Source organism: Pinus tabuliformis, chromosome 4_2 (assembly GCF_031772625.1).
Source record: "Pinus tabuliformis cultivar Carrire ecotype Pingquan chromosome 4_2, CPIR1, whole genome shotgun sequence".
Lineage (NCBI taxonomy): Eukaryota > Viridiplantae > Streptophyta > Pinopsida > Pinales > Pinaceae > Pinus > Pinus tabuliformis.
Window position 1 is genome coordinate 49,938,599 of NC_142304.1, and position 72,089 is coordinate 50,010,687.

Sequence of the window (72,089 nt, forward strand, 5' to 3'; positions counted from 1 at the left end):
GAAATCACCCTTTCAACTAGTTTACAAACAAAAAGCAGTAATGCCAATGGAACACATAATTCCCAGCCTAAGGATCGTAGCAGTAACTGGGATTCTAGATCGTGATGTAATGGAAGAATGCATAATGTAGCTGCATGCATTAGAGGAAGGCCAATTTTTGGCTGGCTTTCATCAACGGATACATAAAGCTAGAGAAAAGGCATGGCACGATCGTTACATTAACCATTGCACTTTCAAGAAAGGTGATTTAGCCTTGATGTATGACAATAAGTTTACCAAATTTCCAAGGATGTTTCAGATGCACTCACTAGGACTGTATGTAAATAAGGATATTTCGAATGGTGATGCATTTCAACTTGCGAAGCTGAATGGGGAATTATTTCCTGGCAGGATTAATGGGAGTAGGTTGAATGTTTATAGGGATGATCTCGCTCCTCTGCAATGACTACATGACCACAGGAAAGTCTTAGTGCTTCTAGCAATTGAAAGAAAGCAGAGGACTATAACCTAATAAGTCAACGAAAAAAAATATCGAAGAAGGAAGGATGCGTGATGTTTTGGAAGATCAGGTAGGTGGAAGCTATGATGAGGTAGATGCACCACAAGGAGGATTATCGCATGGCTTGCCCAGAAAGTGACCATTGGAACAACTATAGTTGATTTGAAAACGTTTTTTCATTAAAAGGGGTGGGGGAAATGCATTTAAGGCACAAATTTGCGAAAATCTACCACCAAAGTCGCATTTATGAGGAACATTATTTTGGGAATGGATAATTTGAATTTGAATTGGTTTACAAATATCACACCCTGCTCCACATTTTGACACTTTTCTTCTGAAGAAATTGTTATCTGCGGTTGCACTTAAAGAGTCAAGTGTGTTGTTGCATGTCTGGTTACCTGAGTTGGGAAAAAGTTGAGAAAGAGTTCTTGAAGAGAGTTTTAGGGAACATCATGACTACAAAACCACCAGTCCCTACTACAACACCTAGGTCGTCAAGGCAAAATCCTACTGCCTCCATGGCAGGAGAGAAAAAGCAGAAAAAGCTGCAGCAACCCCTCGTTTGACAATCGTCATGGGAGATCCGAACTGAGAAAAGGTAGAAGGGTAGAATGGATAAAAACAAGCAGCCTATGGAGCCTCGGGACTTAGACAAAGAAGAGATGAATGTGGGGGTTGAGGATATTAGCGCAGAAGGTGTGGTGCCAATTTCTCAGCTACCACTGTATACATCACCGAAGAATCCTATCGTCAAAGTCATTAAGGATCCCGAATCTGTAAAATTCAAGGTATTCACATCATTTTTATGGGAGGAAGTACCTATTGAGGGTGAATTGTTGGCCCAGGTACCATGTCGAAAGATAGAAGATTGGGATTTGGGCGACCATGAGAAATTTCCACAGCTGGAACCCAACAAGTACTTGAAGATGATATACTATGAGGAGGCAGGCCTTACAAGACTTGAACCAACGAAATGGCTTTTGATATTAAGCATGCATGGTTTCTCAATATGTTGTATGCCCTGCATTTTAGCCAAATCATTATTAACACTATTTTTGTACGTTATTTGTTGGCGCTTGTCCTTGATGGGTGTCTCTGGCTAGGAGGGTGCATCCCAATTGAATACATGCTGATATGAAGAATCACAGTGCTGCCATATCAGGGCACGAACCCCACAAATGCTCTTTTGGGGAAGTCACAGGAAAAAAACCTCACAGATCAAATGAAGAGCGACTTCAGGTTGGCCCATAAGTGATGGGGATATGCGATTAGTTCCATCTTAGATGAACTTGTGTGGCTTGTTGCACAGATTTCAGTAGGAAAAATCATGAGAAAGTGTCATTTTTATGAAGTTTTGGCACCAGTGGTATCCTTGGCTGCACAGTGCAGCAAGGGGGTTCAATTCAATTGGGTGAAGTACCTATGCCAAAAATTCTTGGATGATTGTCGTGAAGTGAAGGAGGAAGGATAATCATTCCACTACGCATGGTTGTTATTGTTGATAATGCTAAGAGCTTGGAGGACACCAGAGGATTCACAGTTCCCCATGATGGACCTGGAGTTGTGCAAGGCTGCCAAATTTTCCTCTCTGTGGGTAGCAATGGACCCTGCCTGTCTCACTGAAAATAAGATATTCTGGGTAATGTTTGAAATGGATTTGCAAATGGTGATTAACTAGAAGTTAAGGTTGTAACCGAGTTTGTTCATTGAATATTGGTGCATTTTTGTTTTAAGGCCGATTTGCACCATGTATACATCCGCATGAGGTGTGATTTGATGAAGAAATGGACAATGTTATCCTTTCTGGTCACCGAAGATGATATCACATAGCTAGTCCTTCAGTGGCCGACTGACTGGATCCTTCCAACAAATATTGTAGAAGGTAAAACAGGGACTTGTAAAGAAGGCACAATAGGGAATAGTAAAGAGACACAGAAGGAAAAGAAAATAGTGACCATCAACCTAGAAAATAATACCACGCATGAACCACATTGCGAGCAAGAAGAAGAGAAGCATATAGAGGAACCCGGTTAGGGTATCGAATAACCCTATGTAGACGCGGAGGACGTTGATTCTCCCTTTATCGTCAAACATTGATATACATCAAATATGAGAGACACACGTAAGAAGGAAAAATCTGATAAGTCTGCTGGCACAGAGGCCATGGTCTTCACTAGCAGGAACCTTGATGAAATTGGAGATATTGTTAGGTCCGCAAGGAAACATATCTGGGGCCATATTAGAGAACAATGCTAGTCCATTTTGAAGAAGGTCCAGGAGGGCCTCAAAGAATTACAAGGTCAGGCGAGCCAGGTTCAAGAGAGTGTGGTTCAAGAAAGTCAGTTTGAAGCGAGTGAGAAATCAATGACATTGGGCAGTGTGCAATCAGTACTCACATCAGAGCTTTGCACTATATCCCTACCTCATGGATCCTTACACCTAAATGATATTGCAGAATGGGAGAGCACCCAACCAACTAAGAACATGAGTATTAACCTTGTGGCTCTCCCCCTATACACATTGCATGAGATACACCAGGGTGTTGCAGATGAGATTAGGGTGCAGGTGAAATGAGCTCCCATGGTGATCAAGGATGCGCAAATCACAAGTCAAAAAATGTGTGATGAAAAGCACAAATATCTCAATGATTGCAATGAGGTAGCTGCAAGAAGGGAGCAACTGGAGCAAGCCATTTCCAAAGTATGCAGTGAGCCTCCCAAGCTCCAAATTTAGTCTAAGACCACTTCTCAAGAAAAAGTGCAACAACTGGCATATGAATTTAGAGAATCAAAGGTGTGGGTGGATAAATTTCACCTCAATCTATAGATGCAAATCACAAAGCTTCAATTGAAGCTACAACCCACCACGCCACCAAAGATATGAGAGTAGCGCGAGGCTACCATTAGAAAATATAAGAAAAATCTCGACACTGGAGTCAAGGATGGTAGACAGTTGTTTGAAGAGACTATAGAACTATGGACCTCACTATCAGAGGACCCACAGGTGAAAAATATTGAAGTCACCATCTGCGATAGGAAATTGTAATATCACGAGATAAATACAATGATGTGTGCACTAGCCCCTATGCAACGGTTCGACCATTTGAAAGAGGGGACATACCTGCAAGGATAGATCAAGGAGTTGTAGAAGAAGATGCAAATTATCACTGCATGGATGCATTCATGGGAAGGAGAAGAAGGGTAGCTCTCACAAACTATGGAAGGCATGCACAAGTGTATGTAGCAAATGCAACAACCATCGGCCTAGCAGCAAAAGGACGGAATATGGAAAATTTCGTCGAAGAATTTCGACAAGAAACAATACAACACATGAAGGTGCTTCACTTAGTGAAGTCTTCTTTTACTAGCCTGAAAGCAAAGATCTAGAGTGTACCAACAAATTGACTCGAGGACGAGTCACATATTTGTGTCGGGGACCTATTGGGATGAGGTCCCCCGGGTCATTTTTTGTTAAAATATTGTAATTCTCCACATTTTGAGGAGTGGAGTTCGAGTAGAGCATGTCACTATGATTCAAGGGGCTTAGGAAGGTCAAAACCCCTTATTTTTTGTATTTTTTTGAGATCCTCCCATGGTTTGCGGGCCATGATATTGTAATGGGGAAAAGTATAGAAACGGATGTCTTAGCGAGTCTAAGAAATAAAATAGGATGGGATTTTGATATGTTTTGAGTCTATACAATCTTTCTGTATTTTTGGCGAATGGGAAGGCTCCTGTAGTTTAGTGCACAAAGACCTTTGTAAGTCCGCAGTTGAGTGCGTGGACCTCTGTAGCTGTGTGCATAGAGTCAGGAAAGTTTTTACAAGAAAGCTCTGAAGTAATAAAGAATAGATAAAGCAAGTATGTTTTCAATTTGTATACTTAAATGTTTTATATATTTACGTGCATTTGAATGATAGTTATTTGTATTTTCATATTTATTTCTCCGTGATGATATGGATCTACTATTATATGTGATTTTATGCATAATTAGATGTTTACACAAAGTTAATAACTCTGTTTAAATGAAAATCACTATAAGTTTGGAAATTTCACAGATAAGGGTTAGTGAAGGTAAGATCAGACATGAAACTGGAGAAAAACTTTAACCCCACATCACATAGCCTTCTGGATGGAGAAACTTGGTTCTAGCATCCCCCAATACTGCGTCGGCTAAGACTGTAGCCTACGCTACATGGGTTGTTACCGAAAGGGTCGGTAGTGTAGGGTTTTGTTAGTTAGCACAACTAACTCTGAGCTTGAGTCCAAACCCCCTCAAGCCAACACTATTACAGTGTGGATTTGTGTAACTACTACTAAAAATGAAGATATTAATTTCCATTGTTACTATGCTTCCCTAACAATAATATTATAAAAACTCTTAACTTCAAAGAAATTTGTACTAAGAAACCACTTCATAATGTCATCCATCTTAATTGGGTGTATCTTAGCATCCCCTACAACAATTACATACCCAAAATACACCAAATAATTCCAGGAAATCTCACATGTATTGAGGTTTCTAGTATCTAGTGCTTCTTCAAAGTCTCTAGCACCTACATCAAGTGCAAGACATGGTCCTCCTTTCTATCAGTATAAGTTATTTTATCATTCAAATAAACTATAGAAAATGAATATAGATACGTGGATAATCAATATTTCATTAGTCTCATAAATTTAGTTGGTTCATTGCATAAACATAATGGCATGACAAACCATTCATACCAAACTTGTCTCATTTTAAAGCTATTATTCTAAGTTTATTCTTGTTTGACTCAATCCTAGTTGTGCCTTGAGTTTAAATATAAATTGGTGAAGTATATTTCATGATATAACAAATCTAACAAATCATCAATCCAAAGAAGAGGGTATTATCTATTAAGCGATATTTCTTAGTTCTCTATAATCGATACGCATTCACTAAATCATATCCAACTTTGGTATAACTATGATGGGTGACCCAAGTTGAGGTGCTAGGATGAATCCCACCTTGCTCCAATAGCCACTTCAACTAATTTTTTACTTCATTTTATTCCAAAATGGATTGTCTATAAATCCAATTATTTAGCAATGGAGTCTCTACAAAGTGAAATTAATTTTCTATTAAGAAAAGTAAAACATATTTCATACTAGAACTAGTTAACTTCTTGTCCTAGTTTGAAAATATTGGTGAAATATTTGACTTAACTTTGTGTGCATCAATGATGAAGTGTTTACAAAACTTAACGGAGTGATGCTATTTTTTATTCAGAATGAATATTGCATCTATCATATACACGTCGAGACTCCCAAACATAACTCCACCTATATCAAGTGGTACTACATCCGATTCCACTTCATTAATAAAATCAACACTTAGAAATTTTTTTCTCTTGCATTGTTTTGTTACCTTGTTTTTTGTATATGTTTTTACCCATCCAAATGTATATTCACTAGGATGAGTATGTCTCTCTAATTATATATTTCTAACAAATATTATGATACAATATTAGCCTATGAATCCAATTCAAAAAATCCACCTACCTCAGTCTTCCTAACTTGGATCTTAATGCAGAAGAGTTTGGTCATCGCCTTTTATTAGTGATGAAGGATGCTCAAATTATCCTACTTTTGCAATGACATAGAAACAATCATTGCATCCACATCTAAGATAATTTGTAATTATTTCTTGAAGATTTGGCTGGAATATTATTTTCCTTTGCATCCTTCTTATGCTTCTTCAGCTTCAACTATGCATGTAGTTTCCAGCATATTTCTTGAATGTAACCATCAATATTGTAATAGTTTCGATGGTTGATAAGGTACTTTAATTGATATGTAGTGGCTATATTCTTCTGATAATTCCCCCCTTTACACTTCTTCTTCCCATCCTTTGAAGTTTTTTGTCACTCTTTAGGCTTCAAACCGCTTGGTTTCCCTTCCTTTTAGTGTATCATTTTTAGATATTATGCTTACACATGCCTCATTCAGTTCCATTAGATTGGAAAATATCACTTAATTTTGTATATGGATACATAGACCCCCTATACACTTAATGATTACATCTATGTTATTCTGGGAGATATCAACATTATGGCCATCTTTATGAACTCACAGATGTACTCCTACACACTCTAACCTTGCTTCTACTTGAAGTGGAGTCCTCTACATTTCTAATAGAGTGAAGTTGGGACTTAATGAGGGATTTGAAGTCCTTCCACCTAGTTACTGGTGGGTCACCCTATAGCTTAAAAGTTTCCACATTGTTTTCCCATCAAGTCAAAGTGTGGCATTCAACTTAAATCTAGCAAATGATATGTTTTATTATTCATCTATAAAATATATGCTGAAATAATTTTTTGATTACTTTGAATAGGGTCTTTTATTGGTTAAAAAAACCAATACTTGACTACTCATTCTTATGATTTTTCCCTATCTCCTTTTTGGATCCTCAGGATCTCCTAATTTCCCCTTCAATATAACCTCTAATTTAGAGTGTATGCCTTATCTAATTTGTCCAAGATTTCTTGTTAGAGTCGCCATGAAGAGGTTAATATTGTGATTAAGTTTTGTAACTTGCATTTCCGACCTTGTAAATATCTCTTTTGTTGGATATCAATAGTTATTGTAAATAAATTCGTTGGCCACATATAAGGTTCAATATTTTCTCTTTAAACAAATCCTTGGATTCCCTAAAACTTCCCATGGAATACCCAAAAGAAATATTATTTGATAACGATATGATCTATAATTGGCCTAAGTCTAACCATTGGAGGTGTGATAAACAAGTACAATTACTTACTTATAATAATGCCCCAAGGTGCAAACACCTTGGTGAAGATGAACACTCTCTAGGTGAGTTGAAATGTACATAAAGTACCATGAGTTCTTCCACCCAAAATAACATGTGAAATATCCTTAGTAGGGAAGCTAAAGTTACCATTTCATCATTTTTTATTGAAGGAACAATAATGATTCCAGACCACATATGTGGGTTAGGGAAAGATGCCCAAAATTTTGGAGAGAAGTAGTGTCAACAATAGGACCTGACACTTCAATTGAAAATTTTTATATCGTAATTAATCCAACAAACACTAAATGAAGTGAAGGTGGATATCACCTCCACTTTTCCTAGCAAGAGATCATACTTAACACTATTGTGTGTGTTTGTCTCCTAAAAATTGCTTCTTTCTAATTATGGATAATCACTAACTATTTAAATATAGTTATATTTCATAGCCTTCGAGATTTTACTTTCCAACCTACTCCTAGGCCTTACTATTAGACTAGTATTACTTATGTAATAAGAAAACGACAAGTTGATTTTAGGCCGAGCATTTATATGACAAGGGAATTGATTACTTAGAAAAGCAATGCTACAAATTATGGTGTTTTCAGACTCTACAAATAAAAACCTAATAACGCTAGTAAAATTAATTACTTTACTTCTATTCTTCAATGTACCTATTTTTTATTAGAAATCTGAAAGAAATAATAATAATATCATAATAAAAATGTAACCATGTAAAAAAAATTATTTTCAAAGACCATGAATTATCACCCTACATACGAGGGAATTCCAAAAGCACATATTTCAAAAAAACAAATTTCCTATTACAATGACATCATGACTTCATCAACATTGAGTTTCTTAGAAATATTTAATACATTCAATTACAAAAATCTATCAGTTAAGATCCCTATTTTTGAATGAAGTATGTGAGTCACCTCTAAGAACCATCATGATAACTAGGAAGTGGAATAAACGGTTTTGGAAGAGTAGTATGTGAGGAAGGAATATTGATCTCTCCCTATTATCAATTTTACAAAGCCACTAAGCCAATGTAATAATGTTAAGCAACCTTTGAAAAACTAACCATGGATAAACATTTTTAACCAAACGATAAAAAGAGTAACAATTTTAAATATAAAAAAGATGTATTTTTAAACACAACTTTCTAAAATTTAATTGAAGTTTATATATGTCCCCATTTTCTGTCATTATTAATTATTAATGTTTAACGTACCTACACATAAATGATCAAAATTTATATAGTAGTGTTCAAAATTAATCGTGTGTTCAAAGTCATTCTTATATGATCCATATCCATGAGTATGATTAACCTACCCATTGTTAATTAATTTAATTCTTTTGGTAATAAATGTATCTTTATTTACATGGAGTTTTATTTTAGAAATACATATCACATTTTTCCACTCATATTAATGTACATATTTAAAATTTAATAATAGTTCGATTTCATGTTACTTTGTATGAGATTCAATTACAAATTATTGATTTAAAAATACAAATTTAAAAAATTTAATGCATAGGAAAAAATCAAATTTCAACTGGTGCAAAAGCCAAAAGCATTCATCTAGGATTGATGTTGAATTCGCCAAACTAGTTCACTTAAAACTAATTAACAACCCGTTCATGTTTTTTTTTACTTCAGACTAATTATCAACTTCTTCATTTTTTTTTTCCCTTAAGACATGCAATTTCATTGACATAATTTTGTAACTTTTTTTTACTTAAGACTAATTATCAACTTCTTCATATTTTTTTCCCTTAAGACATGCAATTTCATTGACATAATTTTGTAACAAAAATGACAACATATTTATAACCTTATCTTAATGTCTTCACTTAGAGAGGAAAATAAAAATAACAATAAAATGCTTTTAGTTTTTTAACTTATTTATTTTTGCCATTTTAAATAATGGATTTAAGAATACAAAACTTACACGAAGTTATTTACAAGGAAATAAAATTCTTTGAAATTGAAAATGTTCAAAGGCAATTATATCTCAAACATCTGTAATGAGACTAAATAGTTACTCATCATTGATTATCAAATACTTTTATGTTTTTCTTTAAATGAAACTTTATTTACATTGAATTTTGTTTCAAAATTTTGATATGGCATGTATGCATTTATTTTAAAGGATATAGTAAAATAAAAATTCATAAATGATTTTATATCAAAATTAAAATAACAAAATTAATAAAAATCTTTTTCTCTTCAGAAAGAACATATAATTTTACTCTCTTCAAATGAAATATATAAAAAATGTATAAAACTAAATAGCTTACCATGAAGATAAATTGAAATAAAGATTTGTTATAATAAGGTACAATATTTTTTATTAATTTATGTTAGGGTATGGGAAAGGAGTCACCAATATATTTCTCTTAATATATGTGCTCTTCCATTGAGCTAGCAACTTTTAAAACTTCATGGATAAGGAATTTCATTGATTTCCCACCAGTTAAGAAAATAGCCTCAAACAAAATAAACTCAATAATGTGTTTGAAAATGATATTAAAAAATAGTTTAATAAAAATCCTTATCTTTATATTTTAGATATTCAAGGCATGATACATTGATCACAACATGTAAAGTTTAAGATAACCACGCATAAACATATTTATGGGGAAATAAATTATTCTACAATCCAATGGCAATAGATAAAAGGAATTAGTTAACAAAGTTCTAACAAAGTTATGAAATAAATTCATTTTGAATAGTAAAAAATAATACAAACAATAAAATGTAATACTATTTTACCTTACCAAAGGCTACATATAATTTTCCATAGCCACTTTAGAGAATATTAGCTCAATGACATCAAAAGAGACTAATATAATAGTTTTAAACAAAACTATGCAGAAATTGGAGTGTCTCAAAATTCCTGTCCACCTAGTCAACAAGCTAAATCTACATGAAAAATAATGGATTTCCATCCTTTAAATTTCTCAAAAACATACAATTAGTTTTGGAAATATTAAAACAATTATCAACTATAAAATAATGTTGTGCCATTAGATTTTACAAACTCGGAATTTTATCTAATACTTTTAAACTAATAGCCATATATTTCAACGTGCAAAAATGATGCCCCTTACAACCTTTAGTTAATCATTTAAGCACATAAGAATATATAAACAAAGAACATCATAGTATTTTCTGGTTACAACCTTAGAATTTACTCTATAAAACATATTATGGGTTTCACATTTGATAAGTTAAAATGCTACGAAGATGCCACCTCATGTATTTCTTCTAAGGACTTGCAAAGAGGAACCAATAAACAAAGTTTCCCTTCTCAATTATTTAAAATTACATACATACTTATATACATATATGTATGTATTTCTTCCCAGGCCTTGCAAATAGGAACCAATAAACAAAATTTATCTTTTCAATTCTTTGAAAGTACACACACAAATATGGATGTGAATACTAAGTAAACAAAATAGCATCTTCAACTCACATGTTCACAAAAACAAATATCCATTCCTTCTTCTACCATATGTGTGTGGATGTGTGGGGAAAGGGGAGGTGTTTCGATTATGAATGATAAGAAGGAAAAAAACATCTTTAGCTACCATGTCAAAAAAAATAGTCATTCTATGGTCTACTACCTAAGAGATATTTTCTTTGTAAACATATATTTAGAAATTTCATTTTAGGTCATGAGATGAATGTTGACTATATCTGAAGAGGATTGGTTACAATGATAATCGATACTGAAACTTCGGGTTTGATTCTAGTACATATTGAACTAAGTCTAAAGGGGATTGAAATTACTAATAGGCTAAAGGATGAATACGAGGGTGGGAGGAGGGGGGGTCCTCTCCTTCCAAAATGTTTTGGCTAGTAAAACTATTGATATGGAAGATATGTGTATTTCATATGGTGGCCCCTCACGGAATACACCCATACCCATTTTAGGAGACAAATGGAAAGCAAACTTGAAGTCAATGCATGTCGAAAGCTTAAAAAAAAACCATGATTGGTAATACCCACAAACTGTCTGGAGCATCACAAGAAGTGAATTTGAGATCATGCCTTCATCTAGAAGTTTATAGAAGGTTGGCCTACAGAGATGGGGATAGAAATATGGATTCAACAAACATGAAAACAAAGAGGAGAAGAAGATCTAAGATTGGGGGAAAAAGGTTTTTTCACAGTAATTTTCTCCAATTTGGAGGATAGCGCTAGAAGTTTTTAAGGAGGGCCTTACTTCGACAATAATATTGGCCTATATATCAGACATTGGGAAACATGTTTTAACCTAGGTAAATAAGAGTTCTCAGTAGCACTAGTGTCAGTAAAATTGTACTCTCTTCCCATGGATTTATGGATACCTGAAATACTAAAGGGAATAGGCCACGCTTTATGGAATTTTGTAAAGATTTCTGAAATCGCTAGAAGGGGGGAAATATGTCTTATGATTGCCTATGTGCCTACATGAACATTTATTAACTCCTACCAGAATCTCTAGATTTGGACTATCAGGGAGAATTTTGGAATCAATTAATTAAATATGAACACATACCATTTGATTGTCATTATTTTCATGACCATGGTCATTGATTCAGGGATTGTATGAAACAAAGGAAGGATCGAACAACATGAAGTGTATCTGGGTCAAAGGGTTTCACCAAATTTATACAAATAAGAAGGAATCAAAATGGTTGTAATGCTCAAACTCAACAACCAATGGAGGATAAGAACTCCTTCTTGTCCTTGGAGGTGATGGAGGAGGACCCCAAAAACTTAGAAAATATGAAAATGTTAGACAAATCCTTGGCAATAGATCAAGATAAACTAACCGTGAAAATAAAGTGTGAGGATGAGGCAATTCAAGTAGAAAATATTAATTATTTTGTCTTTCCAGAGATTGAGGAAGTTGTTATGTTAATGCATCAAGGCCCTAATGAACTCACAAGTGAGAAGAAACACATGATGACTATGCTGACTGAGTGTGTCAATCAAGATGTGTGGTATCTAACTAAGAAAAATTGGGATTAGTACATCATATCTTATATCAATTGGAAGATGAAAAAATTCTAGGAATTTGGAGAGGGATAAGGGCCATTCTCCATTCAATATTTTAAAAAGAAAGGGAAAGATATTCTCATTTAGTACTTAAATAAAGACCTCAAAAATAAGAGAAGGCAACCCAAGAAGGAAGTATTTCAAAATGTAGGCAAAACCCTTGTCAACTCTAGTGAAGTAGCTACTTTGTTGGAGTTATTTCCGCCCTTATCAAACCATTCATCATGAATATATTATCCTATGCTAGAAGGGGATTAAATAATAAAGGAAATCAATGATATATTAAAGAGCAGACCAGGGTAGAGAAAAGAGTGATTGTCATTTTGTAGGAAACAAAAATAATGGAGAACAAATTATCCCAAATTGTAGATAAATGTTGGAAAGGTTGTCAAGAAATTTACTTTGATGCAAAATGAAGTTCGAGGAGCCTCGGAATTATATGGAATCCTCAAGAGGTCATCTTTTAATACCGGATGCCCAGTCCAAGATTTTTTACTGGGAGGTTTTGATATGCCGGGATGAAACACCTAGTCTTTCATACAGCAATATATGGACCTTCTATGGAAAGAGAGAAAGGTTTTTTTCCTAGATCAACTCTTGGACACTAAACAACTAGTTGGAGACTCCTTATGGGTCGTTGGTGATGATTTTAATATTATTTGGTCACTAAAGAAGAAGAGTAGAGGAGTGTCCCAATTGGACCCAAAATCATCCTTGTTTGATAGGTATATGGAGCTATTCCATTTTGTGGACATTCTTACCATGAATGGTATCCATACATGGAACCATTGATGCGGTGGTAAACATCAAATAGAAAGAAGGTTAGATTACTTTCTTCTCTTTGTGGTATTCCTACATAAAATATTGTTGTTGAAGCCATGATTCTTGAATGGGATTGAATCATGGGCTAGATTTAGATTTGAGGGAGGCTCCCCCAAATCTCCCTTTCTGGTTTGAAATATTTTGGTTAAAAAGAGCATGGTTTGTGGAGCATTTAAATGAATGATGGAAAGAGATTAAGGTTGGAGGTATGTCCAAAATGAATACCTTTAATGTAAGCTCAAGGTGTTAAGGAGAAAGAAAAAATTATGGAATAAGAAATATTTTGCTAATATCTTTGAAGAAAAAGTTATGTTGGAAGGGAAAATGGAATATATTCAACAATCTAGGAATTTGGAGTAAAAATGTCTTCCACTTCTAGCAAAGGAGGGCATCACGATTAATAAACTAGAGCAACGATGAAAATAGAAAGAAATCTTCTGGAAGAAAAAATCCTAGATCCAATGGCCTAAAGAGGGGGAGCGGAACTCTAAATTGTTCCATAAATCCATGCTACACATGTGTCATAATAATAGGATCTTCTCTATTTAAGGAGCACATGGAGACAAGAAAATCCTACAACATGATATTGATGAATAATTTATAGGCTATTGTTAAGGTATTATGACTGACAAGTCTATCTGGAGATAATCAACCATCAATTCAGTCCTCTCATACATTCCTCGGCTCACTAGCACGAATTAGAATGTGGTAGTTATGACATCTATAACATTTCAAGAAGTGGAAATGGTGGTTTCAAACTTGCCTATGAACAAGGCCTGAGGACCTAATGATTTCACCTCTGATTTTTTTGAAGCATGTTGGGACTTCCTTGGCTTAGAGCTTCATGATGTCGTGGAGGAATAATGATATACTTTTTCAATCATTGCTTTTATTAATGCAATATTTATCACTCTCAATGCTAAAGGAGGACATTCACAGGATTCTAGTGCTTTCCACCTTAGAGAAATCTATAATGTCATCTATAAAATAATTTCAACAATAATTGGAAATATACTAAAGCCACTACTTCTTGTTTTAATATCACTAGATTAGAATGGATTTGTTGAGGGATGTCATATAACAGATGGAATTGTTGTGGCACAACAAACTATTCATTCCTTAGGAGTCGTGAAACAACCAGGTATGATCATTAAATTGGATTTGTCAAATTCTTATGATTGAATTAGCTAGCCATATTTGTTACAAGTTCTCGAGGATTTTGGATTCTTGGGGAAGTGGTTAGCCTGGGTAGCGTTGATAATTTTCATTCTTCTCCATTTTCATATATGGATCACCATCAACTTCATTCCCATCTTCTAGAGGGATAATTAAAGGAGAACCTCTTTCTTTTCATTTTGGAAATGGAAGGGTTGGGATGAATGTATAATACATTTCATTCTCATCGTTATATATCTGGTTTATGAATATTTGGGTATGATCTCCCTCTCACACATCAATAATTTTTTGATGATGTCGTTATTTTTCGGACACCCACTCTCAAGGAAATGAAATGAGTTAAGAAAATCCTAATTTTTTTTATGGAATCCTCATGAACACTTGTAAATAAAGATAAAACTAACATATTCTTTTTCAATTGTCTAGAAGTAATTCAGGTCCATCTGATTTGGGTATTAGGTTATCGATGGGAAAAAATGCCATCTAAATACTTGTTTGTTCCCCTTGTTGTATATTATAATTAGGTTTCAACATAGGAGGAGATTGTTGAAAGAGTTCAAAGGAATATCATTAATTTAGCTTTCTGGGCACTGAATTTTGCAAGTCACCTTGTGCTTACTAAAAAAGTGTTGCCAACAATTTCAAATTATCAACTTTTGTTCATGCCTATTCCTAAAATAGTTTTTTATCACCTTAACTCTTTATGTAATAATTTTTTATTGAATGGATCACTTAAAGCTCACAAATGAGCTCTTGTTGAATGGGAAAAACTCATTAGATCAAAGAATATTGGAGGCTTTGGGTTACGATATCCAGAATTGATTAACAATGCCTATGGTATGAATATGTGGTAGGAATGGGTTCAAGGAGGCCACGAACTCTTGAATCGTATTTGGATAAGAAAATATGCACCTTTATCCACATAGGAGGATTTTTTACATTTTTATTGTTATATTAAAGGATCCAACATCTAGTTTTGGGCACAATAATACAGAGATATAGTGAGACAAACTACTTTTTGGGATGTAAAAGTAAGAGGAAATGTGTCCTTTTGGATGAGGCTTTGCACCAATATCCTCCTTTGGAGAAGAATTATGATTTATATCATATAAAAATATTATCTTAAGTAATGGGTGCTAACAAGATAGTATATTTTTGGAAACCGCAAGTAGGCAACTAGTTGTGGTGCCAATGGAAGGACACTCATCATTGGATGAGTATTATAGATAACTATGCTCAAAATGCAACAAGATGGCGGAGCTTAGTAGAAAGGAGTCGCCTTCACTATGTGGGCCTGCAGGCTATTTTTGGCGCAAAGTCTATTTTTAGACTATGTCTATTTTTAGACATATGGATCATGGTCTATGAGTTGCAGGATGCTATTTGTGGATGATTGGTAATGTTGGTAAAAATAGATGGACTTCTATTTTTAGACATATGGGCGGTTTCTATTTTTAGACTGCCAGGCTAAAAATAGAACAATCGAATATTATTGTCTCATAATAATATTTGGACTATAAACATTATCTTATCCTCTTTGAGCACTTCAGTTTGAGCTACAGATGTGGCACATGCAGCTATCAAAAGGAAATACACTTTCTTTGTGGGTCAGTTGAGCTATTGCATGCAAGACTTCAGTTAGAACTCATGTGGTTGAGTTTCGGAGGAGTTGATTGTGGAGTTGATGGAGTTGTGTTCAATTTGACTTGGTTAAACTAGTTGTATTTAGTCTAATTGCAGAATACACTAGTGACGAGTTGTATGAATTAATTATTAATTAATTCACTAATTATTAACTCATAAAGCAGCTGAAGAATACATCAGTTAACTTAGTGCATGGATATTTCAGTGGAGACAGGTGTTAGAGGTTGAGATTGCTATCAGTTGTGACTATATTTGTGCATGAGATCTTGCACAATCAATGAGATTGAGTTATTCCAATGAATACTGCACAGTGTGGGCCAATACCAAGGCAATTATAGCTTGTGCTCACGTGATTTTCACTTTGGATTGTGCAGTGGAGGCAGGCAAAGCAGTGGAGGAGATTTGAACCTGTGACTTGTTCGGATCTGAGCTAGTTTTGTGTGTAACAGGTGGAGATAGTACTGAGTACTTGTGAGGAGTATTGTACTATGTATTGTTACATGTTGACAATCATTATAATATACAGATAGGGTAGGGTTTTCATCTGTATGCTTTCCCCGGGTTACATACTGTGTTAATGTGTGCATGCGATTGATGTTTCATTATTTTTAATGCTGCTAAATTGATGATCAACGTAGAGGAGGTTATGTATTATGCATGTATTCCACAATAGTGTATAATCGGGATAATATCTATGAATAAGTGTCACATTATTCAAAATTTCTACATGGTATTAGAGCTCTTGGTCATCAGATCTATTATTCAGAAATTGTATACATTTTATTTCTTCAGGCAGAGTCTGTAATCGGGCAAGGTAGCCTCTGGATTCATCCTTCCTTTGGAAGGTGAGATATCCGGTAAAAGCCCATACAGTCAATCTCTGTACGATAAATACTTTGTTCTCATGAATTTTAGATCCAAGGCAGTTGAATTTTTGAGCTGGTGGAATTCGAATTTGCAACGGTGTTTTCTTGGTGTCAAAGTTGAAATGTCTTTCAATGGATTGCGATTAGAGTATGCTCTTGAAGGCAACTCGAACTATATTGCATGGAAAGACAGGATGGAGGCAGTGTTAGACGATAATGGGTTGAAGGATTTCATAGAGGCTGAGGTCCCAAAACCTACTGATGCTGCTGAAGTTGTGGTTTGGCAAAAGAATATAGCAAAGTGTTGAAGGATTCTGTTGGAGGGCGTGAAGGATCACATTGTGTCTAGCCTGCATGGAAAGGCTTCTCCATACTTGATGTGGAAAGCATTGATAGATCTATTCCAAAGCAAGAGTGACCAGAGGAAGTTGGCGCTCAAGGATAAACTTAGAAACATTAAATGTGAGAAGGGAGACAGTATGCCCAAGTATCTCACGAAGTTCACTCATTGCAGGGATGAGCTAGGAAGTGTGGAGGTGACTGTCGATGATGAGGACTTGGTGAGCTTGGCTCTCCTTGGTCTTCCAAAGAGTTGGCATTCCTATCAGCCTTGGTCAATGGTCGGGAGAAATTGCTAGGATGGGAGAGACTTTGGTCGGATCTTGTGCAAGAGGAGATCAAACGGAGCACCAGAGGCAGTTCTTCATCCATGCATGATGAGGAGAACCGTGCCTTAGCGAGTAAGGTGAAGAAGGTGAAGGAGAAGGGTTCTCTTTCCGAATCCAGTTCTTCCAATGATGGGAAGAAGGTTGACAAGTCGAATGTGAGATGTTTCGTTGTCATGAGTTGGGCCATTATGCTACTAACTACCCAAAGAAGAAATCCAAGAAGGGATCTGGGGAAGGATCTAAAGGTGAGGCACTTGCTTTAGAGTTTGAGTTGGATTTCACACTCTTCGCATGCATGGTTTTATCCATGATGGGAAGTGGTTGGTTTCTTGAGAGTGGAGCTTCTTTCCACATGACCGGTGACAAAAGTTTGTTCAGTACTTTCGAGGAGAAAGATCTCCAGATGCTCATAGGGATGGGTAATGATGAGAAGTATAGTGTCTCAGGTGTAGGCATGGTTATTTTTCAGAGGGAGCATGGAGCTCACCTTACCTTGACCGATGTCAAGTATGTACCAGGACTGAAGAGAAACTTGGTGTCGATCGCGATGCTGGGCTATGATGTAGTCTTTAGTAAGGGAAAGGTTTTCCTTAGACACATCATCACTAGACAGGTGAAGCAGATTGGTTCACGAGTCAAGAACCTGTATGCTCTTGAGGTTCAAGATGCATGCAAAGCCTTGAGCAGCGAGGCAACTGATGGAGGCTTGGTGGTTGAGAGGGAGCATATATTACCTCTCAACATGCAGAGCCAGAAGAAGTCTCAGACGATTGTGGAGCAGCCACGATTGGTGCAGCAGCTTCAGGAGGTTGTGGAGCAGCCACAACAAGGGATGCTGAGAGGAGATCAAGTAGAGACATCTACTCCTGCAGAGACCTCCAGTAGGGGGAAACTTTGAGCCAAGTGGGCTGAGGGATCGCATGTAGCCATACCTCCAGGTAGGAGGTGGGGTGATGTGGATTGATTGTCCCAAGGAGGAGGGGCAGGATCCTTGAGGTACCCAATCTCTTGGATGAGACCTTGCTACAAGAGCCCCGATGTGGAGTAGCAGGAACTGTTTGATTGGGTATGACAGATGCGTATGGAGCAACAGAGAGAGTAACAGTGCAGGGAATCCCAGGACAATGCATAGCTAGCAGACTGCAGTAATGCGAGAGGCACAAGTGTTTTGCATAGTGTTAGGTGGCACAGAGAGGTGTGCAATGGTGCGAGATGCATGGAGATGTTGCAGTAGCACAAATGTTAGAGAGGGAGCACTTGTTAGCAGCAGGTAGAGCTTCAGCATCAAAGTATGTTCCTAGCCCAACAGAGTGGTCAGTTCGGAGTGTTTTTGTTCCAAGTGTTGTTGGAGCAAGTGGACCGGGCAAATGTGTTGCATGCAAAACATTCCAGAGTTGCAGGATAGGGGTTGCAGATAATCCATATCTTGTTGAGAGGGAGTGTTGAAAATGCAACAAGATGATGGAGCTTAGTGGAAAGGAGTCGCCTTCACTAAGTGGGCCCACAGGCTATTTTTGGCGCAAAGTCTATTTTTAGACTATGTCTATTTTTAGACATATGGATTATGGTCTATGAGTTGCAGGATGCTATTTGTGGATGATTGGTCATGTTGGTAAAAATATATGGACTTCTATTTTTAGACATATGGGCGGTTTCTATTTTCAGACTGCCAGGCTAAAAATAGAACAATCGAATATTATTGTCTCATAATAATATTTGGACTATAAACATTATCTTATCCTCTTGGAGCACTTCAGTTTGAGCTACAGATGTGGCACATGTAGCTGTCAGAAGGAAATACACTTTCTTTGTGGGTCAGTTGAGCTATTGCATGCAGGACTTCAGTTAGAACTCATGTGGTTGAGTTTCGGTGGAGTTGATTGTGGAGTTGATGGAGTTGCGTTCAGTTTGACTTGGTTAAACTAGTTGTATTTAGTCTAACTGCATAATACACTAGTGATGAGTTGTGTGAATTAATTATTAATTAATTCACTAATTATTAACTCATAAAGCAATTTAAGAATACATTAGTTAACTCAGTGCATGGACAGTTTAGTGGAGACAGGTGTTAAAGGTTGAGATTGCTATCAGTTGTGACTATAGTTGTGCATGAGATCTTGCACAATCAATGAGATTGAGTTATGCCAATGAAGACTGCCTAGTGTGGGCCAATACCAAGGCAATTGTAGCTTGTTCTCATGTGATTTTCACTTTGGATTGTGCAGTGGAGGCAAGCAAAGTAGCGGAGGAGATTTGAACCTGTGACTTGTTCGGATCTGAGCTAGTTTTGTGTGTAACAGGTGGAGATAGTACTGAGTACTTGTGAGGAGTATTGTACTATGTATTGCTACATGTTCTCAATCATTATAATATACAGATAGTGTGTGGTTTTCAGTTGCATGCTTTCCCCAGGTTACATACTGTGTTAATGTGTGCATGCGATTGATGTTCATTGTTTTAATGTTGCTAAATTGATGATCAATGTACAGGAGGTTATGTATTATGCATGTATTCCGCAATAGTGTATAATTGGGATAATATCTGTGAATAAGTGTCATATTATTCAAAATTTCTACAAACTATCCATGGGATGAGTTCCAAAAAAACCTTGAATATAGAAAAATAGGTTTTCCCTCAAGAATTACATCTTAATATGGGGCCATAAATCATCAAGCTCATTTTCACTTAAAGAGGATTATTATCTACTTGTTGGATGGACGACGAGAGATTATGAAGTGATGTGGAGCCATATTTGGGATAGTTCATGATAGCCCAAACTTTCAACCTTTCTCTGGTTGTTAGCATGGGGGTGAACTCTAACATGGGATCGAATTCATAATAAGGGTTTCTAGGGGCTATCACTATGCCAACTTTGCACTCAAGAAGATGAATTTTCAAGTAATATCTTACTCTCATGTTCCTTTTTAGCAAAAATATTCTATTTTCTTCCCCAATTCTTTGTATGCAGTTGACCTTCCATGGTATATTTTATGACTGTAATGAATCATTGGTTTTGTTGCAAGTTTCATAATCTTATTGTTTCAAGAGATTGGCAATTGGTGTTAGGTTTCACACTTTGAAACTTATCGAAATAAAAAATCTTCTCGTTTTCTAAATGAAATGTCGGAAACCAAAAACATTAAAGGAGGTAATCCTTCTAAATACTAGAGAAACAATCCTAGCATCCCCTAGGAGTGATGATATTTTGCAAGTAGAGGAATCAAAAGGACTCATTTTAAGGAACCTTGATTTGAAACTTGCAATGTTGTTTCTCTATTCATTTGAAGTGTAGGACACTAGGTATCCTATAGCTAAAGCATATTTTCCGCGCTCGTCCTCCTTTCTTAAACTATGTTTGGATGGAGATTCTAAGGGAAACCTAAGTAATGCTTAGTATGAAGGGATCTTCCAAGATGATAAATCACAACCATTTCACATCTTTGCACGGTCTTGTGGAGTAATCACAAGTAATTTAGCATAATTATTAGCAATCAAAAAGAGTTTACAAATAGTAGTTAGAGAATTTTTTCTCTTGATTTATATTCAAGGCTACTCATAGTTATTAATCGAATGCATTCAAATTTATCCAGGGCAACCTTTTCATAAAACAATGTGTAGCTACCATTTATAGGATGTGGTATCCAACATCAATGATATTATTCAAAGGCTTCAATACATTATTCTTCAACACACCAAGCGGAAATGGAAAAGGGTGTTGGATGCCTTGGAAAATTGGGGTAGTTGGTAATGACACCTTGAAATGTATGGGGATTGGTCATTTTTTTCCTCCAAGGATTATATAAAACACATTAAATGTTGGGTAGAACAACATGGGTCCTCCTGGGCACCTAAAGTCCCTAATGGGGGTCATATTTAATAGCCAATGACTGACAGAAGGCATGATTGTCATGCCCTGGCAGGGACTGGAGTGTGGGTTGGGAATAATACAATACAGTTCCATACTTGACATCTAGCTCCTCTTGACTTTCACATGGTGAATGTCTGGATCGTAGATTTGGGGCTGACTAATGAAGTCTTGTCATTATAAATGCAAACAAAGGGTGGATTTTGTGGTGGAGTACAAAATATCATTTTACCTTAGGGTTTCTCATGCACCTGGAGATATGGTTTGCTTCTTAGTGGAACAATTGGCCAAGCTCCTAGGGTGTTCCTTAAATTCAAATATGTGGGCTCATTGATGATGGAATTATTTCTTGGAGGTTTGGGATTTTTGAAGAGTGTCTTGGACATGAAAAATGCACCTCTTGTGACCCTACAAACCCTGGTAATATATTCTAGGCACGGTTCGTAGCTTTGTCAAATTACCCTTATAGTTGTATGGGAGTCTCCTTCAGGTGGGGAAACTATTACGTCTATTGGGGTGGTGATGAGGTCTTCACAAAGTCATGTTCCTTCTAGTATACTCCTTACCCATACTCCATTTCACTGGTTGACTTGTTTCCTTATGTGTTTTATATGGTTATTTTGATTTATAGTGCTATCACACTCACTGTCTCTGAAACCTCTAATACTTGCTCCAAATATATATGGGTGGGTCAATGTTTTTTGTTCTATTCCTCCATAATACAGAAATGGGTGCTTCCTTTAAATTGTTGGCAGTTTTTCCATCCTCATCATTTCAAGGCTCAAACCCGGTAGGTATATCCTTTAATTTCCCAGTATTGGTGTGTAGGGTTTGGTTCCCAGGTTTGTTCTCTATATATTTTTAATAGGGTGATTTGGCCACTTACCCTAATAGGCTCAAGTCATCCTATATTGTCTTCTATGTGTTTTTCTCAAACTCTAGTCTCTTTACTCATAGAGTGTGTGGAGGTTTTGAGTTTTCAGGGTCCTCTATTGTATTGGTCGAGGTGGATATCTCGGTGGTAAACTTTCCCCACCATTCCTTACTTATTTTTGGATGATACCTTTGTAGTTGGGTTCCATTTCTCTCCTACTAATGTTAGTCCCTTGCTTGGTTCATATATGTTCTTTGGTCATTTCTCTATTCTGTATTATTAATGTACCTTTTCTCTTATCGATCCTATGCAGATAATGCCAAGTCGTAGAGGTCAAATGATAGGTTTGTCCTCCTCATAGAGTTGACTCTTTGAATGGGAGTATGTATTTGATCTAGGTGGCTCCAAACACACTCAGAATTCAACAGCGGCTATGGAAAACCTCAAAATAAAAGTCCTCATACTGAAGAGAAACCAGAACCAGATCCTAGTACTGGTCGCCTTGATTTCAATGGTGTGAATGACACTCAAATCTGAGTTCGTATTCTCCATATATTTGTGGAAAAATTTTGGGTCAAACTTGTCTAAGTGGCAGTATTAACGAGGCAACAATTTGGAAGTGTTTGGCCCACAAAATGTAGCCACCAGAACGAACAAATTTGTTGCTTCTTAATTTCACAAGTAACCCTTAAAATCTAGTCAGAAATTTTTTCTTAGTATGCTTATTAAAAATAAATAAAAATTAGAGTGCCCCATAATAGTCATATTATATTATACATATTAAAAAAATTCAAATCAGGGTGGCAGGAAACCACCCTTGCCACACCCCACAGAAACATTTAACATATGGTAATATATCATATTTTCTATATGGGATGGGTGGACCACCCCAAGTGGACCCTTCCAACCTCGGGTGGAACCACATCACATTACCCATGATGGTTCAACTAATACCCAGCGCATATGTTTCGGTTGGTGTCAAACTGTCCTGGCTTAACAGCTAACTAGTCCATTGATGGAACAAGTACAAATCAAATATAATGTAACTGCCAACGTTCACACAGTCAACAATCAAACTGCCAATACACCAAACTCCATGCCAACCAGTTATACTTGATACCATGTCACATTATAACGATGCCAACCATGCCACTCCGTAATGATTAAACCATTTTCCATATATTATATGACGGCCAATGGAGCAACTAATGGCCGGTTAGAAAAACTAACAATTCACCAAAAATATGTCATTTGGGGGATCGAACCCTAGTCTCCCATTCCCTAATAGAATGTTAGTCATGGGTCGACCAACAGGCCAAGGACCTTCATCGTTATGTCTGTTGGAACATATATATTTAAACCCACACATTTGGCTGAAAAAAGAATGGAGGATCATCGCGTGGAAAAAGGAATTGCATAGGGAGGAACCAAGAGTCAGTGTGTTTTTTGAGAGGAATATTCCCTGGAATTTGCCAGAAAATATTCCCTGATGCAGTGAGGAATCTAAAAGATTACCTAGGGAGTGATCTTTCACAGTTATAGAATCATGGCAACCTTATACTCAAAAGAAATCGAATTTTTCAGGGAACATGATGGTGTAGTTTGTTTCCCCATCTTAGCAGTAGAACTTTGGGCATCCAACAACAAGGAATATTTGAAAAATCTTTGGAATCTAAAAGATTCCCTCAGAGGCTGAATTTTATATAGGTGGAATGATGCCCACTTTATAGTCATTTTTCACAGAACTTCGGAGGGAGTGCAGTGTCATGCTCAGAATTTTCTTCTGAGCAACAAATTTTTCAGCCATTTCTAGGAAGGAATATTTGGGGGAATCTTCAAGATTGTCAACGGTCCATAATTTGATGATGTTTGAAAAGGGAAAAGTTTATAGTCATTTGAAATATTTCACGTGGTGAATTTAGTGGTGATGTCCATTTTAGCAGCTAAGTTTTGCATTTTTTTCCATCCCTAAAAGTGGATGTAAACGATGCAGTTATGCCATGTATTTCTTTTGATTTGCTGAGATGATATTTTTGTTGTTGATATCCCCGACTACCATTACGTTGAAGGATATTTGTATGCCACATCATGTGATATTTTATTAGCTTGTCGTGCTGAACGAATTCCCATTTGAGTGAGAGTTACTATAGGACATCTCGTGGAGAGACATGCCACTCTTGTTGAGGGAATTTTCCTATATGAGTGAGAGTTATTGCAAACGTCTCATGAAGAGACATGCCACTCTGGTTGAGGGTATTTTTCATTATAATGATAAAGAATGTGCTATGTACTCATCACCATATTGCAACATTAATGAAGTGACCTCCACACTCTTAACACCAGGGCCCTAAGACGTAATTCACACTGGGTGAACTTTGTTATGAATGTGTTTTGTTCTTGTGATTTGATGGTTGTATTTATGTTTCATCTTATTTATAGTATGAACATGTGACTTTTCATACTCTTTCATAAGAAATTATGCTAACATCACAAAAGTAAAATATCTTGGTTAATTTTTGTAGTTGTAGAGATCTAGATCAAGTTTGGTATCACATCCGTCTTCTCGTTGATGTCAATTGTGAGTGTGAATGATTGAACTTGCAACAAGAAGGGAAATGAAGAACAAAAAATATCTCTATGAGGACCTCCTTAATATGGTATTCATGGTGGACATAATGTATGAAGATTATGAGGAGAAGGTGGCAAGAGAGGAATGGGAGAAAGAAAGAGTAGAGGACAATGTTCCATCAACCACCTCGAGAGCACATTCATATTCTTCATCATCCTCTCATCATTCAGATGAGGACGTCAACCAAAGCCTTCAAGCAAAGAATACTAAATTGAGGAGTTCTGCGAGAAGAAAAAGATGAGAAGTAGAGGCTACAACTTCAATTACAAGCCACATAAGAGGCCTTCAAAAGCTTGAATCACAACAAATGCTTAATGAAGCCATCAGAAAATTTTTTAGAGTCAAAAACTGAAGTAAACAATGTTGATCATTCTTCAGTTTCATTCTCACGTGATCTTATTTATGTTGGAAACATGGAGGTAGTAATTTCAGGAACTAACATGAGACACCTTGCCAAGATGGGGTATAAACGAGAAGGGCTTGGTGTTAATGGCCAAGGAATGACTCAACCATTGGACATTGTACAAAGAACTAGATTTTTCAGGTTTGGTGTACACTAAAGAAAAGTGCTCAAAGGTGTGAGAAGCTTCCAAGACATTGTTGAAATCATCGAGGAAAGAAAATGATGGGAACACATCTCGATCCTCCCATGACAATGCATATCACAAGAGGAAAGCTAAGGCAAGATCTTAGCACTAGAGTTGCACCAGTGATCTGGAATTTGTCTAGGACAAAGAATTAAAGATATTACAGACTCATGTGCATGGATGTGCCTATGTTATTTTATGAAACGGATCTATACGATTGCGAAATTAACAGACATTGAAGCATTTTAGAGAAAACATAATAGACAAACATGTAAACACAACAAGTTTAATAAGGAGTTAACCCAATACTCCTGGGCTATGTCTCCTGGTCCAACCTTCAGTGGTGGCCTCTCTATTATGTTTTCAAAGTAGACTTTCTTTACAATAGTGAGCTCAATTTGAGTCTCACTCAACAGATATGAATCAGTAGGATTTGAGTATGCAGACTCTCCTTACTGGTACTTGACCTCTATTGGTCACAATAGTATGAGCCCAATCTTAAACTCATACATGATAGGGCTATGCCAAGGAGCTTGCTTGAACCTCTCAAGCTTTCTCTAGAGTGCATAGACTCTCTGACTCTCTCTGGCTCTGTCTGGCTCTATGCGGCTGTCAAGTCAGCTTGGCTTCTTCTCTCTGTTCTTAACTAACTCTCTTTCTTGCTTTTCTACTTGCTCTGTATGTGTCAGTTCGTGGCTTTAAAGCTAGTTTGCTTTCTATCGGTTCATTTCCGCTTCCCAGCATTCTAGTTTTCCTTCCTCTATCCGTTTGAAATCCCCTGTTCTACGTCATCATCACTGTATAATGCTTCACAGGGAGGTGGCCACCTATTTGCAATGGGTGAGTGTGTCAGGTTCCTTGGACACTTTTGAATGGTCATTATTTGCATTTGCTCCAAGATGCCCACGAAACACAAATCTTATGCCAACTCATCGTCCAAATCGGACTTCAAATCCCATGTAATCTTGCTTTACAACCTTGTCAAATCTGGTCATTTATCGAGATATGCCTCCGCTGCTGATCTGGGTCCCTCAAATCCTATGGTTGTCATTCATATCAGGCGGGTAAGTAGCATGACGTTTACCCGTCCGATGTGAGCGGTTTTCTCTCTCTTCTGCCGTACACGTTTCCCTCAATGTGTGGTATCGGGCTGGACTCGGTCAAAACTACTTACCGACTCGAGGCCTTTCGATATCTTACCTATTTTGTGGAATCCACGGAACTGAATTTATTACTTTTCCACTTTTCATAGCCATTTCGGGTCCGAGCACTTCGGGGCTTTCCTTACTGAGTGGGATGCACTACGATATACGATTAGCACTTTAGCGCTAATCGAGTATCAGAAACCACCCCCGTTTCTTGAATTAGCCTCTGGTTTTGCCAATTTACGCCAGTGTTCATTACCATGGGCCAACGGTCTACGCGCTCGACTGAGGGTCCTCGTTGCTCTGCACTAATCACAATTGCAAATGTCATAAGGATTCCTTTTGATAGCTTGATATTTCTAAGACTTGAATCTGTTTGGCATAATTTGAACGAGTTTATGAAAACTTAGAGAGTGTTTAGGATCCAATTCGGATCATGGCCTTCCCACTAAAAAAAAATCTTTTGGACCACCAAAAGTTTGTTTTTAATCATCAATCAAGTGAGGGTATTGATTCCTCGCTTGTCCAATTTCTATCCATTTCGCAATGCTTGGCTTTGAAGCTTTGAGTCCAATCCTGAGGTACTCAACATCCCCTCTGCACGTAGTTATCACCTTGCTTGTCCAGAACTGTATCTTCCTGCAAATCATTAAGATATTTAGGTAATAGATCATCAATAGAAGGCAATTCACTCTGCTCTTCGAGATCTTCAATTAATGAAGGTTCAAATAATCTAAAGCTGTCTGCATTAACAACTGAGTAGATCTGCATGTAAGCTGGTAAATCGAGGTGAAAAACATTCTCACCAATTTCATCAAGTATCTTGAAAGGTCCATACCTTATTGGCTTCAACTTCTTACCTTTACCGTGCATTCGGTCTTTGCTGATATACAGCCACACTTGATCACCAACTTGGAAACTATGCTCCATCCGATGCTTGTCATGCGTTGCCTTGTACTTGGCTTGGCTCTTTTCCAGCTGTTCCTGTACTGCCTGGTGAATTTCTTGGATTTTTTCGATGAACTTGGATGCCTTGTCCACATCACCGTGTAGATGAACCGCTATGTCTTTACCAAAGACAAAATCTAAGGGATACCTTGGTGTGAGACCAAAACATGTCTCAAAAGGAGATCTCTATGTGGAAGAATGTTTAGCTCGGTTGTAAGCATGTTGCACCTAACATAAATGTTCATCCCAAAGCTTAGGATGCTTGCTGCAATAGCCTCTTAGTAATTGGATCACTATCCTATAGACCACTTCTATTTGGCCATCTATTTGCGGATGAAAAGCTATGCTTTTCTTCAGTCTCGTGTCCATCAATTCCCATAGACTTGACCAAAATTTCCCAAAAAATCGAGTATCTCGATTAGATATAATGGAAGTGGGTAATCCAAAATGAACCCATACATGCTGTTGAACAACTTGGAAATTTGTTCAACTGTAATCTGTTTGTTACAAGGTATGAAAATACACATTTTGCTGAACCTAACCACAACAACATATAAATAGTCGTGACCTTTTCTAGATTTAGGCAGTCCTCCAACAAAGTCCATGGAAACACTTTCCCAAGGATGAGAAGGAACTGGTAGTGGAGTGTACAAGCCTAGTTTTCTATTTTTGGGCTTACTTTTAGCACACATGGTACACCCTCTTACATATCTAGAAACTGGCTCATTCATTTTTGGCCAATAACAAAATCTTTACAGTTGTGCAACTGTTTTACTTACACCAAAGTGACCTAATGTTAGAGAAGTGTGTGCCTCTCGAATTATCTTTACTCTTTCTGTTTGAGGAATGCATAACTTTCCCAAATGATACAAGAGTTGGTCCTTAACATGATAATCCAATTCTTATACTTATTTTCCATGACTTAAGGTTGCATATACATCTTTAAAATCAATTTCTTGAGCATATTGTTTAATGTAGCTTTCATGCAATATTGAATTATGCTTAAGTATAGTGGATGCATTTATGATTGGTCTGGACACATATCTGCAACTTTATTGTGTATGCCCTTTTTATATCTGATGACAAGATGAAACTGTTGTAGAAAACCCATCCACCTATAGTGTCTTGATTGCTGCAACTTAGTTTGTGAGTGCAAATATTGAAGTGGTTGATGGTCAGTATGTATAACTATCTCTTTACCCATTAAATAATGTTTCCACTTTTTCACACTCTGTACTAATGCATGCAATTCTTTATCATATGTGGGATAATTAACTACTGCAGAATTAAATGTCTCAGAATGATAACATATGGGTTTACGGTGCTGCATCAACACTGCTCCCATGGCATAGTCACTGTCATCCGTAACAATCGCAAAAGTTCTTTGAATATCGGGCAGTGCTAGTACCGGTGTTGTACTAATCTTTGCTTTAAGGTGTCGGAGGCTTTCTACTGTTTGCCTCCCCACTGAAACACCTTGTTCAATGCTGTTAAAGCATGTAAGGGAGTTTTAATTAAGGAAAAGTTAGAAATAAACTTTCTCCAATATTGTGCTACTCCTAAAAAGCTTCTAACTTTTATAGCAGATTTGGGTTTAGGCCAGTTTACAATGACTGCAACCTTAGAGGGATCTATCTTCAATTCACCACCCCCTACAATATGACCCAAATAATTTAATGATGTTTTGCCAAATTCAAATTTTGAGAGCTTAACATAAATATTTTCTTCTTTCAAAACATATAGAGTCTGCTTAACATGCTTTAAATGTTAATCCCATGTTTTATTGAATATAAGAATCTCATTGAAATATACAATGACAAAATCATCAAGAAAAGGTCTAAGTACATCATTCATTACTCTCATGAAAGTAGCTTGGAGCATTAGTTAAGCCAAAAGGCATAACCAACCACTCGTACAATCCCTGATTTGTTTTGAAAGTAGTCTTCCATGCATCTTTCTCTGCAACTCTGACCTGATGATAGCCACTATTCAAGTCTAACTTGGAAAAATAAACAGCTTCCTTTAATTGATCCAATAGATCATCTATGCGAGGAAGGGGATAACGATTTTTTATCATTATCTTATTCAGTGCTCGGTAATCAATGCACATTGTCCATGAATCATCTTTCTTTCTCACCAAGACAATTGGAGACCCACATGATGATGTGTCAGGTCTGATGAACCCCTTCTCGAGCATCTCCTGTACCTATTTCTTGATTTCTGCATTCTCTAAAGTGGACAACTTGTACATTCCAATGTTAGGCAATGGAGCATCTTGCTACAAACTAATATCATGTACTATTTCCTTTTTGGGTAGCAGACCTTTAGGTTCTTGAAACAATATATCATATTCTGAAACAACTTTTTCTAAATCAGCTTGCTATTTAGCATCACCGCCCTCAAATACATTGGTTTTATCAAGTTTCTTTTCCTTTACAACCATCAGTAAAAATTTCTTGCATGAATTCACAGTTCTTTTCATGTGCCCTAAGTTTATTAGAGTATAATTATTATTGAGTTTATGAGCTCTTACAATATATTCGATTCCATCTTTAATGAGTTGATACATGTTCTCGGCTCTATAGAAAATAGTTTTTCTATCATAAAAGTAAGGACTTCTTAAAGCAATTCCACATATATCCAAAAGGAATTATATCTATCTCAACCTCATCTACAAATGACGACTCAAAAGAAAACCTAAGTTTACATTATCTAGTCACTTGTAGCTATGCTTTATCACATAACCAACCTAATTGATATGGCTTTTTGTGAGGTGTGGTTAGTAATCCCGACTTCTTTACAATTGCTTCAGAAATTAAATTTACTTGTGAGCCACTATCAAACAAAGTATTAATATTTTGATGCTTGGAAACAACTCTAATATGAAAAAGCTCATCCCTTTTTCTCTCGTTTTCTTCATTATCAGTAGATTGTGCAGAATTACTAGTAGATGCTTCAGAATTTTTACCTTTTATACGTGTGGCTGCGATTGTTGTTTCATCTCCTGAGTCTGAACCCAAATCCTTTTGAATAGCTACAATAGTCTTCTTCTTCTTGCCCTCGAACTTCTTGGGTCTCAGCTCCGGGATGCAGGATCCAACAATGTTCATCATCATGGCCATCCTTCTTACAGTGAGTGCATGAAGACTTGGTCTTTTGTACAATATTGGCCTTCTTCTCTTTCCATTTCTATTTTCTTTTCTCCTTATTCTTGCTTGCAGTAGGTTTGTATGATCCCCCAACTTCTGGGTTCGCATTCTTTCCTCTAGCCTCTGGATGTGTAGCTTGAATAGATACCTCATCTATGTTAGTGGGATTAAACATGAGAATTGTGTGTCTTAAGTAGCTGTGTAGACCACCTATATACTTCAGTAGAGTTTCAGGTGAGTCTACAGAAATTCCTAGAATCAAAGCTCTTTTCCTAAATTCTTGAGTGTAACTTTTTACACTTTTCCCTTTCAATTGTCGAAGATTTTGCCAGCTCGTCATGGCTTGTTGCATATAGGCTAGTGGATAGAATTGCATTTTAATTGCAGAAACAAATTCACTCCAAACAGAAAGAATCTTACCATGTTTCTTCATGTCAGCTTGTGTCCTACCTTCCTACCATGCCAAGGCAGTGCCTCCAAGGCATGGTTTGGCCAGTTGAATCTTACTACTATTTGAATCGATGCTCTGCACTCTGCAATAAACATCAATCTATCTAATCCAATTATCCAGCTTCTCTGCATTCAACTCTCCATCATATATTGGTAAATCAAATTTAACATCTAATTTAATCAAAGACATCTTCTTTTTGTTTTCAGTGCTACTAGGAGGTGTGGGAAGTTTTTCTTCTTTCCCTTTGCCTTTAGAGTAGTAATGGAGGAGAGATTCTTCTGCTTCTTTATCTCTTTTTGAGTTTGTTGCATCTTCCTCTCTACCTTTCCTAAATTCTCTATATATTTCCTCTACCATGGCTCTCATGGTCATGAAACTATCCATGAAATGAGGGTTTCATTCCAAGGGACTTTCTTCTCACATTTTCCTCTCAGGATAGACTCTTCCAATTTCAGGGTTAGTTTCAACCAACTCTCCTTTTCCTAGTTTAAGCATTGATCTAGTTAGCATTCAACACCAAAATCCAGCACAAGCTTGTCTAACCTTAGTAACCTAGAGCTCAGATACCACTTGATATGGAATTTATCCAGGACAAAGACTTAAAGGTATTACAGACTCATGTGCATGGATGTGACTATGTTATTTTATGCAACGAATTGATAAGATTGCGAAATACACAGACACTGAAGAAGTTCAGAGAAAACATAACAGGAAAACATGTAAACACAACAAGTTTAATAAGGAGTTCACCCAATACTCCTGGGCTACGTATCCTAGTCCAGCCTTCAGTGGTGGCCTCTCTATTATGTTTTCAAAGCAGAGTTTCTTTACAACAATGAGCTCAATTTGAGTCTCACTCAACAAATATGAATCAGTAGGATTTGAGTACACAGACTCTTCTTACTGGTACTTAACCTCTACTGGTCACAGTAGTATGAGCCCAATCTGAAACTCATACATGATAGGGCTATGCGGAGGATCTCGCTTGAACCTCTCAAGCTTTCTCTGGAGTGCACAGACTCTCTGACTCTCTCTGGATCTGTTTGTATCGATGCTGTCATCGGGTCAGCTCGGCTTCTTCTCTCTGATCTTAACTAACTCTCTTTCTTAATTTTCTGCTTGCTCTGTTTGTGTCAGTTTGTGGCTTTGAATCTAGTCTGCTTTCTATCGGTTCGTTTCCGCTTCCCAGTGTTCTAGTTTTCCTTCCTCTATTCATTTGAACTCCCCTATTTTGCGTCATCATCACTGTATAATGCTTCACAGGGAGGTGGCCACCTATTCTGCAATGGGTGAGTGTGTCAGGTCCCTTTGACACATTTGAATGGTCAATACTTCCATTTTCTCCAAGATGCCCGCGAAACACAAATCTTCTGCCAACTGATCATCCACGTCGAACTTGAAATCCTATGTAATCTTGATTTACAACCTTGTCAAATCTAGTAGTTTATCGAGACACACCTCGACCGTTGATCTGGGCCCCTCAGATCCTATGGTCATCATTCATATCGGGCAGGTAAGTAGCATGACATTTACCCGTCTGATGTCAGCGGTTTTCTCTCTCTTCCACTAGATGCATGTCACTTAGTGTGTGGCATCGGGTGGGACTCGGTCAAAAATGCTTACTGCCTTGAGGCCTTCCAATATCTTGCTAGTTTTGTGGAATCCACGGAACAAAATTTATTACTTTTCTGCATTTCATAGCCATTTCGAGTTCAGGCACTTTGGGGCTTTCCTTCATTGAGGGGGACACCTTGCGATACACGATTAGCAATTTAGCTCTAATCGCATATTAGAAACCACACCCGTTTCTTGGATTAGCCTCTGGTTTTGGCAATTTGTGCCAGCGCGCATTACCATGGGCCAATAGTCTGCACGCTCGACCAAGGGTCCTCGTTGCTCCATGCTGATCACAATTGCAACTGTCATGAGGATTCCTTCTGATAGCTCAATCTTTCTAAGACTTGAATCTATTTGGCATAATTTGAACAAGTTTATGAAAACTTAGAGAGTGTTTAGGATCCAATTCGGATCAACCAGAGACATCTAAGAGAGGTATAAATGCTCTCGGTATTCGAAATTTCATTTTGATTACAAGCATGTTAATGATGAGCAGAAATCATGTCGTAGAAAATCATGTAGTTTTTGTGGTTTACATAAGCATGTGGTTGCTAAGTGTTGGAAGAAAATGGCAACAAGAAAGAGGATGAAGCGTGAAATGCCTTCTCTAAATTAGGGAGAGAATTAGGCTAAGCAGGTCTCGAGGAAGAAAAAAAATTTCATTCATTGCAATAGAGGTGGACATTAAAGAGACACATGTTGGAGGCTCCATATAGAACAACGTTGCAATGACAAAGCACCCGTGCAGAAACCAACTGGTGAATATGTTCAACAATAAAATATGCCAAATTCCTCGTGGTTCACTTTGTTGAGTAAGAGATGGTTTTACTAGATATGGTAGCTTGTTATGGCCACATTTCGTAAATCATGCATTGCAGTTTAAGTTGTAAAACTGATGATGTTTTCCATCGCTTATTAAAGAAACGATGATGTTTTGTCCTTTATTGATAACTGGGGTATTGGATTCTATTATGATGTAAACATGAAAAAGGATTGTGTCTTATAAACTCTTGGCAAGTGTTATAGATCTAACCCAGAAATATATGATAACAGAAATAAACCCAGAAACAATAAGAGAGAAATAGATAGAAATGCTTCACTTTATTGATATCAAACCCTTAAGGTATGGAAACACCATACATTCACTCCTTAAGGAAGGAGAACACTCCACAAGCCATATGCCTGTTCATACAATATTCCTTCACTATCTCCCAAGTGGAGTCTCTAACCTCTATATAGGCCTCATACATACAATACCATGGGTCATTACCATGGTTCCCTCATACCATCAACTAATACCATGGGCCCATTACATTATTATTAACTACTTGTGGTCCCTTACATGACATGGGTTAACCACCTCATTTATTACTATGGCCCATCCCATTATTACATTATTACCTTGGATACCTCCCTTGGTACCCCATATTATCCCCCCTAGGTATATTACATTCCACCCCCCTAAGCATGTTTCGTCCCCGAAAGATGGGAAGAACATAAATAATAATATCTACTCAAAAGAGTAGTCCACTGATACCATGCACGTGCATCTAGCCATCCAAGAGAAAGGTGAACCCTCGATTTCGCTGGTGCCTCACTCGCTTGAGATGGAAGTTGACCATGGCAGCTCTTCTGTGTTGATGTGTAGTAGGTGGATCTAGGCTCCTTGCTATCCATCATACGGGGGTTGTTGTCCTTGTGTCTAGTTGGTTGCCATCTTGTTGGTTGTTTTCTTGCGGGGTGATGTGGGTGATGATATGTTGAAGTTTTAACCCACGGTGTCTTTTTCTTTAATTCACCCTGTTGTGGTGCCTGTTGTCGTGGCTTCTTGTCCAATATGACTTCAACCACTGAGCCGTCCTCGGATGTATCAGCACCTGTAGCCTTTTCTGCTTCAGCCTCTATTTGTGTTTGATTATCTATCATTACTAGCTCATCATCAGACTCTGGAACATCTTCTGCTTCAGCCTCCTTGGACTCTACCTGCTTATTAATGGAAATATCCTGTAATGTAATTTTCCTCTTTTTATACCAGAGCTTCAGGAATTTCTTCTGCACATTAATATTTATGGTACCCACTGATTCCATCCAAGGGTATCCCAAAACAACATCCATGTTATCCATATCTGAAGCATAAAAATCACCATGCAACACATATTTATCCATAGAAATCTTCAAATCCTTGTACACTTGAACATCCTCATTATCAACTTGTGCAGTTTCAATGAGTTTTTTTGGAACTTGCAATCTTTTTGCCAAATTAACACTTATAAGATTTTGCTTGCAACTAGGATATATAGAAACAATGATTTTCTCTTTCTGAATCAATACCTGCAATAAAGATATACCAGTAGGAAATAACCCCACATGTTTCCCCTTATCTTGTTTTCTAGTCTGAGACCATTTGTCCATAAGGAGTTTTTCCATTTCTTCATTCGAGAATTTGGACAAGGCTATATGGCCCAGTGAGTTCCACCATATAGCAGCCTCTTCTTTCAAAAAAGTGGTACCATATACTTCCATCTCTCCTCAAATATTTTCTTTATGTTTTGTATGAATTCTTCAATAGTAGGGCTATCATCTTTTCCAGTAAAAGTTTCCATGAAGAGGGTTTGAAAAAATTTCACTTGGCGAAAATTTGAAATTTTCACAGTTTCGTCAATATTGCTCAGAATCGCTATTATAACCTGTTTTTAGAAATTGAACAATCATTCCGCATCTGCCCATGTGGTAGAAATCTTGATCCAGACACTTGAAATTTCAGATTTGTGCTGCTACTCTCCCGCTGTCACCAAAATTTCTGCAAAAAGAGCTGATTTTAAATCAGCGATATCTCCCTCATTTGGACTCCGATTCGACTGATTTTTTTTTTTTGAAATTGGGTAATTTTTCTCAAAAAATTCAGATCTACAATTATATTTTGTAGATCTTGCACTAGGACGTCTAGATCTGCACCGCAAACTCGCTGCCCTGAAAATTGTCTGCAACCCAACTGATTTTTAAATCAGAGATATCTCCTTCATCCGGACTCCGATTCAACCGATTTTTTTTTTGAAATCGGCTATTTTTTCACAAAGAATACAGATCTGTAATTATATTTTACATATCTTGCACCAAAATGTACATATCTGACCTGCAAAGTCGCCGCCCCCAAAACCCTGCAAAAAATATTAAAAAACATCTCCACTGTTTGCCCAAGAAAGTGGTCCGATACCACTTGTTATAGATCTAACCCAGAAATATATGATAACAGAAATAAACCCAGAAACAATAAGAGAGAAATAGATAGAAATGCTTCACTTTATTGATATCAAACCCTTAAGGTAGGGCAACACCATACATTCACTCCTTAAGGAAGGAGAACACTCCACAAGCCATATGCCTGTTCATACAATATTCCTTCACCATCTCCCAAGTGGAGTCTCTAGCCTCTATATAGGCCTCATACATACAATACCATGGGTCATTACCATGGTTCCCTCATACCATCAACTAATACCATGGGCCCATTACATTATTATTAACTACTTGTGGTCCCTTACATGACATGGGTTAACCACCTTATTTATTACTATGTCCCAACCCATTATTACATTATTACCTTGGGTACCTCCCTTGGTACCCCATATTATCCCCCCTAGGTATATAACATCAAGTATGGGTATTCTTGGGTCATGTTTGGTCATGTAACCGAGCATGTAATTTGCAAAGAGTGTACTAGAAGTTTACCGAAGATGCAGGTGTTGTCTCATCACTTATGGATCCAAAGAACAAGCATGAAGGAGAAGGAAGTGGGACATGTCAGGATACTTGTGGTGCAGACGATGCAACACACCAGTTGCATATTATGTTCATGATTTTGGAGGACCGAAAACTTCTCAGTGGGGAGGAATAGTCAAGGCAGCTCTAGACACACTCAAAATTTAGTAGTGGATATGGAAAACCTTAAAAACCAAGGTCCTCATATTGAAATGAAACCAAGACCAGATCGTAGTGCTCACTACCCTAATTCTAACAATGCAAATGACACTCGAATCCAATTTCATATGCTCCATATATTCGTGGTCAAAGTGCGAATCAAACTTGGCCAAGTGGCATCTTAGGAAGGGACCAATTTGGCAAGACCACAATGCACAAAATCTTACCACCAGAATGGGCGAATTTTTCACCTACTCAATTTTTTTCCACCCTCACAATGGTCATATTATATTATAGATATTAAAAAAAGTGAAATCGGGATCATGGATCGCCACCCCTACCACACCCCATGAAAATGTTCAACATATGGTAATATATCGTATTGTATATATAGGGTACGTGGGCCACCCCCTGCAGACTTGCCCAACCCCAGGTGGAACCAAGTCACATTACATAGAACTGTTCAACCAACACCCACCACATATGTTCTTGTGGGTTTCGAACCCACCCTGATTAACAACCGACCAATATACTGACAGAACAAGCACAAATCAAATAAAATGCAACCACCAACATTCACACGGTCAAGAAACAAATCGCCAATACATGAAACTCCGTGCCAACCAATTACACCTCATACTGTGCCACATTGTAATGACGCCAACCATGCCACCATAGAACTATTCAACCATTTACCATATATAATATGACCGTTGGTGGAGAAACCAACAGTCAGTTAGGAAAATTAATAATGCGCCAAAAATATATCATTTAGGGGATCAACCCCTAGTCCCCTACTGCCCAACGACCTTCTAGGTGTGGGTCAACCAATAGTCCAACAACCTTCGTTGTTATGTCTATCAGAACATATATATTTAAACCCACACATTTGAATGAATGAAGAGTGAAGGAACTTCAAGCATAACCATGAGTTGCAGAGGGTGAAACCAGGAGGAAACATATTTTTTGAGGAGGAATATTCTAGTAGAATATTCCATAGAATATGCCACAAAATATTCCCTGATGCAGTGAGTAATATAAAATATTCCCTAAAATTATTTTTCACAGTGACATAATCATGACAACTTTATACTGAAAAGAACCATAATCTCACAAGGAGCGCGATGGTGTGGTCCTTTTCTCCATTTGAGAAACAGAACTTTAGGTGTCCAACAACAAGGAATCTTTGCAGAATCTCGTGGAGTCTAAAAGATTCCCTTCGAGACCCACTTTTGAAAGAAATGGACTGATATCGACTTTATATTCATTGTTCACAGAATTTTGTAGGGAGCGCAGTGGCGTGCTCAAAATTTTCATCTAAGCAGTGATTTTTTAGGCCATCTCTAGAAAAAATCTTTGGGGAAATCTTTAAGATTCCCAAGGGTTCATAATTTGGTAGTTTCATAAAGGGGAAAATTTTATAGTCGTTACACATGAATTTGTGCCATGAATTCAACAATGATTTATGTTTTAGCATCTGAGTTTTGCATTTTTTAGCCATCCTCGAAAGTGGAGGTAAATGATGAAGTTATGCCATGTAGTTCTTTTGATTTGCTGAGATGATGTTTTTGTTGTTGAGATCCATGATTAGCATTATGTTGAGGGATATTTGGCTACCACATAATGTGAGGTTTTATTACCTTTTCATGCTGAAGGAATTCGCATTTGAGTGAGAGTTACTATAAGATGTCTCGTGCAGAGACACGCCACTCTTATTGATGGTATTTTCCCATATGAGTGAGAGTTCCTGAGAATGTCTCGTGAAGAGACATGCCACTCTCGTTGAGGGTATTTATCCCTGTAATGACAAATAATGTACTATGCACTCATCATCATCTTACAACATTAATGAAGCAACCTCCCCACTCTTGACATTAGGGCCCAGAGACGTAACCCACACCGCGTGAACTCCATTATCAATGTGTTGGAGTCCTATTATTTGTTGGTTGTCTTTATGTTTTCTCTTCTTTATAGTATGCACATGTGGATTTTCATACTTTTTCATATGCAATTCTGCTAGTATCATAGAAGTAAAATATCTCGCTTAATTCTAGTATTTGAAGATATCTAGATCAGTGGTGAATTATTTTGACTCCATCCCTCCAGAGGTAAGGATGGATATTTTCTTCCTCAAGTACAAATAATTTGGTGAAAGGTCATATTTTTTTTATTCAGAGGTTCTTGGAGACTGACTAAATTGGGTCCCAGATCAGAGGACATTCAGGATGTATCGAATTCATTTCCTACACTTTATAACATTGCATCAACAGTTGGAGAACCTGCTTCGCATGGTTCTCAATGACAATCAAATCGTTAAGTACAAACTGTTTGGAGGTCAGGAAGATATTGAAAGGATTTTTTGAACCATTCTTTTCAACCTTGATGACATTTGGACCATACTAGCAAGGGTTGATAAATTTATAGTCTCTGATTTAGAGACTGAGTTAGTAGAGGATAATGATGCCTACAATGTCATCAATGTACTGCCACTCACTATTTCACCTCTGACAACCATCTCTCCCCAGGAAAACTCATCATCCCTCTCTTTGGTTATCATCTCAAATTAGAGTTTTCACTAGGTTTTGCATTTGCTACTCATGCATGGAGGTTGTGAAGATGGTATTGTCTTTCAGGTATTTCCTTGGTTTTCTCTATATACCTTCGAAGATATTTTTTTTTCTATGGTAATTGCAACCGCCTTTTTGAGGACTAATATGCTAGTTTTTTATTCATATTCAATAGATATGCACTGCTTCAAGGTAATGGTGAATATAGTTGATAGATAATGCAACTATGCTCTCCTCTCATTTTAAGTTTAGTATTGTATTGTCTAGTTTGTAATTTTGGTAGTTTTATGTACACATGATTGAGGCATTATCCTCCTCAGTGATTCCTAACGTCAATTGAACAAGAACTACGATCAATGTAATACTTTTCCTATTAATATAAATCACTCATAGGAGTTTACAAAAAAAATTAGAAATTGCATTTTATATATTAATTAATTTATTTTTTCATTTTCAATGCTTCCCTTTCATATTCACTACTACCATAATTATGATAAAAGGTAGAAAACTATAATATTCCCTAAACAACAATGGAAATTTCTTGAACCAAAAAAAAAAAAAAAAAAACTAAAATAAAAATTTGAATTTTGAATGGTTGATCCCAACCTACCACTATTGCAAATAAATAATCCTAATCTCAAGCCACAATTTGATCAAGTTGAATATGCTCAATCTAGGATTCCAACACTTAATTGTCAATATTTTATAATTTCCCCTTTTACAGAATTTCCTCAAAACAACCTACATGTAATTTAAGTCTAGCATGTGGTGTACTTTCACTACCAATGTTTTGACTCAAGAAAGGTCTAGTCCTTCATAATTGCGAGGACCAAATGAGGTTGAATTTCTTAAGTTTCTATATTGTTCCAATTCAATTCCCCATTTAACATTACCTATCAAAGAGACCCAATCACCCCATGTGTTGGGAGTAACATGACCTCCCAAGTTAAAAAAAAAATAATGGCTCCTTTTTTCAACCATTTGGGTGAAAACAACAATTCTTGAATTTCAAATTGCAACCATACTTTATGATAAGGAAGACCCACATACATTTTTACATTACACACAGACACACACAAAATTGAGTGACATTATACTAAGAGATCCTAACCAATATGAGGAATATGGGAAACATGATTGAATAAAATAATGATCAAGGTTATAAGGTTGTATTGTGGCCTTCTACATCAATGTAAGTTTTTATAAAAAATGTCTATGTATTCATGGGAGGTGGTATTTGGTTTTGAGTTTTCTAATACATCTAATCGTGTCATGTATTTGTATATATCAATCATATAGGTTGGGTATCTGGATTATATAGGCAAGGGCCTATGTATGTAATATTCCTTATGTAAATCATATTATTGATAAAATAGATTTATAGTTCCATGATAGAGGGAGAAAAAAGGGCACTGGAGGATATGACTCTAGGGAAGGGGAATGGAAACCCTCTAAGTGGGCCCAAGGGGAAAAATACAATATTAATAATTATTATATTATAACCCAAAGTAATATGCCTAAAATTATTCGTAGACCAATCTTGATATTTGTTCCAAGTATTTTGGATGTAGTTAAGACTGTGTCAAGTGTGAATTTGAATTCATGGGAATAAAACAATGATTTTTTCATAAGTTGAGGATCACTCCAACACATTATTTGATTCATTATTCTACTCATAGCTACCAAAATCCTTACAACTATCTTGGATGATAAAGAAAATAGGACAAGGAGTTGAATTACAAGTGAATCTATCCTAAAGCTATTGTAGAAGTATCATTAGTGCCTAGCATTATTATTTTTCTTTCCAACATATAGTGGAGTGATGGAAGAGATGATTAACATAAGGGATTATAGTGTAGAGAAGGGGATCCCCTCATAGGTATGATAAGGGGAAACATAAATTTGGTGACTTGGATGGTTGTTTATTTCAGAAACCTAAGTGTTAGTGGGGTTTGGGCCAAGAGGAGTCGTAGTTTTCCCTTGTGGTGTCAGAACCCTAGTTTGGTGGTGGTATGGTATTGAGAGACATACTGTAAAACACTTAGTTCCCTAATGCTCAAATAAGGATATATGTTATCAATCTTTTTTTCTTCTTCACAAGATTAACAATAAAATTTGATAACTATTTGTCACATATCCAGTTCCATCAATGACATATAAAGGTTACAAGGTACCCAACATTTTCTTTTACTTTTTACTAGTTTGACAATAAGCTACGATACCATTTTGTCACATTGATCTAGAAGGATTCGAGATGCCTCAAATTTTAAAGGTCTCAAAAGTTGAAGCAAGTAATTCCATGTCAAAGAGCTCAATGTGAGCTTTCCAATGCAACTTAAATTGGTGAAGAAGGACTTTGTAGGAGAAAGTTATGATTTTTGAAGATTTTAGAAATTAGGAAAAAGGGGAACGAAAAGTAACACATGGAAACTCCACAAGGTGACACATAGAAATTCATATGGTGGCCATGTAATAGTCCATATAGACACATGATATGACTCACATAGTACACATGGAAACAAGTCTATGTGGCAGGAGGATGTAGCATCGGTCTAGTTGAATACATGGAAGGAACATGGCATCTTAGCTGGATGTGACGTGGAACAATAAAAAGTTTCCACATAGTAGCCTATGAATAACTAATAAAGGTTCTAGAAGTGGGACATACATGGAATGCATATATTTGGTTGTCAAGTTAAAGCAGGTTCAATAGGAGTAAAACCCAGACCAACCTGATAACGTTATAACATATTTTCAATAGACCATGGGTTATCACATTGATTATAACACTAAACCACATAGATATGACATGATGTATATTTGCAATGCCATAAGATGGAATATTGTCATCAAATCTCCATGCTTAACGTTGATAAATAATGTCATTGGTCACATTCATGTTGTTAGGGCTTGTTAAAGCCCAATAATGGTTCCTTTGGAAACCTCAGTCATGGGATATGGTTGAAAAGCTGCGATACGTTCCTTGTCTTGTTAGGATTGTATCACTGTAATAACCTTTCAACCCTGTGATTGGAGCTAACAGAGAATTGAGTTAAAGTCCAATAGGGTTGAATACAAAATTTTGAATGTAACTTGTGCAATGTGTTTGAGACAGAGAGCCTAATGGAAGTAGTGAGTTAGCAGACCTATACCATATAATTAAAAAAAAACAAAACCTTGCCATTTATCATTGAATGGGTGGCATAGGAACTGAGAGGTGACAAGGCCAAATACATCAATTAAGAAGTAGGTCTATCGAGCCCAATTATTAATTTTGACAACACAAGAGTCATATGCTAGTAACAACATATTTGTAGAGAGTAGTTTGAGTAGTTGGTTTGTTGACATCACCGAGACAAAATGATGGCAAAGAGAGGAGGTCAAGTAGCTAGTCTATAAACATCATTTTGTTTTCTCTTTGAAATTTCAAAGATATTTTATCCCTTTGGAGAGTAGCAAAGGAGAGGTTATATAAGCTCTTTTAGGTCATTGCATGTTTATAGATCATGGAACCAATAGAGAATTATGATGTAATTGTTCCCTTTCGCATCATTAATAAATAGGCCTTCCCACTAGGAAATAGACCTAGAGATGTAGCAGTGAACTCCATTAAAACACTGAATCACTTTTCTCATGTATCTGATGTTTATTTCTACTTTATTTTTATTTTTTCATTGTTTAGGTTATGGTATTTTGTTCTCTTTAAATAAATCCTTTAAACCTAAGAAACTAAGATCATATCAAGTTTTGGTATTCGAGTTTTGGATGCTAGTTTGATATTGGTTTTTGACTGAATGATTATCGAGTCCAAATCAAAGAAAAGAGAATGAATTCCTAAGGATTTGAATCCAAATATCGGTAAAGGGATATTTTTTCAAATAAAGAAGATGGCTAAAGCAACAAGAGGAAATCCATTTAACATGGACATTAAATTTTCCAAAGGATTTAAAGCGATGGGGTCAATGGTGGAGGAATTATATGATGAGAGGAAGTAGAATGTAGGATAATGTAGGAATCTCGAAAATACTAAGAGGGGGGTTGAATCAATATTGTGTTGGATGGATAAATTTTACCATCTTTTATCTTATCCTTAAAAACCATTTAATCATTACTTAATTAGAAACAAAATATATCAGTAGATATAAACATATATCATAAGTAGCTTATAAATATGAAGCATGAGGATATGAAAAATCATGATCAACAACACATCAAGTCCCTAGCACATAACCATCATCACATGAGAATACAATATAAGGTGGAAACTGAAAGGGAGAAAACCACCATCAACTCTGCCTTGCTTGATCTTCTTTTCATTAATTAGAATTCCATTTACATATGCAGTAGCTGCCATGAGCATGCAAATGACAACTTTCCAATCATGTGAGAAACCCTTGCTCTAGGCCACTACCTATTAGAACCCACCATTGCTTAAACTCTGCAAACTACCATCTATTGGAAGCCACTAATCCCATGACTTTGTAAGACACCACTTTTTGAAGGCCACCACCTTTAATAGTCTTTCCAACTACCACCAGACAAAATCCACTACTCCCAAGTTCTCAAGTATCTACCTGAAGGATGCTAGTAGACCCTAAATTTTCCAGCTACCACTTTCTTCACTGGAGGCCCCAACATTCAAGCTCCTCTTTGGATCATTTTTATTACATTTTCACACTAGGATCCACTTCTCACAATACAAACATACATTTTCCAATTTCATCCCATTTTTGCACTAGACCTAATAAGACATTAAGCTCAATATCTACACAATAAATCAACTCTCTTTAAACCCAATACTCAAACTTCCCTCAGATAAACTCAAAAACATACATTCTCACTTATCCAATACAATAATAGAAACTCAACTCTCACGACAATTACATCACATACAGGACAACACACATTTGTTGTTGAACTCAACCACATACACTAACATCGTCAAACCCTATATATACAGACTACTCTCAGCCACACTCTCTCAACACCATATAAACTCAATCTGGCCTAATTTACATCAACATATAAAATATGGAAGTACATACAATAGACACCAACAAACTAAAAGCAAAATCATCAGAAATATACTCTTACACAACGAATGTTAGCACACACCTAACACTCATCCACCAAAATTTTCAAAATACTTGTTAGCTAAACCACAACAACCATGAAAGAACCTATCAAAACTCTAGCGCTAACCTCTAGCACTTTTGATCTATGTCATCTAACCTCTTGCATGCACACACTATCTCAATTCATGATCTTTACATATTCAAACTTGCACCAATAACAATTAATCTCAACAATCAATACTCTAGTTGGTATTTTGGAATCACTTTCTCTCCATGGGTATTCAAACATGGTTTTTTTCACTATACATTTCTTGATCTATGTTCCAAACCAGTAGGGAGTGAACACTATCCTTTCTCCTACTTACATTCCATCACATTCTTCAACATTTAACCAACACACTTGATCTGTTAATATTAATCGCTCTTTTCTAAATTCACATCAAATCATCAAACCATTTTACATTTGCATAGGTATATGGTATACGGTCTTCACACTTCTTTAGATCGATCTCTTCTTTCATATTATTTACACATGATTTACAATTATCACAATAGACAACTAAATCTAAGTCGATACAACACAACATCCATTTAGCAATAGTGCTCAAAACTATATTTGTCTAGTTTCATCACTACACTAGATCCATGATTAATCGCTTGATCCACATTGCTGACTATATCCAACCCACTAACATAATCGACTAAATCAATTAACAATGACCAAATCAATAATTATCACTTGATTTAAATGGATTCATACCATTTGGAGGACCAAATCAAATGTACTCATTTGGACCAAGTCAAGTGAACCTTCCAAACATTACCTTGGCATAATTCCTTTGTAAAGGCTCATGGTACTTCATTTTAGCGCTTACAGAAATCTGTGTAAGAATAGAATTGGAAACCTGACACTAATTTATGCAGGCATAGAATGGAAAGGAAGAAACACTAGCCTAGTATTGCATTGTGATAGTTCAAATATTGCAGCACTATAGTAGATTCATGAAATTTCACTTTTCTTTGATCCAAATTTGTTGTAACTATGAGACTACTTCCTCAAGCACCCTCAGGACCTATACACACCTTAGAAACACTTTATTAAGCCATTGTAATAATCATCATGACATTTCCATAAGAAAATACCATGTTAGTGGTTGAGATCAATTCCAAGCTTACTGACTGACATCCTAAGGTTGGCATCAATAGAAAAACCACGCAACCAACATTCTCCCCATTTGGTATTGATGTCAACCTATAGCCACAAACACCAAAAAAATATTATTCTCTACAAGTTGATTGGTTTTCATTCTCTACTAGAGTTTGTGTCACTATCCCCGTTTGAAATCAATGGCAAAGGGTGTTGAAATCCCCACTAAACAAACCATGCTAACATCTCTGAAAGATCAGGTTGATATAGGAATTAGAAACAAAGGAATTTTTCTACGACATGCCAACTAATAAGCCTCTAGTTAGTGCCATGCTCTTTTCTTTGAACATACTACCCATGTAAATGTAATCAGGGCTACAATCATCTTCTCCACACCACTAAACACATGCACCTTTTGCTACTATATAGGTATCTTTGTCACATGCATGAGACAACTAATCTATCCAATGACTCCATAAAAATAACGAATGATATACAATTAATAATATAGATCTAATACATGAGATACAAGACTACATCAATGATACCAAAATCCCACTCATGAATAGTACAATGACTCTTCTCTATGCATGAAAACCAACAAATTCACATCAACAATTATCCTAAGACTCTTGCCCATCTATGACCCCCTTTTATGCATAACTACCACTAGGTCTATTTAGCGATCATGTCAAATAATAGACACATACATACACACATAGGGCTTGTGTCAATGACTCTAAAAGGCCCATTCATAGTTGAAATTGACACCTCTATAATGCATAAATAACATAGACACTCTCTTAAGTGTGTACAATGAACAGTGGGACCACTTTACCATTAACCAAATGATATAGACAATAAGGTACAAGGCTTCATAAGAAGAGTAAAAATTTGAAATAGATGTATCACTATTATGAATGTTGGGACTCATAAAGCTTTCTTTCTCATGCATGATTCAAACCCTAGAATGAAGGCAACAAAGTATAGGGCTACTAAATCAATGCACTCAAGGTTATTTACATGGAAAAACCAAATAATCCACTACTAAGCATGCTAACTTCAAGTGCTGCTCAACCATTGGACCAAATAAGATGCATGTACATATGTGTGATTGATACACATATTTTGTCTTATTCATATTCAACCAAGAAATATTCAGCCAAAATGCTTAGAATGACAAGTACATACATATGGATATCGTATCACTCTCCTCTACACATGGTTGAACCAAAGTTGTTGTTCTATGCATGGTTGGTACAAAAGTTTTTCAACCAATTTTTAATGATAACCAAGAAAATGTATATGGCTGAAAAATGTACTCTTTCACTCATGGAAACATATATGAAGCTCCTACAACTGAATGAGTGAAAGAAATAAGTAAAAGTAACAACAACCCTTGAAACACTCATACCATGCATAGCTCCCCCTAAGCTAATCCTGCAAACATAAATGTGTATGCGGTTCTTGTATACACTTCATTGTTGCTTCTATAACACGTACATATACCATGCTACCATAATTCTCCTCTTGAGTCTATACACCTCTCATGTAGTACTGCAGTCTTTCTAGAATATGCATTAACTGACCAATAGATACACATTATCTTGATTCTTGATTCCTTTGGAAAGCACTCTCGCTAACCCTTCGTTCTAAATGCAACCAACTTTAGAGTTAAATATCACTTCCTTGCCTCCATCATCCATATAGCTCATGCTTAGGATATTATGCTTCAATCCTTTAGCGAGACACACAGAAGGAATTTGTATTCTTGTCACCAAGGTTGCCTTCTCCTTTTCCCAACACTTTTTCTAGCCTATTACCTTAAAAAAAACATGGCCACCTTCGGTTCTCTTTAGAGAGAGAAATATGCTCATGTTCACTTACATATGGAGGGAATATTTAGTTTCAATATACAACCTACCATTATCATCACGTGTGAAAAGTGTGATACCACACCCCCCTGGATATTCCTCCTTAACTAGTTGTTTCTCCTTCTTCCACTACTTCTTGGAGTGTGCACTCTCGTCTATTTTTCTTCTATGATTATTATGGATCTACTACTCACTCTTCTATATCTTCCTTGAGGAACTAAACAACATACAATCTTTAGTCATGTGACCAAAGTTGTGACATGCATAGAATTTCACATTACCAAGATATGTTGCTAGAGGGTCAAATTTTTTTTTGCTCGTGCTATATCTATCCCCTACATAAAATGTTCATTTACTCCATGGACTAGATCCACAATCAACTCCCTTGTTTCCAAATAGGTGACAAGAAAAATAATAACCACTAAAATAAATAGTATATCTAATGGTTGGTAATCTCCTATACTTCCCAAACCGCTCATACCATTGCATACTCAACTGATTCAATCTATACACTTTGATTTTGTAGGTAGCTACAAGATGTCCATAATTGTGGTATTCATAAGACTACATCATCCATAAAAGGAGAAAAAGGAATACTACTTCTCTGTCGAAATCTAACAGATCTCCCGCAAGATTCACCTCTTGGAGAAAATGATATTCTAAATGTAAGTGCTCCTTTGGTTCTCTTCTTAGATTTTAGTGGATCTACTGCTTTCTATATTTATTGTTGTTAATTTTTTCTACAATATTCTTATATTCTGAATTTTTTTTATCTCATGAATGTGCATTGGACGCTCCCTTGTTAAACCCAAGACCATATATATTCAATCCAAATCTCGAGTTGTCTAGTAATATTTTCAAAACCTTCTTTCTCTTAACTTTATTAAGCTAATTTCCCTTGTCTTCCAACTACTTTCTCAATGTTACAACTACAACTTCAAACCCTTCAACTCAACCCTCTCTCTCTTTTAGATGATTGGCCTTCACATCCTCAACACTTTTCGATTATGCCAACTGGGTCCTAAAACAAATGATCTCCTCCTTCGACTCCTCCATTTCATCACAAATTTTCAATATTCTCATGATTTTTGCATATATTTGTTAGTCCATTAATCTCAACATATAATTTATCTATTAGATCCATAGTTTAGTTATATTCATCCTGAAGAAGATTAATCCATCATAACCATAAACTTGGTTATTTGACTCAACAAGACTAACTTCAGATCCATATAATGTATAACTCAAAATCAAATCATGAGAATTTATACCTTTAGATCTATTTTGTTGCATGGGACCTATTTCTCTTAGACATGGCATTTTTTAATGATTTATTATCTTTCCTATATATAGTACTGTAGGTGACTATTATGGTATGAAAATTCATATGTATAGAATGTAGGTGAATACTCAATGAAATGGCATGTAATTTACTTTAAAGATTGGTAATTTGTTTGGTGAATTTCATCCATTTAATCATCTATATGTTAAAAATAGGAGATTTTTTAAAGAAATTGGCAAATATGTTTTTCAAAAAATGTCCAAAAAATAGCCCATTTACGAAATTTCTCCCCTAAATTTTTCCCTGTTCTTGGACCTCCATCTTTTTATTTATTCACATGATCAACTAAAATATTTACACTAGGGGGACTAGTCTTCTTCAGTTGAGATTCTTACTTCTAAGGAGACTTCTTATTTTTATTCTCCTTTCTCTTCTTCTCAACCTATCCATTGTTGTTGCCACTATCACCTCCATAAAACACCTAATATCTATCCCAAATCTCCTTGGCATATCTCAAATCAAGTATCTTCCCTAGATCTGGATTATGGATATTATCATATATAACACACCATTCATGTGAATTGTGCTATAACACTTTGGCTAGTATGGGATCATTTCTGCAACATTCACATACACATTTCCAAATGTCAGATCCATAAGAAAATGATTGATATTTGATCTTTTCTTTCCATACATGGTACTTTGCAGCAGTTACAATAGATACTTCTTGAGGATTCATCCAAAAACAAAATTTCCCAGATCTTGTTTCTAGTTGTTAAGATGCACTTGAAATCCTAGATTTTATACCAATTTTTGGAAGCTTGAGAGTACTGGGGGGGTGAATCAACATTGTGTTGGATGGACACATTTACCACTTTTTGAATTATCTTTACAAACCACTAAATAATTACATGATTAGCAACATATTATATCAAAAAATTGAAACACATATCATAAGAAACATATAAACATGAACCATGAGAATATGAACTATCATGATAATAAACACATCAAAGCAATAGCACATAACCATCATCACATGAGAAAATAATATATAAGGTGGAACCAAAAGGGAGAAAAACATCATCCACTTTTCGTCTGCTTCATCTTCTTTACATTAATCAAATTTTCATTTACATAAGCATTGGCTAACACTAATGTGAAAGCCACAATTTTCCAATCTCGTGAGCAACCATCACTTTAGGCCAAACTTTTCATACCACCATCTGCAGGAAGCCACTACTCCCATGACTTTGTATCCCACCACCTTGAATAGTATTTCTAGCCACCACTGGACGAAAGCCACTACTGCGACTTTCTCAGGCCTCTACCTAAAGTATGTTAATACACACTAAATCTATAAACCACCACTTTCATCCTTCAATGATTCAACCTTCAAGTTCCTTTTTGGACCAATTTTTATACATTTTCACACTATAATCCATTGCACAATACAAATATCCATGGGCCACATTTCCTCCCATTTTCATACTCAGCCCAATAAGACACTAAACTCAACAAGAAAACAATACATCAACACTCTCTTAACTCAACACTCAATCTTCCCTCACATCAAATCAACAACATACATTCTCACTTTTCCAATACAACATGAAAAAATTAGCTCTCATGATAAATACATCACATACATGAAAACACATATTTCTTTCTCACCTTAGCCACATACACTAACATTATAAAACCATCAATATACAAACTAATATCATCCACACTTTCTAAACAACATATAAAACCAATCTTCCCTGATGTACATTAGCATACAAAATATGGAAATACATATAATAGATACCAAAAAACTAAAAACTAAATCAGCATTAATATACTTTTGTACAACAAATGTTAGCACACAACTAACACTCAACCGTTAAACTTCAGAAAACAATTGTTAGATAAATCACAACATCCATGAAAAACTTTGTCACAACTGTAGCGCTCACCTCCAACACTTGTGATTTATCCCATTAGACCTTTGTCATGAACACTATGTCTTTGTCCACAATATCTAGATATTAAAACTTCTACCAACAACCATTAGTATTAGAAATCAATATTCCAACTAATCTCTGACAATCATTTTTACTCCACAGGAAATCAAATATGGTCTTTGTGTACTATACATTGCTCAATCTCTATCCCAAACCAAGAGGGCATGCACATTACTTTTTCTCATGCTTACATGCCATCACATTATTCAACATCTAGCTGACGCACTCAAAACATAATTACTCTCTTCCAATCTCACATAAACTCATCGATCCATTTCTACATTTGCACATGTGCATGGTATATGCTATGTGCACTCCTTCATATTGACCTCTTCTTTCATATTATGTGCACATGCTTTCCAATTATCACAAAATCTAACTAAACTTAAGTTGATACAACGTAGGACCATCTATCAATAGCGCTCATAACCATATTTGACCAGATCGATCACTACCTAAGATCAATGATTAATTTCTCAATCCATGCTATTTAATAGATCTAACCCACTCACATAATCCACTAAATGAATTAACCATGACCAGATAAATAATGATTACTTGAGTTTAATGCATTCACACCATCTCGATGACCAAATCAAACATACTCATTGTTGGCCAAGTCAACCAAATGTTCCAAACATTGTCTTGGGATAATTCCTTTGTAAACTCTTGTGGTAATTCATTTTAACACATACATGCATCTGCATAAGTACAAAATTGTCATCCTAACATTAATATACGTAGGGAGAGAATGGTAAGGAAGAAAAATTAGCCCAACACTACATTATGACAGTCCAGAGACTACGACATTGTAGTAAACTCATGAAATTTTACTTTTCCCTGGCCGAGATCTACTGCAACTTTGACACCACTTCCTTAAGAACCTCTAGGACATGTACACACATCAAGAACAATTTAGTAATATTTTATAACAATCATCATGACAAGTCCATGATAAAATACTCTGTCAGTGGTTGGCATCAATGCCAAGCTTACTAAATGGAATCCTAGGATTGACATCAATGCCAACACCATGTGGCCAAGAAAAAGAAGTTAATATTGAGTTAGAAATGATATGGTTTCTCTTCCTTATTTTTCTTCTCCTTCTCCTCCTCCTTCTCTATCTCCTTCTCATCCTCCTTTTCCTCATTCTTCTCCTCATAAACAAATTACCACAAGGAAATTGATATTAAATTTGGATGTAAAATTTGATCTACAGATGTATAATGGCAAGCCCAATGTTAAGAAACTAGAAAACTACATTCGATAGTTTGAAACTTATTTTAAATTTCAATAGATTAAATAAGATGAAGTAAAGGTTCAGCTGGATTATCTTCGATTATAGTTTTTTTTTTGCAAGAATAGTGGCAAAGAAAACTCTAAGGAGGCATTCATAAGACTCGGAAGATTAGTTTTTCTTGGCTTGAATTTACCTTAGCTTTAAAGAAATATTTTTATCCCTTAGGATATATAAAAAAGGTCATCATGGAACGGAAACATATGAGGCAAGAATAAGGTGAGAGTGGGCAAGACTTTACTGACGAAATTAGGAAGAGAGTATTAACTTTAAATATTCCATTATACTCTCAAGAAACCTTTCTAAAATACATTGGTGCATTGCATAGCTACCTATGCCATAAAATTTTGTTGATTAAGCCCACTAATTTGGATGAATTATGTGTCCAAGCCACCCATCTAGGCTAGGGGTACAAATGTGCAAGGTGACTTTGCAATGAAGCAATCTCTGAAACCCAACGAGACATAAATTCAAAGTAAAAGGGAAATGAAAAAAAGGTAGCAATAGTGAATAAAGAAGGGACAAAACCTACATTCTATCATTGCGCAAGGGAAAGCCATTATGACTCTTAGTGCTGGAAGTTACATCCTAAATTAAGACCTAAAAGGTTTCAATGAAAAAGGAATAAAAACGTTATTGCCACAGTTCAACATGATTTAGGGGATGAAACCCACAAGACAATGATTGGAATGCAAGGTAAAGCATATTTTCATGCTAGTTCCAATTCTACCCTTCCATCTTTTAATTTTGAGAAAAAGAGAAGAATTTTTTTTCATGTGAGATTGATAATCAAACATACAAAATTTGATACTCTTTTTGAGACTAGCTCTCAAGTGCATTTGATCTCTAAAGAAATTTTCATGAAACTATAATTGGAAACCATACCTCAGAAGAAATCTTATCCACATGGTTGGGTATGTGATTATCCAAAGCTACTAGTAACCAGGTAATGTAAACTTAGATTTTCAATCACTACTTAATTTTTTGACGAGGTTGAGTTAGGCATGGTTCCTCATTATATTTGTGGCATTGTCTTAGGTAGTCCTTACATGACGAAAATACATTTTCTTCAGGGAAGAATATAAACATCGCCTCCCCAAGGATGGAGTTGAATATATCATCAGAGAACTAATCCAGGTGGATATTTTTGGCCACCCACCTATTCCAATTGGATCCCCAACACTTACTCTTTCAATTTTTTAGTTTCCTCAATCGTAGCACAATTTACTATTTTTGGTAGTTTTTTTGGTCACGAACGTCGAGAGTTGTTTGGAGGCCCTAAACGATGTTTTTTGGTAAAAGAAGAAAAACATGGATTTTTTTATTGATTTTCACATCCAAAAAGTTGCATTACTCAGATATATCTTTCTAATGAGGTATTATGCAAATCAAATGAAGATCGTATGCCAAAGTTATAAAGATGGGAAGTTGATGTACCAATTTACCCAAACAAGGCCCATAGTTTTGGTGCTTCATCTCCTATGGTTAGGTTCTTGGATGTTCATGGTTTTCCATTGTTCCTCTATAATAAATATGCCTTATAGCCTCATTATAACATAGTTCAAAGGCATGTATCCACCACAACTCTTCGCAGAGATAAGCTATCATCGCCCAAGCTAGTTTATTTCCATTTTGTTTGTAAGCATATTTCAATATTTTGTATTAATGAAATGAAGTGTTATTTATGATGCATCTCTGTATTTATGGTTATATCTGTGTTTTTTTTCATTCGTATTTAAGTTTAGATCAAGCACACCACATTAAAATGAAATTATCACTTGTTAGTGTAGGGAACATGAAGGGGCTCATTAATTCTAGTAAGAATGTTTTCCTATGACAGTGAATGAAAACGATGTCGTTGAAACTAATTATTTTCATGTTTATGATCCTACGTGTAAGAATGAATTGGTTGAACATATTTATAACTATGATGAGGTATTTTCAGCCCCTAAAGGACCTCCTCCTAGGAGAGAGATTTAGCATGAAATTTTTCTTCAATAGGATGCCCCTCTTCTGAATATAGGTATGTACATAATGTTCATGATTGTACGTACCTTGACCTAGACTTGTTAGATCAAGGAGCTCTAAGGCCAAGTTCATATCGATGTAGCTCTCCCATTTTTATGGTGCAAAAGAATGATGACACATGAAGGATGTACATTTATTTCCATGCACTAAATAAAATCACGACAAGGAATCGATAACCTCTTCCTTGTATCAATGGTTTTCTTGATCAATTGAAAGATGTAGTACATTTTACTAAGCTAGACTTGTGGAGTGGTTATCACAAAATACATATTGTAGAAGGTAATGTTTGCAAAACTACATTCAGAACAAATCATGGTGTATTCAAATGGTTGTTTATGCCATTTGGGCTTTGAAATGCCACATAAATGTTTATGCATCTAATGAATGATGCATTTCAAGTATTTATTGATGACTTGTAATTGTCTACGTAGATGATTTCTTGTATTTAGTAAAACCTAGAAGGAGCATATCGAACATGTTAGACAAGTATTATATGCTTTTAAAAAGGAAAAATTGTATAGAAAATGATCAAAGTGTCAATTTGGAAAGACTTCCATTACTTAGTCAAGGGTGGTGAATGAAAATAGACCTCTCAAAAGTTCAAGTGATTGTAAAATGGTCAAAGCCTACATCAACAACAAAAGTTAGAATCTTTTAGGAGAATTTGAATACCAGAATAAATTTTTTGCTAACTTCTCCTTGATTTCATCTCCTTTAAATGTTTTGACTAGTGTGAAATAGTTATTTCAATGAAGAGGCAAGCAATACAACGACTTTGATACAGTGAAAAAAATATTAGTACAACACTAGTGTTAACTTTGGTATAATTATATCGGCCCTTTGAGATAGAGACCGATGCTAGCAGAAATTCCATGGGAGTAGTATTGATGTGATATGGTGAGATAAATTATTACCATGCTCAGAGATTTTATAAACTTATTGTTAACCATCCTACATATTAAAAAGGGTTGTATGCATTAGTATAATGTGTTAAAAAATGCAAGAATTACTTAAAAGGAAAAGAAACACTAATACATATTTATCATCAACCAAAATAGTATTTGTAATCACAAACTAAGCTACAACAATAAATACATTTCAGATGGACGGGTTTCCTACAACACTTCCATTTATAATAGAAAAGGATATATTAACAACGTGGTGGATATGTTATCCATACCTCCTATTAATGCATATTTGGTTGTATTGTACAATGCTTCTGTAGCACATGAGAGTCATGTTGAGAAATATGCCATAGATGATGATTTTAAGGATTCTTATGAAATATTAATTCATGATGCACAAGTAGAAGATTACCATAATCAAGGTAGGTTTTTATATCATCTTAACAAACTTTATATTCCAAAATATTAAAGGGTTCATGTAATAATAGAAGATCATACTTCTCTCATCTTAGGGAATTTTACAATGGGAATGACTATAGATCATTTACAAATATTTTTTTACTGTCCTTGAATAAAGGACATTGTATCTAAATACACAAATGGCTATGTGATGTGTAACACTAGTAAACCTACCAATAGAAAGTTGGGTCTGTATACACCTCTTCCATTTCCTTCTCATCCATGGGAGAGCATCTCTATGGTTTTTTTAGGGGGCTTGCCTATGTCAAAGAAATGTCACCACTATCTATATACAATTATGGATAGAGTCATCATAAAGTGCATCTTGATGCATTATAAAAGTAGGTGATAGCTAAACAAAATTCATACTTATTACTTCAACACTTATGGGATCACTTTGGATTTCCAAAATCCATTATTTCTAATTGAGGCTCCCTCTACCTTGGGGATTTTTGGTTAAGTTTTTGGGTTATGATAGACACTAATCTAAAGAGAACTACTACTTTCTATCCAGAGGCCGATGGGAAGATAAATGTGGTCACTGAAATAATGTACATTTTCTATGAGGGTACTTAAATAAATGTCGTAAGCTTTGGAATGAGCACCTATACTATGTGAAAATTTCCTACAATAGAGCCTTACATTCTTCTACTAATGATTCTCCATTTGATAATTTCTTTTGGTACCTAGCAAAGTCTGATCCGGATTTAAACAGGAGCACAACAAATTACAGAGATAACCATATACACAAAGATGCAGCGGAAATAATACTTCATTTCATTAATGGAAAATACTGAAATATGCTTACAATCAGAAATGGAAATAAACCAGCTAGGGCGATGGTAGCTTATCTCTGAGAAGAGATGTGATGGCTACATGCCTCTGAATTGTGTTACAATGAGGCTCGAAGGCCTATTTATTGTTGAGAAACAGTGGAAAACCCTTAACATTCCAAAACCTAACCCTAGGAGATGAAACGCCAAACTGTGGGCCCCGTTTGGGGTAAAATTGGTACATCAACTTCCCGGGGTCGTAACTTTGGCATATGATCTCCGTTTGACACATACAATAGCTCGTTAGAAAGATCTATCCGAGTACTACCATTGTTGGAATGAGCATGTTGCCCTCGGATTCCCCAAAAAACGTCGTTTAGGGCCTCAAAACGGCTTCGGAAGTTCAGGACCCGAAAAACTGCTAAAAATAGTAAGTTGTGCTACAATTAAGGAAACTGAAAATGTTGAGAAAGACAATGGTGGGGGTCCAGGCGGACTTGGCAGGTGGCCACCAATATCCACCTGGATCATTCCTCCCCCCTTAGGAAGCAATGGTCCCCATTGCGTTGAGCTCCTCCATGAGATGAGGAAACTTTTGCTGAACCTGTTCCCTGGTGAGCCACTTGCCCTGCTGAAGGAGTTGGCCTGCTTTGACAACTCGATACAGTTGGATATTCTGTTGGCGAGTGTTCTTGATCTGTGTGTCCATGATCCGATCAGTTGCAGCTTGTTCCATGCAATCTGGATTTAATTCCGTGGGTTTGAGCTGTTCTGCAATGTCGGATGTGTCTAGCAATGGTGGAAAGTATGGCCGAAGGCGGTCCACATTGAACACTGGGTGCAGGCCAAGGAATGGGGGAATGCTTAGCTCAAATGCATTGTCTCCCATAGCCTTAGTAATGGTGTAAGGACCATATCGGAGTGGTCTCAATTTCCGATATGCTCCAGTAAGGCGTTCCTTTTGCAAATGCAACCAGACTTTGTCGCCCACCTGAAACTTGTGTGGCACCCGATGTTGATCATGTCGCTGCTTGTACTTGGCATTTGCTTTCTCAAGAATGTCATGGACCTGCTGGTGAATATGTTGGATGCGTTCAATGAAGCTGGTGGCCTTATCTGTTTCGGACTGGACATGAGCTGAATTCATGTGAGTAGCTGCAAGTGGCATGGCCACATCAATGGGGCATAGTGGCTGGAATCCCAAACCCACCTGAAAAGGGCTATGGCCAGTGGAGCTGTGAAGAGCTCGGTTGTAGCTGTGCTGAACATAGGGGAGGCTCTCGTCCCATGTGCGTGGATGCTTTGAGTTATACATGCGCAGAATGTGCACAATCATCCTATTGACAACCTCTGTCTGGCCATCAGTTTGAGGATGGAAGGCTGTGGACTTCGTGAGTTTGGTGTCCAGCATTGACCAGAGACTGGACCAAAATGTGCTGAGAAACTGACTGTCCCGATCTGAGATGATAGACTGTGGGATCCCAAAGTGCACCCACACTCGTTCAAAGAAGAGTTTAGCAGTGGCTTCTGCTGTGATATTCTTCTTGCAGGCCACCATGATGGCCATCTTCGAGAACCTGTCGACGACCACAAAAACACAGTCATTTCCATGCTTAGTGGAAGGAAGGCCTAACATGTAATCCATGGAGATGGATTCCCAAGGTCGACTAGGGGTAGGCAACAGGGTATAGAGGCCGTGCTTCTTAATGGTCGGTTTGGCAATGGCACAGGCAGTACATGATCTGATGTACTTCCCAACATCCTGTCAAAGATTCGGCCAATAGAAATAATTTTGCAGTACTGTCACTGTTTTCTCGACCCCGAAATGCCCAGCAGCCCGACTGTAGTGTGCTTCCCAAATCATCTTGGCACGCTCGCTTGAAGGTACACAAAGGTGACCGAGGTGGCATAATAGGGCATCCTGGAGGTGAAAATCTGCAAGACGCCGACCCTCCAAGAGTGTCTGGTATGTGTGGCCGAATTCTGGGTCGCTTTTGTAGAGAAGTGGCCAATCAGAAGTCTCGTGCCCACAAGAGTTGAGCATGGTGGTTAACGCCATGATTGGTGGTTGACTGAGGCAATCTGCAACATTATTGGTGCTTCCCTTCTTATACTTGATATTCAAGTGGAACTGTTGCAGGTATGTAGACCACTTCTGATGGCGATCATTCTGCAATTTCCCTTGGGTCTGTATGAACTGCAGGGGTCGGTGGTCTGTGTGGATGACCGTTTCCTTCCCCAAAATGTAATGCTTCCATTGTCGGCAGGCCTGTACAATTGAATACATCTCTTTATCATAAGTGGGGTACTTCCGGACTGTGTCTGAAAGTGTTTCACTGTGATATGCCACTGGATGTCCATGTTGAGTAAGGACTGCCCCAATAGCATAGTCAGAGGCATCTGTCTCGACCTCAAATGGTTGTTGTAAATCTGGTAACGCGAGCACTGGTGCCGTGCAGAGGCGATCCTTCAACTCCATGAATGCCTTCTGTTAAGATTCAGACCAACAGAATTTTGCTTTCGCCCCTCCCTTGGTGACCTGACTCAAGGGCCAAGAAATATGAGAAAACCCCAACACAAACCTGCGGTAGAAGTTGGCAAGAGCTAGAAAGCTGTGGAGCTCTGTTAGAGTGGTTGGAGAGGGCCAATCCCGAATGACTTGGATCTTGGCTGGATCGACATGCACCCCCTGTTCATCAATGATGTATCCCAGATACTGAACCTGGGTCATGCCAAAAGTGCATTTCTCCAAATTGGCACATAGCTTGTGTTGCCGCAGTGTTTGGAGAACCTATCGGATGTCGTGGAGGGGCTCTTCCCAACTCTGGCTGAAGATCAGAATGTCATCCAAGTATACTACTACAAAGGAGTTGGTGAATGGCCGCAAGATGTCATCCATTAGCCTCATAAAGGTTGCAGGAGCATTCGTCAATCCGAAAGGCATGACCAACCATTCGAAGAGGCCCTCCTTGGATTTGAAGGCCGTCTTCCACACATCAGAGGGTTCGATTGGTACCTGGTGATATTCTGACTTCAGATCGATCTTGCTGAAATATTTCGCCCCCTTTAGTTGGTCTAGGAGGTCATCAATCCGTGGGATCGGGTACCTATTACGGACAGTGATCTTGTTCAGCGCCCGATAGTCAATACAAAGTCTCCACGTCCCATCCTTCTTCTGTACCAACACGATTGGGCTCCCACAGGGCGATGAACTCGGATGGATGTGACCTTTCTGCAGGAGCTCCTGAATCTGCCTCTTGATTTCATTGTTCTCCAGAACGGAGCGACGATAAATTGGTCCATTGGGTAGCGGCGCACCTGGGGTCAGATCGATGGAGTGCTTGACTTGACAGTGCAGAGGAACCCCTGCCGAGGAGGTGAAGATGTCCTCGTACTCCTCCACAATCTTGTCCATCTGTAGTTGTCGTGCAGAGGGACCCCGTCTTAAGGCCGCGGCCACTGTCTTCTTCTTTCCTTGAGGGCGTATCATCAGGAAAACAAATTTCCTGGTTTTGGAAATGATCTTATTGCATTGTTTTGCAGTAATCAAAGAGATGGCGACAGGTGGTGCTACCTCTGGTATCATGAACAACTTATTTCCCAATGTAATAATAACAGCACGGGGCCTTGATTCATACACAGCATGTAGCTTCCACAAGTATGGTTGTCCTAGTAATACATCACAAACTTCAAGGGGAGCAATGTCACACAATACCTCATCCGTGAAGGGCTTGATGTTGTATGGAAGGCGACACTGCTGGCTCACGCGAAGATCTCGTCCTTGGTGAAGCCACCCAATGGTGTATGGTTGTGAATGTGGTGTGGTCGGTAAGCCCAACCGCTTCACGACCTCTGCCGAAATGAGGTTCTTTTGACTCCCGCTATCAACAATGAACTGTATCGGGGAGCCCTTTACCCACATCTGAGAGTGGAAGAGACGCTCCTCCTCCTCTGGATCTTCGGGTTCATTTTTCTGGATCTTTGCGGTAGCAACAGTGGCGCTGGGATCTGCATCAATGATCTGCTTCCCTTTTTCATACCCCTTATCGGGTTCTGACTCAGAGTCGGAACATGCATCTGATTCTAAAACCTTTAGCTCAGCCACCAGTGACTGCTTGGCCCGACAATCACTTGTGTTGTGAGTGGAGCTCTTATGGAACTCGCACCATTTTCCAGTGTCCTTTCTCGACTTCGCGGCGCTGTTCTTTGCTTGCAGCTTCGGCTGGTTGTCTTGGGCTGTCATGCCTGGGCTTTGTCCTTTATTCTGTGGTTTCGGGGCACCTTTCCCCTGCTTTGGATTCGCAGATCCAAAGTCTCACTTCTTTTGTTTAAACTTCTGCTCGACCTTGATGACATATCGGTATGTTGCGCCGAGCGAGGGGATGTTTAGGAATTGTATTTCTTCCTGGATGTACTTGTGCAGGCAGCCACGGTATTTGAGTATCAAATGTTGCTCTGAATCCTTGATACCCAACTTTGTGCGAAGCGTATGGAAAAGATTGGTGAACTCCGGCACGTCTTGGTCCCTTCCCTACCGCAGCGTGGTCCACTTTATGTATTCATCCTCATAGCTTCCGACAGGGTAGTACTGCTCCTTGACGGCATCCCGGAACGAATCCCAGGTGGGTGTGGTTGAAAATAGTGAGCCAGTACTTTCATCCTTCTGCTCACAGTAGGTTTCCCACCAGTCCTTGACGTGGGGGGCTGCTTTGAGGAGAGCAAAAACAATCTTTTCCCGACTCGAAAATTCATGAACAGAAAAATAACCCTCTTGCAGATTTAATCATTTATCTACGGCATCCGCGTCTATCTGACCCTCGAATATGGGGATTTCAAAATTAACTTGTACCTTAAAGGGTGTGGCGTTTCCAGAGTAGCTGCTGGAAGCCGATGCGTCACTTCTGGGTAGCCGCTGAAGGATCTGGGCAAAGCTGTCCATCATCGCGTTTCGTTGTCGCTCGAGGGCTTCTTCAAGAAAGATTTTGATGGGATCTCCTGCCCCCTCGTCTTTCTTCTCGTCCGCCATGGGAGGTCGTCGGGATTTGCGAGGCTGGTCTTGCAAAGGTTCAACCAGTTCAAGCCCTAACTCCTTATATCTCGACCTTGTTGGGGACATGCAAAGAAAAACAGAGAAAAAGCAGACCGCTCTGATACCACTGATCCGGATTTAAACAGGAACGCAACAAATTACAGAGATAACCATATACAAAAAGATGCAGCGGAAATAATACTTCATTTCATTAATGGAAAATACTGAAATATGATTACAATCAGAAATGGAAATAAACCAGCTAGGGCGATGGTAGCTTATCTCTGAGAAGAGATGTGATGGCTACATGCCTCTGAACTGTGTTACAATGAGGCTTGAAGGCCTATTTATTGTTGAGAAACAATGGAAAACCCTTAACATTCCAAAACCTAACCCTAGGAGATGAAACGCCAAACTGTGGGCCCCGTTTGGGGTAAATTGGTACATCAACTTCCCGAGGTCATAACTTTGGCATATGATCTCCGTTTGACGCATACAATAGCTTGTTAGAAAGATCTATCCGAGTACTACCATTGTTGGAACGGGCAACATCGGTCCATTCCATGGACCCATGTTGCCCTCGGATTCCCAAAAAAAACGTCGTTTAGGGCCTCAAAACAGCTCCGGAAGTTCAGGACCCGAAAAACTGCTAAAAATAGTAAGTTGTGCTACAATTAAGGAAACTAAAAATGCTGAGAAATACAATGGTGGGGGTCCAGGTGGACTTGGCAGGTGGCAACCAATATCCACCTGGATCAAAGTCTCTATTGACTTGATTTTTAGGAAGAGTGTTGATTCAGATGAAAATCAAAACAAATACAAAAATCAAAAATTCATTCAAAAGATCCAAATAATTCATCAGACTGTGCAGGAACAGTTAGAGGAGAGTGAATCCTAATACAAATCAATACACAAAAATCATCTGATAGATCAGCAATTTCAAGTTGGTGATTGATTTTGACTACATATTAACAAACACAAGTTAAAGAGGGGAGGTAAAAAGCTCAAGAAATCTGGTATGTCCCATTCAAAATCTTGCAGAAGATCATGACTAATTCCTTTTTCTTGGATATACCACCCTACATGAAGATATATTTTGTGGTGAATGTAGAGAACTTGAAATTATATGAGCATCCAATGATCATAGATCGAAATGAGAGTATTCAAGTTCCCACCATTGTTGATTTTTCTCCTGAGTTCATGAATGGGTTGCAAGAAGATGTCCTTCCATATAGGAAGAAAAATACTTCATGTGAAGGTGATGTGGAGTATCTCTAATTAGGTCTTAATGGAATGAATCCAATCAAAGAAAGGTGAATTTAACTTGGAAAGATGAGGGAATTATACCCTCACCTCTCTATTAGCTAACCATCATTTTGTGGTCCAAAAGTTTATTAGTGGGGAGGAATGATCCATGAGGATCGAAGATGCCTAAGATTTTAAACATTTCAAAACTTTATTCAAGTGATTCCATGTTGAATATCTCAATTTGATCTTTCCAACACAACTTGAATGGGTGAAAGTGGACACTGTATGAGAAAGTTACAATTTTCTTAAGCTTTTTCAAAAAAAACAAAAAGGGAAGGACATGTGACATGTAGCACCCCCACAAGTTGACACATGGTAGTTCATATGGTGGTCATGTGTATAATTGATACATACACATGTAACAACCTACAAAGGACACGTGGAAAAATTCTACACGACAAGACGATGTGGTACTGACATGTTTTCATATGTTGTGGACCTTTGTTGTCATAGCCGACTGTGGGATGGACCAATCAAAGCATGTGATGTGGTTTCCTCTAAATGGAAAATAAAGGTTCGAAAATTAGGAAAAATGTGGCATGATTATATTTTTTTTTTGGATAAATTGGTGTCAGCGGGAGTTGAACCCCTCATCAACTTAAAAACATTATAAGAAAGTTCCAATAGACCATGGGCCATTACATTGACTATAATTCCAAATCACATAGATTTAACATGATTTATATTTGAGATGCCATAAGAAATAGTTCCATGGTCAACTCTCCACATTGGATGATGCGAAAAAATGTGATTGTCCAAGCTTGAGCTACCAAGGCTTGACAAATCTAAAAAATAGTTTCTTTGGAAAGTTTTGCCATGATATATGGTCTATAGGTTGTGGGACCTTCTAAGGCATATCAACCATGTAGCACTATAATAGCCTTTGAACGCCATGAATGGAACCATCAGAGAAAGGAGTTAAGGGATGCGAGGGATGAATGTGAACTTTTGAATGCAACATATGTAGTGGGTTTTATTTAGATATCCTGGAGGTCATATTAGGTTTAGTAGACCTATAGCCTTTGTTTTTAGGAAAAAATCAGAACCTTATCATTTATCAATGCATAGGTAGTGAAGGAATTCAGAGGAAATATTGTCAAATATATCAATTTAGCAGTAGGCCTATCAAGCTTGATTAGAAATTTTTAGAACACATGAATCTACCATACACCAATAAAAGAACACTTCCAGAGAGAGGAGGTTGAACAAATAGTCTATAAAGATATCTATGAAAACATACTAGCAGAGAGAGGAGATTATGAAGTTGGTCTGTAGACTGTTGTGTTTTATCTTTTGCAATTTTGAGGCTATTTTATCCCTTTGGAAACTATCAGAGGAGAAGTTTGACCAATTCTTGTAGGTCACTATGTGTTTATAGAATAGAAAACCAACAATAGTAGACTAATTTAATTTTTTCCTTTTGCATCATTAATAAAGATGCCTTCCCACTCAGAAATGGTTCCAAATATGTATCCTACATATTGGGTGAACTCTATTAACAAACTGGCTGAGATTTTTTGTGTTTCTATTGTGTATTTCTTATTTAAGTTCTCTACTTAATTCTTTAAGTCTAGTAATTCTCATTGTTTAAATAAATCCTTCACACCTAAGGAACAAAGATAAAATCACACATAACCCTACTAAATTTATCCTAAGCACACTTGAAAAAAAAATATTTTCATCTCTCATACATTTTATCAAACACTTCATATGTAAACCTTTCTTCAAATACTTTATATAAAACCAATTTAGTAGTATTTTTCTTGTCGACATTTTATCAAACATTTTGTATGAAATAAAATTAGAAACACTACATTGATTCAACTTGTAACATACGAACTAAAATATACCAATCAATCATGCAACTCTTCATTTTCGTATTTGAGGTCTTTTATCAAGTGTTTTTTATGTAAATTGTAATAAAACACCTTTAACACATTACTACAAATTCTTTGCATGAAAATACGAATATATCAACTACAAGAGTACTATCATAAAAAATGCTAACATATATAAATACTATCTGTATCCACAAAACAACACTTTCATTGGTGAATTTCATCAAAACAATTCCTTGAAATGAATCATTAAATCATTTAGGCATTCTTCAAACATTTTTCATGGAAACAAATATAGATTTTTCCTCAAAGTATATCTCCTAAATTATAAACTTTCGTGTTGTAAAACTAAAATAGATAATTAGTAGGAGTTCCCTTGACTATGTACCATGTTTCAACATATAGAACCTCATAGATGAAAAGTTATAGTAGAAATGGCAACATGATTTTGATGCATGATTTTAGGAGTGTCTAGAAAGCTTGATTTCCTCTAATCATATGTCCCAAAATATTGTAGCCCAAGATTTGAAAGTTGTAATAGATGATTAGTGGGATTTTCCCTCATTATGGTACACATTTTAGCTTTCGTAACTTCCCATAAAAGTGACATAAAAAATTCCAACATGACCTATGTGATGCATGAATTTAGGTGAATCTAGGAAGCTCAAATTCTTCTAATCATATACCCTAAAATGTCACTAGCCAAGATCTCAAATCTAGACCGGAAAATCAATGGAACTTCCCATCAGCATGGTCCATGTTTCAGATTTTGGAACCTACCAAAATAAAAGTTGTATCATAAATTCAAGCATAACATGTTTAGAGATGCATTTAGAAATCCCAAATACCTCTTTATCATATTTCCTCAATTTTCGTGACCCAAGATTTGAAAACTAGACTAGAGAATCAACAAGATTTCCCCTCACTATGATCTAGATTTTAGCATCTACAACATCCTAGAAGAAACATTGTAGCATAAATTACCACATGACATGTTTACATAACAATAAGGAAGCCTATATTCCTCAACTTATGTTGTTACAAAGTTTAATACATATAAAACCCTATAGCGAAATACTATAATAGCCAGAGTCATGATAAATTTGTTGAAGGGTAAATGCATGTACATATAAACTTGTTGACACGAACAATTAAATAATAAGGAATAAGACATACTTTTATTTAGTCAAATATTTCGTAATATGGATGATCCAAGAGGATCCCAAAAGGCGTAAAAATCAAAGTACTCAAATCTCAGCGAAACAAGTACTAAATTGTAGATATCAACAAGATGTTTCCAATGACACAAACATGACCTCAATATGACTTTGTATGTGAAATTTATGACCACTTGAAGTTTGACCTTTTTTTTTTGCAAGTGTTATATAAGGTTCCATGTGGTAGCACCATCAACAACATTGTCATCCATACATAATCACACATTCCAATCTGGAAGCACCATGTGTCAACACCCGACTGGGCCATATGGAAGGGTAGTAGTCCAATCCATGGGAGCCACATGGCACCCCATGGTTGACTAAGTCAAAATTAGGCTGGTCAAATTTGGGAAATAAACTTGGTGACACATTTGGCAGGGATAAGAGTTGGCAAAACTACAAAGTTTTGTGGCATACTACCAAACTCAACAAGTGGTTTGGTTAACCATTTGGAAAAGGTAAGAAATGGTATAACAAGAGAGTGTATCCCGTGCGACCAAATCCGTTAGGGGTTTGATTTTTAACAAGCAATTATTGTTTGTAACACAAAATGGGTTGGTGGGGGGTTTGAACCCGTAAACCCACTATAACGAATGACCCAACAGTAATGTGGTAAATATCCCACCAACCGAGTGGGCTTTGATATGTCTACCACCCAACAATTATTAAACTCATGAAATGTCATGTATGGGAGGAGGAGGAGACCAACATAGGGTGAGCATAATATAGACCAAGTGAAACCTTGATGTAGTTGATGAGCCTCAGTATTGCAACAAGAATGTTGCAACTCCCAAGGCTACCGACTTTAATTATCAACCAGAGGTTCGTACAAACTTAATAGGTATCGGCACTATATGTGCAGCATACAATGTGTCCTTCCTTTGTTGTCATGATGTAATGGAGTCCATGTACTGAAGCCAAATCCTGAAATAATTGTAGAAAATGAAATGTTTGAAATGGTACCTTAACCTATTGCAAAAGAGAAAGTACAAGGGAAGAGACTGAAATCAAATGATAAAACACACAATTTTCTACCTAACCATTAAGATGATTTGCTTCAAAATAATGCTAAGTTAACATGTATGCAATCCTATTGTCCTAAGCTTCCAGATTCATAACATCAAACATCACTACTGTGCATGTAAAGGACTGAAATAAATCCGTTTTTTTCTTTTTATTATTTTTATGGAAAAACAAGTGTGAAAGCTAGTCTCTTTTGGTGATGTGGCAGGTGGCTTGGAGATGCTGGTGGATGGTTGGAAGGATTCAGAGACCCTTAAGCGACCTTGTGTGGCTTCCTGGAGGTTTTACCTCAATTCGGCCTCAAAACAGCCCACTACAGGAAAACCAACATGATGTACTAAAAACCTACAGAATCCCCTAAAAACCTACAAGATACAGCCGAGAGAAAAAGGATGGATGTTGAAGGTGATGGAAAGATTAGGCAAGTGTTTTGGTGGATGGAATGAGGCAAGGGAGTGCCTAGGACCACTTTAGAACTCAAAACTAAAGTTGGGAGATGGATGGATTTCCTCAAAAATCTTGGAGAAGTTTCCTTGTGAAATGATGAAATTGGTGAGGGTCTAATGACCAAGCAAATAAAATCCAAACTGGATGGGACAAATTTTTTTATTAACTAGGATGTTTTAGGTCCCTATTCAAAGTGGAATCACTCAAAAATACCTCTGTTAACCCATGAAAAAAAAAACATTGCTAGTCGAAAATCTAGAAATTCGAGAACTAGTGAGCTAGTAAATCTAAAAAATGCATAACCAAATCAAGTGAAAATGAAATAGGGTAATTTTTTTTATAAACTAGAATTCCATTGTGATCTAAAGCAAGTGGAATAAAATTGATTGAAGCTTTTTAGCCTGCTCTAAAAAATAGCATAAATTTATTGTTCTTTGCTAAAAGGAGGTCCAACAATCTATATTTGGGAATAAGAAGACTAATCCAAGTAGCTCAATGATTACTATGAACTTCCAAAGATTTTTTGAGGATGAATAATACCTGTAATCCTACAAAAGAACTCACATAAACCATTTAACTCAATCCTACAACAAGAAATCATTAATACTAAATGCATAAATAGAAAGAAATAAAAATAAGAGATGCATGCGAATTAGAAGTGAAAACAAGGAAAGAAAATGATACAAAATGGCTCTGAGGCTCCTAGGATGTCCAAGACCAATTAGAATTAGAGACCTATGGAGGAGAGAAATATTTAGAAGTTGAACATGAAACCAATCTTCATTATTTTCATCAATACAATTACATCCCTGCAAGAAAATACAATGGAGCTGCAAAAATATAAGCTCTCTCGACAATAACACTAATGAAAATCTCCCCCTAGAGGAAAATTAGACTTGGTACTTATAAAAAATGATTAGGAATCATTCCCCATGAATGGAGGAATCCTTCCCCACAACAATCCCTTGATTACTTGATCTGGTCCCTTGATTAGTGGATATGGTCGCTTGATTAGTGGAACACATTCCTAGATTTTATCAATCATTGGAGTTCCATAATTTGTGCCATAATTCCATAATATCTTGTTGGTTTATTATTTATTATTGATCCCCCTGTAGTAGGGAACAAGTCCCTAAATTATCTCCTCCTCCAAATCTTCATAATCTGCCCAATATTCTCATAATATTCCACAAAAATAAATAATATTAGGCACAAATATCCAATTATTCATAAACCTTCCTAATGAATATATTAAAGTTAAAAATAAATTATCTAATGCAGAGAGATAGGTTTAATGTGTTGAAGGATGGTCATAGGCCTTAATTTATGTTTTAATTTAGAGCCATGGGACTTAATTTATGTCTAATTTAGAGGCCCATCATACCCCCTGCTGAAAGTGTTGCTCATCCTGTGAGAAAATTAGTGACCTAATTGTGTCTTATCCATGGCCTTGGTGGCCTCTCTCTTGTGCATTAAGAATATTGGTTGCAAGTTCTGCAAGGACAAGTCCAAAAATAAATTTGTATAAAGAAAAATCATTGTTTCTTGATACCATTAGCTTGCTTTCATGCCCTTATTCAAGATGATTTCTTGAATATTTTTCAGTCTGGAAAGGTCTTCCACACCCTTATCAACCTTCTACTACCTTGTTCCACCATTTGGACACCTCTAACACCTTCAAAATGTATTTAGATGAGAACTAGGACATACTGTAGTAATTCCTGTCAAAACTATAGGAAACCTACAAGAAACCCTATTAAAACTACAAGATACCAATTTTGAGCATAAATGATAGTTTGTGGTTAGGGTAGGCCCTCAACTTTACTCCCATTCCTCTTTCGCATTTTTATGCCTTGGACAAAAGCTAGAAAGAGATCAGAGACCTCTTGGAAAACATCTTTTCATCACTGCATTTTGAGTTTTGCTTTGATGGTGAATGCCACATTTCCTTCTATTGCCTTCTTCTTCTCTCTTGTGGCCTAGATGATTGCCTAATGGCCTTGGAGTTCTCTATTTTGGTTAGGTCTCTCTTAGGCACTGTCATTTTTGTTTTTAGAACAATTTTTTCCTTTCTTCCTTCTTGTAGCAGCATTATGCCTTCTTGTAGTAGTCATTCCTTCTTCCTTCAGAGTCTTCTAACTATATGGGAGTGATGATAAATGATGAAGAGGGATTGGATGATTATGCCAAGCCTCAAGGGGAGTAGTTTAGGTTTGTGAAAATGCAGAGGATGCTCTGCTTTTGTTTTTTTTTTAAGAATGAAATGGGATGGTTGAATGATGAATAGATAGGTAATATGAAGTGGATGGAGGGATTGCAGTGTTGTGGTGACTTGGCCTTTGCAAAAATTTCTTCTTTTAACTGTTGTCATCATTCCTTGAAATCATCACCATTCATAATTTGACTTTTCAATATTGCATGAGTGAAGGAGTAAGCTGCAACTAACTAGTTGAAGGCGGCTGAGACTTATAACCCATCCTTAGCTTATAAAACCTCATCTCTTATGCATTGACACCAAATTTCTAACTATAATATGCTCAAGAGAAGAGGTCAATAATATTGCATACCTGTACCTACCTAATGGTTGTTGGAGAGACTTGTATGCTGATTCTAAGTTGATGTTGATGTGCAGGTGTTGGTTGGTGATGTTGATGATCCTAATGCTACTGCTAAGCTCTGCAGGAGCTTCTTTGACCTCTGGATCTCCATGTTGAAGCTGACTGCAAATCTCTAGCTACTTCATCATCATATCCCCTCAATTTTTTAAAGAAACCCATCCAATTGTGGCTTGGAATATCTCTAGTATAGGAGGGTTCTGATGAATCATCACTGTGTTGATGCACTCCTTAATGGAGCCAACCTATGTTTTCCCTTTTAAAATTTCTCATTGCCAATCCTGTAGGTTTTTAGGGAATCATGTAGGTTTACATGACAACCTTTTGTTTTGTCCATATCACTCAACCGGTAAAATGGATTGACATGAAACTTTTTGAGCATGTCGCCATCATCATTATGCACCTCCACATAAAAAAACATTGTCAATGGATGCACGAATATCAAGCAAAACTAAAAATGGAAGAAGGTGATGGAGGCCTATTTATTGGAAACCATGCACTATAATTTTCTAAAATGTCTTGGGCATGTTACCGTCATTCATATGCATCTCCCCATGAAACAAATTTTTAAATGGATGCACGAATATCGACAAAATAAAAAAATGGTTGTAGGTGATGGACGTTGATTTCTTGAAAACTTTGCACTAGAATTTGTTTAAATTTCTTGATCATGTTACCATCATCCATATGCATCTCCCACTGAAACATCTTGTAAAATGGATGCATGGTTTTCAAGTTATGGCAAAAACAAATTTCTGTTCTATGTACTTTTGTATGCTATAGTAAACCAAAGCAACGTGTAGTTTTTTAGGACAGTAAGCAAATTGAATGGTAGAAGCTTGAGAATGATGGGTGGATGGTGGAAACAGATGAGGGTGATGGATTGGAATGGCCTTGGCCTTGTTTGATCATTTGAGAAAAGGAGGAGAAAGTCAAAATTTGACTTATTTTGATGAGGATTAATCAATTTTCCCTTTGGTACCAACTTGTCCTTGTTGCTTGCAGATGTTGGAGAGTACATGCATTCATCAAAGAGATGCATGGAGCAAGGATTTCTTTTATTTTCCATTTTTCTTTCCATGCCTACTAGTTGCCTCAAAGAGGTTTTCAACTAGTAGGTTTGCCTAGGCGCCTCAAGGGAGGTTTTCACCTAGGATCTTTTCTTTTTTCCTCTTTTTTCCTTTTTCCAACCCATTGACCGCCTCATGGAGGTTTTCAATCAATGGTCCAATCTGAGTAGCCTCAAAGGAGGTTTTCACCTAAGATTTTTATTTTCTTCTCTTATTTTTCATTTTATTTTATTTTTCTACCGTACTCTACTTGAAAAACAAAATCACTTTCATGTATAAGAATACTTCCAATGGATCCATGTTCACATCAAGATGATAGATAAAATGATGCGGAGGCTTGAAATGTATCCTTTTACATGTACCTAGATTTTAAAGTTCAAATGATTTGACTTTGATGATATAAAACACATTTGAAGAAGAGGGTATTGCTACAACTTAATGATTGTCTAGAACCATATTTCAATGTAGTTTTGATGCCCCTAGTCCACTTGCTAATTTGGATCATCTTGGATGTCTTCTTCTTCCATGACCTTGAAATATTTCTCCTTTTGTTGATTGTTCTCTTGAACACATGGACGACTTGATGATAACCACGAGGGAGATTTCTCAATCTCTGATTTTATTATCTGCTCTTCATCAAGTGTAGCCCATGATTATCCGATCTTCTCTTTCAAATCTTCTTTCTTTGCATGTTGTCCCTCAATGGCATCAATAGAATCACTTTCTTTTGTAATAATATTCTTGAGCTATGGTGAATACCATTGAGCTCAAGAGGATATGTTTGGAAGTGTTGTACCTCAACATTGTAAGTGGGTTGAGCTACTTCAATGTGTGGGTTTGGAAATGGTGGTGCAGGTAGTTAAGAGGGAGTGCATGTTTCATATGGATGTGGATGGGGTTTTGGTTGTGGTGGATGTGAATGGTAGGGATAACATGGAGTTAGGTATGGAGGATATTGAGGATATTGTGGCTGGATCCCATAATTTCCTTGCGAACCTTGTTGCCAATATTAGGTTTGTGGTTGAGATGGCCAATGTTGCCAAGGAAAATGTGTGTTCCAATTATTTTGAGATTGATATGCATAACCTTGAAATTGGGAATTAGGATCTTGCATTATATCAGGCTGAATATGCTTCCATGGTCCTCTTGGAGCTACATAACATTGATGCATTGGCAATTGACTTGCTCCATTGTTCTATTGGTGAACTTCCTTCAACCTTGGTAATGATGGACAATGTTTATCATCTTGTGATTCTGCAACACAAATATCAACATTTTCTTTTCCTTCATCTTGCATTCTTAACATTTCTACTTGTGTTGTTAGATTGCTAAGAATTTGTATTTTAAAATCATCAAACAAATTTCCAAGTTTAGCTTGACTTACTGATCTTGATGTTGATTTACCTACTCTTGCTTTTCCTCCTGATATGTGTTTGCATGTTTC